The following is a 72,089-nucleotide window of genomic DNA, read 5'->3' on the forward strand; positions in this document are numbered from 1 at the left end:
GATAAACCAGCTTCTTCACTGACATTTTTTTCATTTTAGTTGACTTATATGTAATAATAATAATATAGTAATCAACTTTATTTAACAAGGGCTACACAAAGCAGTAAATATACTGAAGAACCCCTGGCCCTATAAATAGTACAAATTAAAAAACTAATGACATTACATAAAAGCATTCAAGACTTACTGTGTAAGGAGTTATTAAAATACAATTATGATATAAAAGTTAAAATTTAAACTATCTGGTATATTAAAACAGGGCAAAGATAAGGTCAGTTAATAAAATGTAAAATTTAAAAATACATGACAAAAATTATTCAGTAAATGTTCTAACAGGATTTCTTGAAACCTATAAGATTCTGTTTCTTTCTCATCTAGCTGGGGATCTTATTCCAGAGTCGGATAGTTGATACTGTGGAGGACCCCCTCCACCCTCTCAGACTCCCATTTGAATTGGGGGCAGACAAGGTTTAATTGTCCATGTTTAATCGCTCATTAAGTAACATCTGCATTTCTTATTAACATCTGATTCATATCTGATTCATATGGATGGGCAATCGCCAGCAGTCTGTTAAATACCAAACTTGACTTATATATTCTTGCTTCATCATAAAAAGGGACTCAACCTAATTGTTTAAAAAGTTCAACACTCGTTGCTTTCGTATCAGCACCCAGCTGTGTGTTTCTGTAGCCTGAAAACTTTTAGAATATTTTCTGCAGAGTAGGATGTCCACACGGTTGAGGCATACAGCGTTTTCTACTTGACCTTTGCATTATAATAAAGTAGACACAAATATTGATCCATTGACTCTGTCCTTACCGACAGAAGAAGTCTTCAGGTAAACGGCCAAAATCGGCCAGTGGCAAATCTTCCAGTTGTCGATTTTCATTCTCAGCCGCGAGAAATGCCAACATTAAAGCCACTGAGTATGTAACTTTGGGTTTTTTTTTGTATATTGGTTTTTTTCTCCATCTAGGAAAGTTTAAACCTTACTGTCTGTCAGCAAAACGGATATTTTAGTGTTTTAGCCGCCACAATCCGAGAAAGTTCCGATAAAGTACCTTGTATTGAGAATCGTGCAGGCTTTGCTATTCATTCATCAACCTTACCGAGTGGCGCCAAAGGCGAGTGACATGTCAGCAGCTGATAGGCTATAACAACACACGTGAAAAAATACGACATTTTTTCACGTGTGTTGTTACGGCTTTTCTCAGGGCCGGAAATCCCTGTATAACACCGCAGTTTATGTGATGAAGATATTTACTGCCCGCGATACCAATACCCACCGACACTGAGGAGGAGGATGAAGATTAGGAGAAGTATAAGGAGGAAGAGGAGGATGAGCGTAGTATAAAAAGCCAACTACGTTGTCATTTTTTTGACAGTAGATATAATGAGAATGATGATGATGAGGAGGAAGAGGAGGATGAGCCTAGTATAAAAGCCAATTATGTTGTCATTTTTGACAGTAGATAAAATGAGAAAGATGATGACAAGGAGGATGAAGATGAGCTTAGTTTGAAAAGCTGAATTTGTTGGCATTTTTTAAAATGCCATTGAATATAAAATAAATGTCATACTTTTCGTCCGCTCTTGATCTTATATGCATATATAAGAGGGAAACCAAAACGAAAACATAAGCATCATTGGTGTACTTACAAGTGATATATCAAGGCAAACAAATCAGTGGATTGTCAACACTGATCGAAATGTAAAAGTAGCGATTTTAAATTCCGCCCTTAAAGATGAAATATGGGTGGAAACCATGCACAGAAAAGTGCTTAGAAAATAAAAAAATTTACTGCGTTCTAGGTTTTATAGAGAAAACTTACAGCTTGAGAGTGCTCTTTAATTGTGCAAATAATTCGACTGGGACGCCCATGAAAACTTAATAAAATGGCTGCACACCCAAAACCATAACGCGCGGTTTAAAGCAGCTACTGCTCTGGCTATGTCATACAAAAAAATTACGCTAGCTGTCGCAAAAAAGAAATGAAAATGACAGACCACGATGTGTATGTTACCGTTTTCTTGGTGTCTCCTCCGTCGGAGTGACCAGGTAATACCGAGGATTATTAAATTTGAACACTGCACTGTCAGAGATGAGATTAATATCACGAAGTCAAGTCCCTTGGCCGATGAATCTACGGTGCCTGGAAAAAAGCCGTTTTTTAAGACAGTTGGCTACTCAAGCGACGACGAGCTCTCTAAGGCTGCACGAAAATTTTGTAAATGAGGACAAATCTTTACTTAATGTAGAATCAGTTTAATTATTTATTTTTGCTTGTGTCGATAAAAAGCTCACTCAGTGACTTGCATACTAAAAGACTGATTGACTGACCAGCTGAAAGACTGACTGGTTGAATGACTGACTGACTGACTGATTAACCGACCGACTGACCGACCGACAGACAGACAGACTGGCCGACTGACCGACTGACTGACTGACTTACTGACTTACTGACTTACTGACTTACTGACTTACTGACTTACTGACTTACTGACTTACTGACTTACTGACTTACTGACTTACTGACTGACTGACTAACTGACTAATTAACTTACTGACAGATTGATAAGCTGACTGATTGAAAGATGTTAGATCCGTCGGATTAAATTGTTTATTTGATTTTTTTGCCCATTCTTTTCCAATAAAGCACTACATACGATTAAGTCTTAAATAAACTAGTTGCTTTTCTAGCTCCGCCAAAGTCAGGTCCATAATTTTTATGCCAACGTGGCTTTTGGTAAGGTTTGAAAAAAGTTGAATACTCACTTAGCGACCACAAAAGATTTAGTACGATCATTGTGAAAGTAAATATGTTCACCTTCATTTGTCTTCTTTTCACTAATGCTACTTGCGATGTAGTTCGAGGTAGTAACTGTGGGCAAAGGGTGGGAACTACTTGAAACACAAAAACTCTTTGAGTTGACTTAGGCATCACGTAACTGGACTAAATACATCTCTGGTAAGAACAGATTTGACATTAAAGATAGTCTACCAAAAGGAATCACAGAACATATGCAGCGCAGCATGCTCTGGGACTTAAAAGAAATCCTTTAGAATTGTGTTGTATGGAAACTGTATTTAATTTTTTTCTGACCAATACAATTAAAGTTAACAATATCTTCATTTCACATCTTAAATATTACATGTACAAATAAAGAACAAAAAGAAAAAAAACAATCGAATTTATCATGAGAATTTGTTAGGATTCACTTCTTGCTGCTTGTCATGTCATGCCCAATGGAAATGGAAAAACGTTTTTTTGCCACTGGTCACGACCAGACAGTGAAAGAAACAAAAAACCTATCAAAATAAAAGAGGCTCTCGTTTTAACATTCAGAGGTAACCTGGGGTTGTGTCATCCAACCACTGAACTTGCCTGAGTTGAAGGTAAAGTTCAACATCAAATACTTCCCGACATGGCCACACAGTTCAATTGTAACATTGCGGTTTATCGATGATGATGATGGGCTGGAAATTTCTTTCTGTTCGTAGTCTTGCATGGTATCAAATTCATCACCATTTTTACTAAAACTCACTTCCACTTTGGAAAACAATTCGATGCGAATTTGATCTTTCACGTTACAATGAAATGTCGTTGAATTAAAAATCCTTTCCCTTAAGAAGTGGAATTTTATTTAAGGTTTAGGGTTTTCCATGACATTCTAGCCAATCCAACCCAGTCCATTATTTACAGTAAGATCTTCATTGGCCAATAGTCCATCCATAAGCATTCCTAACCCAGAAGATAGAATGAAGCCTGTAGTCAAACTATCATAGCTTGAATCAGTGAAGTGTTGTATCTCCCGTCCAGTGAGTTACCGTGGAGCATATCATATGTGACAATTCCTACGGAACGAGTAGGAATGACATGCTAATCTGCTGCTTAACAGTGCATGTAGCTATTCATCAGAGGTGCTAAATTCATTTCATTCCAATTTTTCCGTTTTTGTACCGCCGCTTTCGGAGCCATGTAAACATCAAGGTAGCATACATATATATTTAGACGCTTAAAGTGTTCGTCAATGCCTTTTGATTAATACCAGTATGTGATACAGTTTACTTATCATTTGATCATAATCCAGGAGACTCAGGTGCAAATATGCTGGTAAAAGGAAAGTTGACTTGATGGGAATTCGGGTCGAACCGAAATCGTCCTTTATTTTCCTCTTCCCGACCATTTTCTCCAAGGTCTCTGAGGATGGTTACCTTGAGAAATGACTTGTTCAAAACATAGCAAAATGAAACTTCCAATGACGAGATGAATTTGAGACATCGTTAGGCTGATCATTCCTAGTCGCTCTGAAAAAACTCTAAACTAGGTGCTTAAGAATGCCTAAAAAAAAAAATTCAGCTTCCGCTCTGCCCAACCCCTCTACGCAATTAAGGATTTCCGGCCACAGTTTCTTGATTAAGTTCCATATGGATCATCCAGAGAATCAATATTTCCTTAGGAGATAATTTCCTGAATTCCCTCCGGATCCATCCCGCTGCTTAGTTCGTAGAATTTCTGCCAATTTTAATCCCATTTACTTTGCATTCTGCTATAATTATTTAATGTTCTATAAATTCACGTCATTGTTAATCCTTTCGCTGGCAAACATACGAATTCATCGTTCTGACCCCCTTAACACTACAAATCTTAAAGATCTCGAAGGACCCTTGCAACGTGCTGTTGGGATATCGTTAACATAGTTATGGGTTTTCAAGACACGTTTTATCGTTCAATGCCTGTTTTCCCGCATACTATCCGTAATTTAAACTTGTCTATAAACATTTTCCCAAATGGAAACATTCTTCATACTAACTGTTCATTTCGTCGAGGCCTCAGTGAAACCTCCGATAAAAGCAGAAGCAAAGAAATCAATTGTAGTCAAAGGAAAATATTTAATCGCGATTAAAATATATCAAGGGCCCTCAACAATACGTTTTTAGGTATAAAGTAAAGAAACTTTAGTGGAATGTACTCTAACTTGACTAAATTAAGACATTTGTTGTTGAGAGTGAGGTGCAAGTCTGTTGGCGACGTCATCGAGGCACGGCCAATGTCACGGGGTTCAGAACAAAAACCCGAACCGCTTTCTAAGATCCTACAGTACTAAGATAAAACCACTAATTAGAAAACCTTGTGATTTACCAAGCCTTCTCGTGTTCTCCTAAAAACATCCTGATGATTATTAACTTTAAATTTTGCCTTTTCTTGATTGTCCAGCATTGGAGGATTGCGGTATTTCGTCAGCTTATGATAAGTTGCATTGTTTGGGAGTGAAGTGAGGCAAGCCTTTGACTTTAAAAGCTAAATTAACTGCATTGCTAAAGAGTTCGACAACTTCTTTATCCATTATTAGGAAATTTAGAAGGATGCCTGTATAACGTTATTTATCACATAAACTGCGGGGATTTCAGGGATTTCTGGCCCATAGAAAAGCCGTAACAACACGCGTGAAAAAACATCGTATTTTTTCACGTGTGTTGATATAGCCAATCAGCTGCTGACACTTCACTCACCTTTGCGCCACTCGGTCAGGTTGATGAATGAATGGCAAAGCGTTAACGATTCTCAATACAAGTTGTTTGTCGGAGCTTTCTCGAATTACGGCAGACTAAAAAATCCGTTTCGCCGGCAGACAGTGAGGTTCAAACTTTCCTAGAAGGGAAAGAAAATCAATATACTAAAAGAAAAACCGAAAGTTACGTATGTCATACTTTGGTGTTACCATTTCTCTCGGCTAAGAATGAAAATCGACAACTGGAAGATTTGCCCCAAGCCGATTTTGGCCGTTTACCTGAAAGACTTCTTCTGTCGGTAAGGACAAAGGCAGTAAATGAGAATTTTGTAAATTGAAAATTACGACCATTGTTGTTTTTGTAATTATGATTCAACACATTTCAATATCAATTTGTTACATTCTTGTGAAAGTGTTTGGGATATTGTTTTGACAATAAGTTTTAATCTTTTAAAGTCAGTTGGCCAGAATGTTCTGTCATGCCTAGCGTTAATAAATATAGAAGCATGTGCTATGGAGGTCGTAGTCAATCGATCAGATTTAATTAGAGTCTACCAGAGTTACAAGGGGCAAGTACGAACCGATCAGTAATCTCAGCCATGCATAGTGGCTAAGAGAAGAGAAGAGAAGTAATTTTTTGTGAGTAGAATGGTAGCAGAGAACAGAGAAAAGGACACGTCGAGAGTCCTTGGTGCCAACATAAGCAGAAACTCATAAACCCTTCCGGTTTGTGGTCTATAAGCTTTACTCGATCGATATCCGCGCGGCCTTGTTGATAAGGGGGAGAGATGTGGGAAAGACACTGAAAGGTGATGAGTCATAACCCGGTTTCCAAGCGACTTGGCACAAGGAAGCAAGGTCTCCAGCAGTGTGCTAGCTTAAAAGCGAGCGGCAACTTAAGAAATTCTGCGTCACTGAAACCGAGGACTGTGAACCTCTCCTACTGGTCGTCAGTCAGCGTTCTTCGTAGTCGTTCTTTGAGATGTCACGCAAAGTACGCAGAGTACGGTTCTCGGTTCTCTGGACTTGTTCGATATTTTCTTGTAGTGCAGGTCCCAAGAGGTGCAAGGTTATTTTAATTTGGATCATACAATGGCCAACAAATTTTCTTTTCGGGTAATTTAGAATACTCTACATGACCAAGCCCAGATTTTATTACCAGATCTTGAAATTGATGCTATGTGCTCGGAACATTTTAACTCAATCTTTACTGCGACATCTAAATACGGGGTCAGGACTTTAACCGAGCAGTTATGAAACCAGGTTTTTACTGTTAATACTCCATAGTTACCTTATGAAATTGCAGAGAAGCACCTTCAAACTGGTTCAAAATGATCATTTATTTATTATACATTGTAAATGGTTTGCATCTACCCCTAGACCTCACGCAACACTGCCTTGCTGAAGCTCAGCACATTGTCGGTGACTACAAAGAGGCGCTAGACTCATTACTAACGTAGGCTCTAACGTTTAGATGTGAAATTTTTGGTGATCATCTTCAGACAGTACACTGGAGTTCCATGCCTAGGGAGCAGAAGACTTGGAACATCAGGCATCATTTAATCACTCCGAATTCCCTTGAAAGTGGTGCTTAAGTCGCCATAAATCTGAAATATAAGCGAGAAGTCGCTAATTTCTGTGCAATGTGTCATACTTTTTTGTTCCTTGAATATTAAACAGAGGGCCAGGCATTTCAATTCGGGGATGTATTCTGATTAGTAAAAAATTATTCACTGTTTGCTACAATGTTAGCTACTTCAAAAAGAAAATCATTTTTGTGATTCGTTTCGATTTCCAAACAAAGCAAATAAACTTAAATTTCACACAATAATGCTTCTCAATCAACCGTGAAGAAAGAGTTATTGTTACAACCCATGAAAATGATTAATTTTCCGAAAAACTTGAAATTAACAAATTTGTTACTCTTCTGTCTTCAAAAGGCGCATAAAGACTGACTAAAAAGCAACAGTGACAGTAAATCTTAGACGTCTCCCGGCTAAAATCACTGGGTGTGCACTGAGTGTTCAAGGTCTCACATGCTTTATCCTCGTCACCAGTTACCCGTTCTTTTACGCTCGTTTCTCAGGGAAGCCGCAAAAAGGCTGAGGAAAAACTGGGTGGAACACTAGATTACCCCCACAGAATCTGCTAATTAGCTCGCGAATAATGTTCCACCGAGGGTGCAATCTGTGATGTCGATAGGTTTTTCGAAAGGCAATAAGTACTATTTATGGAATTCTCTACAAATCGTACGGTACCACCCTAAGCAAAAGAAAATCACAGAAAGAAAAAAAATAAACCATCAGAGAGGCTGTAAAACGAAAAGAGTCACACCAATGCTGATTAAATTTCATCATTTCTCGGGAAACCCGGCCTCAAAGCCTGCATTTGATTAACGTATTTACTGCCATCGTCATCTTTTTCAGACTTCAAAAGCGATGCATAGCGCGCGAATTGTCAGCTGACATGTTAGTATTGCGGGCATCGGGGAAAGGCATGTATATATTTGTATATTCCGACCGAAAAAAATTTAGCAAAATAAAGCCGTTCTTTACTGACTCTCAGTCTGGGTGTATTCTTAGTATGTTCTTGAAATTTTGGTCAATCTCAGCCTGAACTTCCTGATGAAAAAGGTTCTTATAAAAACAGAGAAAAGTGTATTCACCGGCGCCCTAAAGGTTGTTCTCTTCCTCTTTAGACAGCAAAAGCGATGCATATGCACGAGAATCTTCTGTTGACATCTTAAGATTAGTGAGAGGCATATACGTATTTTCGTAGTCCGCAGTCTTTATCTGATTGACGTACTCGTGTTCTTTCCCATTATTTGTCTTTATTGGCGTGTACGGGTGTGTGTAGCTGTAGGAACAAGCGCTTGACACTTGGGCATATACAGGAGTCTGGGCACGGTCGCTAGGCACCTACGGGAAGCACAAAAACAAAACGTGTATAATTAATACAAGATTTATTAACCGATTTGTGAACGAGGGCAATGACAAAAAATATAACCTTATCATTTCTCTTAAAAGAGGTGAAAGACCCTTTGGGGTACTAATCAAAGTTTCATACGGCGATGATAAGCCCTGGGTCCAGATTCCAAGCCTTAACTCTTTCATGAAAATGCTGAGGAGTTCAACAAATACTGCAATATCTACCTGGTTAAAAGGATGTGTGAAAGATAGGTGATAATGGCTAACAAGGTATGAACGCTCCACCGACACCGACCTCCACTGACCTCACCAGTTCCATCGACACGTTATCAACAATACACTAACGTAGATCTTTAAGTATAATTATGTATTAAAACAAGAGATTATCATCTCTTGTATCCAGTGATTATACACCTCAGTGTCAGTGAAAGTTCTGGATCTTTACCTCCACCTCGGTGATGAATAACTGTTAATTATTCGAAATCAGTGAAATCGTCCCTTATTGAATGAAAACATAAACATACCATCATCGCAGGTGGAGACAGCTCAATTTCTTCATAATCATTTCGGGCAGGTTCTTCCGTATCTTGATTGCGTAATCAGACAATGTAATCGGACAGTTAAAGGGGCAGTTAACACATCATGCTGTTGCCTCGCATTTCGCCAAGTTAACTGCCGTTTTTTAAGTCTAGTTTCTTTTTTCAAATTTTTCATAGTTTTGATTAATCAGTCACAGGACTTCGTATCATCCAATTCTGTCTGCAATCATAGTCGTGAGTAGCGATTTTGTTAATCACTCGTATGATTACAGACCGAATTGGACTCCACTTGGTCCTATTACCGTCATTAATGAGGGAGATAATGTGGTCGTGTGGATTCAATAGCATAGTTTTATTTTAGACGAGCGCAGTTCATCGGAGAGTCTTGAAAACAAAGCTAAAGCAATCACAATGGCTCACCAGAAGAAAGGGAAATCGGTAAACTGTCCAAATTGATTGGATTGATTTGTACAGGGCCCATTTTGTGTTTGAATAATGAAGATAGCGAAGGGAAACAAAACGACGCAATCCTGGATTAGTTTAGACACTTGATTGAAAGTACCCTTGCAAGTTAGAGATCATTTTATATCTTCAAAGTAATTTTGAACACAAAATTGTATTCTGAAATAGATTGAACATCCGAATTGAACGAAATTCTTCTCTTGCCATCCATTTATTTTGAAAAGGAATTGACAGATTATGATGCATGTATTACCTTTTTTCTGGCGTCTCTTCCGTCGGAATGACCAAGCAATACCGAGGATTACTACAATGACGAAGAGCACTGTCAGAGATGAGATTAATATCACCCAGTCAGGTCCCTTGGCCGATAGAGCGACGGTGGCTAAAAAGAAAAAAGACTCATTATTATAATAAAGTTCGGATATAACGCACGCTGTCATTGGTTGAAAGAGCGTGCTCTATGAGAGTATATAGCATAGAGCTGAGCTAAAGCTGTCACGCCATCTGCCAAATTGTACTTTATAACATAGCGTGCGTGCTTGCCCTGTATAAGTCCTATTCAGCTGCTATGAAAAAAATTTTTATTTACGCACGCCCGTGCGTAAATAAGATGACGTGAGTATTTTATTTACCTGGCTTCAGAGTTTCCGTCCTGTGAAGCTGCAGTGCAGTTTTCCTTCTCTTTGAAATATGGAAGAAACCCGCGAAGAACTGCCCAATTTTTTCTATCGACATTGACCTTTTAGTTCCTTATCCAACAAACAACAAAAATAAAGCCGGCATCATCCACTCAACGCATTGGAAAGAATATCAGAGCAAGCTCTTGTTTTTTTCACTCGAAGGGCGGCCGACGTAGTTTCTGAGGCTTGCTTTAATGAGCGAGCCGCGATGGACTTCAGCATGATCATATTCGCTCAGACACCGTCATGATTAGTATGAATTTTAGCAGATATGCCCGTTTGGTTATATTTTTCATCATTTCTGTTTTGTTCTGTTTTGTTTTTGAACACTGAACTTTATATACTATACGAGTGTGGGCTGTGTTTGATTTTTATTACCATACGTAAGCTTGCAATCTAACTGAGCGTGAAAATCTTTAAAACTTGGAATGTCTATTTTGTTTTTCCTTTGAGGATTTTCGTTTCTGCTCACGTTTTCATAACGTAAATTACGGCACCTGGTGTGTTTACAAACCTTTGTTTGGTTCTTCTGTTGATACTTGCCGGCTCGCTTGTTCCGAAATTTCACTTTCAACTATCGGAAAAAAGCTAAAAAGAAGTCCCGGAAAAGGTCGAACATCGTACAACTTGACAGATGGCGTGACAGCTTTAGCTCATCTCTATGATCAATACTCTCATAGAGCACGCTCTTTCAACCAATGACAGCACGCGTTATATCCGAACTTTATTATAAACTCTCATAGAGCACGCTCTTTCAACCAATGACAACGCGCGTTATATCCGAACTTTATTATAAACTCTCATAGAGCACGCTCTTTCAACCAATGACAACGCGCGTTATATCCGAACTTTATTACAGAACAGAGCACAGGCAAGGCTTCTCTATTTGTTAAATAGAGCTCGCTACACAAACGATGGCTTGCTCTATATGGCTGCACCAAAATTTTACAACGGAATGAAAACAGATCGTTACTTTTTGTATGATCTGTTCAATTACTTAAAATCTTTTCATCATCCAACTGAAAAAAATTTCATTTGACCTGAGGATGAAAATCAAATAAAACAATGTCCCTCGCAGATGAGCTGCAATTTTACCAAGTACAGAAAATAATTTTCAGGCTTCTTTTCTGTAATAACAGTAGTCGCTCCATAGAAGATGATAGCAGCTTAGTTGGTTGTAGCACACGTCGACTGACTATTTAACTAGATAACGGACTAGTTATTTGTTAACACGCTGGATGAACTGACCGATTGGTTGATTTAGTGTTTGATTCTTTTATGATAAAGCACTACGTGCCATACGGTTTCAGATGAGCTGGTTGTTTTTCTATCTCTGGAAAAGTCAGGTAGATATGAGTATTTTTTTTATAATTTGTATGCCGTATATAGCTTTTGGAAAGGTTTTTAGGCAGTTGAAACACCGACACTGGGGATACAACAGAATTAGCACGAGAATTATGAAGGTAAACAATAAAATCATTTTCGTATGTCTCACTTCCAGTTGATGTGGTGCTACTAATAGCACTTGCGCTGTATTCCGAGGTGCTACTTGTGTATCGAGGGTGTGTAGTACTTGGAACACAATAAACTGCTGGAGGAGACCTTCCTCCCAGTGGCTCTGTAACAATAAAAGATAGGCATGACTTTATTTGACTAAATACATCTCAATGAAATAAAGATTGACCAACTCTGCAAGTCTAATAATTATCGAACCAATCACATAATCACACGCAGTATAGTATGACAGGACTGCTAAACGCAGTTCACCGCCATGTTACCTTTATTAGACACCCCTTAAAGAATCATTTTAACCATAATGAGGTAATAATTTAGCCAAAGTATACGAATTGAAAACTGAATTTAATTTTTTTTTCAACCAATGCAATGGAAATTGACTATTAACTAATTTCACATACTATTTATTGCATTTCCACATCAAAAAATTAATAATTAAATAAACGAAAAACAAAAAAAAAATCATTAACATAAATCATGAAATGTTGATTTACTTTTGCTGCTTGTGGTGTCAAACCACATTACCGAAGAAACCGTTTTTCTGAAAGCGGTCTCGACCAGACGGTGAAAAGAACAGATAACAAAGCTGCAAAGGCTTCCCTCGAAAATTTAGGGGAAAAAACCTGTAAGGGTTGGCGAAATGCCATAGAACCAGGAATGATAATTTTCTTTTAGAGATCTGTTAACTTACCTGAGTTGAAGATAACTTCGCTGATTAATATCCATTGTCCTCTGTAGGTAAAGTTGAACCTTACAGACTTCCCGACACGGCGGCACAGGTCAACTGTAACATTGCGGTTTATCGATGGTGATGATGATGGAATGGAAATTTCCTTGAGTTCTTGCATGAGATCAGGTGGAGAACCATTCCACATTGTCTTATCAAACCTCATTTCAACTCTGGAAAACAACTCGATGTGTGTCTGGTCTTTGACGTTACAATGGAAAGTAGCTGAAGTGAAGATTCTTTTGTTCAAAAAATCAAATTTTATGTAAGGTTTAGGGGTCTCTTTCATATTCCAGCCAATCCAACCCAATCCATTATTTACTGTAAGATTTTCACTGGCCAATTGTCCATCAGTAAGTATTCCCAATCCAGAGGATAGAAAGCGGCCTTCAGTCAAACCATCATAGCTTGAATCAGTGAAGTTGTATCTCCCGTCCAGAGAGTTACCTTGGAGCATCTCGTACGTGGCAATCGCTAATTAAGTAATAAGTGGAAATGTCATGTTAGGCTTTCATTTAACAATGACAGTAACTATTCAGGAAATGAGATTTCTCGTGATAATTTGTTCCTAGTGAATAACATATGTGGACATATTAAAGTTCACATGCCAACCAGGTGGACAATCAGACATGGTTTGATCCTAGTCTGGTTTAAAGATTTAATGGATGTAACCGAGAAGTTACAATTTATGGACCAAACGTTTCGACACTCCTGTCTAATGCCTTCATCAGAGGTGATGAAGGCACTAGAAAGGAGTATCGAAACGTGAGTCTATGAATTGGAACTTCTCAGTTACATTCATTTAATCTTTAAACCGGAGTAGCACCAAACCATTTCTGATATATGGACATGAATAAATACAGTACGATTGCCCACCATACCCCTAAAGCAGGTACAGTGACCTGTTCTTTTTTGGTTGTAGTTTTCCAAACCGACATTGGTGAGGAACTTTCAAGGAGAGTTTTTAAAAAATCGTTTCATAACATTTTTTGTCTGATGAATCACTTCAATGGAAAAAAATTTCTATTGAATATCAGATGGCTTGCCTCGAGCAATTGATTTTTTTTTCTTCTATAGAAGTTATGATATCATGTAACTTATAAATCTTATCAGCACTGTTGGATATTCTGTAGAAACAACACTTATAAATCATTTATATTATTATTTTTATTAAGTGGAAGTTAAAAGCTTACCGCTTTCAATTTGACAGCCAAGAAGCTCAAACCTGAGGCACACCTGTCTGCGAGGACATATTTCAGGTTTAATTCTTATTCCGTCAGCTACAAGTGGAGGTTTCAACTCCGAGAGGCTATTTCCTTCAAAGACCTGAGACATATTGAAGAAATGTAAAATGGTTTCCGTGTTTACATAGCCTGATGTAAACACGCGGGAGGTTGGGAGAACACGAGATAAGCGTAGGAAACCACGACACGAAGCGTAGTTGTTTTCCAGCTTATCGAGTGTTCTCCCAACCTCCCAAGTGTTTACGTCAGGCTATGTAAACACGGAAACCATTTTACATTTCTTTTATAAACTAACTAATGAAAGAGGAACGAAAACCGTGTTTATATACGCTCATGTAAAATGGTTTTATGGCCAACAGAGCGCGCGTACTATTTGAATTATTTTATAAACAACAACGGTGCATGATGCCCAACTATAAGCCATGAATAAGCCATAAAACATTTTCGCTTGCTCACCATTCAATTTTTCTAAATACATCTCGAGACCCACGAGGTCTCAGTTACACCGGGAAATATCCGGTGATATTCCTCAAGCGATATTTACTATTTCTGAAACCTTACACGCGATTCGATTAAAGCCTTGTTTCATAATTTTCACGGTAGGTAGTAAAGTGTTCTGTTGTTGTTCTGAAAGGATTCGCTCTAACGAAGGGCCAACGCTCGAAACGTCAGCTTTAAAATTTCGTTACGGACGCCAATTCATATTATAAACTCATTTTATTACATAGAGAATAATGCATCGGCGCGCGTAGATATGGACTTTTCCCTCAAGTGTTCAACCAAATATCGCACGGGTGAACTAGCCATACTCGTGAGATATTGAGTTGAATACGAGAAAAGAAATTTCATCAGTATACTTTAAAAGCAACCCATTACTATTTTGCTTATTATATAAACACCTTAAGCATTTACTGACTTGACAATTTCGACAAACGAGCTCGATTGAGAATGGTGAATGATTTGCCAATCATTATTCAACCTGACGGGGTGGCGTGAGAGGCGAGTGACGTGTCAGAAGCTAATTGGCAATATCGGACATAGGTAAATTGATGTAACGTAATTTACGCTGTTACGGCTTTCCTCAGGGCCAAAAATTCTTTGTTAAAAACGAAGTTTACATAATGAGACCAAAGATGTGGCAATGCCCCCACCGCACCACGGTTTCCTTAAACGTACCCCTGAAATCGAAATTTGTTTGCTCACAAGTTTGAACAAGTCGAAATGTCGACGTCTCACTAAACTAACCCCCTCAACCTCTTACACGTAACAGAACTATTTCCAGAATACATGACAAGCTTTGCTCAAGGAAAAATTCTCACCAGGGAAGCGTAAAATGATTCATTGGCTTGTCAATATTAAGCGAAAGGACTCATTTAGCAAGTGAAAGTGAGGTGTTTGGCTTCAATCGTGAGAAGAGGTGTGTAAACAATAATTATCCACATTATGGACTCTGGGGATTCCAGCAACGACACTCGATGTATTTCTATGCCTTTTACGCCTGAAAAAGGCTTACACAACACCCGCGGCGCGTGAAAAAAATACCTACAAAACGGGCTCTAAGGTCATCTCAGGTAAGTAACCTAGAATATTCAGGATATTTGCTTTTTTCCATCCCCGGAAGATAAATATTATTGTTTTGATCGATCGTGAAGTTCAGGTCTAAAAAGTGGCTCTGCTTTCCTCCAACAGACGGCAGCTAAAAATCTACAAGGAACTCGAGTGGTTGACATACAAACATTTGCACAAGGCCTCAAGGAATGTTAATTTTTGTAAGCGAGGTAAATATGAACAATTTTTATTTTTTACAACAATAATAACCGAGTGACACGTACTATGAGAATTATATTTGCCATAATGCTGCATTTGGATGAGGCTTTCAAGGATTCCTCGAAATGAATGGCTTAAAGATATGTACCTCATTATCTTGCACGGAGCAACTATAGAATACAGGGCCACTGATGTCCAGTAGTGTCCAAGAATTTCCCAAGTCCGAAATAAACATGCCAATCGAATACTCGTGGTCCGCAATTCGAAATTCTACGCATGCTCAAATACCGATCTTAGCGAATTTCTATTCCATTACGTAATGTTTTGCGACATAGAAAATAGGGATCTTTCGAGTAAAATTTATTGCGTTTCCTTCACTGGAATATCCTAAGATTTGCTGAACTGTTAAACATATTTGTGACCTTTCTTGTGCCTGTTAATTAAAAAAATTCATTGAACCAAATTGAGATAGACGAAGAAAACACAAAATTGCGAACAGCGAGAAAACTCACTTTGTATCTTCTATTTCTTGCGGCTTTTAAATGATCGGCAGGGCAATTTTCACAACATGTGAAAATTATGAGATATTTCACCGGAGATAATTGAAGAAAATCAAAGGTAAAGCCAAATTATCACTGGCGAGCGCCTCCCTTCGTGGAGCCTTAGCTTAATAGCGAAAATAATTTTCTTAACATTTACTACGGCCAACGATTGATAGTCCGAACCTTGCTCATCGCCTTTTGATAGCTTTTAATAACATAGAAAAGCGCAAACGTGAAAAATTGTCTAGAAAAACAATACGCTGGCGCGCGCACTAACGTTCACCGAAAATCCTATGAAGCCACCGTAAATATCAACAGGCGCATGTATCCGTGCGCCTTGCTCGTTAGGAGTGCTACGTAAATTTAGGACTCCTTCGCATAATTTTCTCTTTGGAAATAATTACGTTATCATAGCATGAATGGTAATTTCCACAATTGAAGAATGATTCAGTGACAAGAACGGCTTAGCTAAGCCTTAACGTGTTGTGACATTTGAGGATAGCCTGTTTAGACCGCGTGATATGACTATCAAGCAAAAGTTGTTGTATCTACAGATTTATTGGTTTGTGACACAAAAAGCGATTGTCTGTTCTGCCACGACAATACCAAAGTTAAATTGTTTCAGCTTACCAATATTCCACTCTGATAACACCTTTGACTCTGAGTCAGCATGAGGCCGGTGGGCCGCGAGGCGAGGACCTTGTTTTCGAGAGAGATTTTGACTGCACTATGTTCTGGAGATACAGGAGTATCATTTAACGCTTGAAACGATTAGGTTGATATTTTGATACCACATTTCTTGCGTCTATACTAAGGAGCTCTTTAAGTATGAAATTTCAAATCAGTTACGTCCCAGACATCAGGTAAGCGCTGGAACTTAATCCCGCCAAATTTCCGTGCGCAGGTATGAGTGTATTCTGAGTTATCGGCAAAAAGGGGTTATCGTTCTTTCTTGAATGTAAGGTCTTAATTGTGTATTACTTCGCGAGAAAGAAATTCTATTCGCCGGCCTGACCAATTTGGCGTTAAGGTATGGTTGTGTGCCTGATGATTTCTGTCTGGAGCCATAAGATGACGCGCGATAAATCTCGCTGCTTGGAATGCCGCATTTCGCTACCCGTAAACAACCAAGATGCTTGGGTGCTTAGAATACCCGTATTTCGGTGTGAATCCGTTTCACCTGGTGTTCACAAGGGTACTCTGAAAATAAGTTTTTTAGTTGAACGCGAGTTTTGAAATGCCAAAGGTTTATTACCTGAAACAATCGAGATGTTTGGGTGCTTAGAATACCCGTATTTCATTGTGAATCCATTTCACCTGGTGCTTACACGAGGGTACTCGGAAAAGAAGTTTTTAGGTTGAACGCGAGTTTTGAAATGCCAAAGGTTCAAACAATGGAGATGCTTGGGTGCTTAGAATACCCGTATTTCGGTGTGAATCCATTTCAACTAGTGTTTACAAGGGTACTCTGAAAAGAAGTTTTTAAGTTGAACGTGAGTTTTGAAATGCCAAAGGTTAAGATTGACGCCTCCGGCAAAAGACGCATCCGTTCGACTAATTCACACCTCTTTGGTTGATCAGTCGGAAGCCACCTATGTGAAGTATCTGGTTACTATGCAAATAGTTTGTGCATAGTCGCGTCGATGGGTTCTTCGAAGTTACAATTCCTGTCTATTTCCTGGTGAAGTTCGAAAACCACCTGCGGATGACTAGGGAAACGTGCGAGTTGTTATTGTTCCCATGTATCCACGTGAATTCAGGTTCGGCAGAAAGACTACACCCAACATCTGTCGCGGATGGAACACACACTTTGGTTTCGATAATTCCGGAAATTCCATCCAAGAGGGCACACTCAAAACGTTTTCCTAACTTTTCGAAAACTTATCCCGGAGCTTTTCCCGTTCCATTCGATTTCAGACCGGAAATCTCGAAAATTTTGGTCGAATGGAAAGCGCCCCTGGTCGCTCTCACGCTAAAATTTCGAACACAAGGAGAGATCACCGACTCCGATCCTGAATGAGAAAACAGTTTGATATCCGTGGCAATAGCATAACTTGGGATATCCACTCCAACTAAAGACTGAAGGAACTCCATCAATCTTAGAGGTTAATTTCCGTGCAATCTCTGCAATTTGACCGTTGCGAAATAGTATCGTTCTTTAAGAGCGTCGATGAATAGAAGAATCGTTATTGATTAGCGAGCTAAGGCTGCTCGTAAAAAAACATCCTTATGAAGGTCCTTGAAATGACTTACCCTAGGCTTGTATGATCTTCCATCATACAACCAAACAAGCAACCAAGCTTCATTGTTTTCTTGATCTTGTCTGTACGAAACCAAGAACTTCCGAATCCCTTCCACACCTCGAGCGCGGGGCTGTGTTATTATGCCTTTAATTCGAAAGGGCCTGGGAAATTCGACTTGAATAAACTCCTTATGGATAGGACATGTATCATTATAATACAGCTGCTGATCAGGGCACCACCCCCCATAGCCTCCTGTATGATTCAGTCTACCATGAATAGCACTAGCACTTGCATTCAAAGAAGACGTAGCACGAATATCTATATCCCTGATACCTCCATCTTCCATTCCCAAAGGTGAAAAACAATCTTTAAAAAGAAAGTAAAATGAAAGACAGAAGAGTTACCAAAATATAATGGAGCCGGAGAAGTCTGATAAATAAAGAGAGTACCTTTTATATATACTTTTCTTTTTAAACGTTTTGTTGTTTGGATTAATGATATTATCATATGATTTGCCTAATATGAATGGCTTAATGGATTGCAAAAGGGTACCAGGAGTTCTGTTTTTGTGGGAAAAGGCTGAATGGTATAATTCGGCGCTAGTTTGATTTTTTTCTTTTGGATATTTTGCAGTTAAATCTATAATAACTGAGCGGGGAATGTTGCATGCAAGAAGTTGGATAGGCCGGTACGATTTTGCTTTGCCAGTGTATAGGGTCATTAGCTTGGTCAGTAAAGAGCAAGTTTGTTTCATTCTTCAATAATTTGAATTAAAAGCAATATAGTGGCTTTGTCGAATTATTCCCTGTCGCCTGCTTGGGTTTTGGGTTTCTTTCGCGTCAAGATAAGATAATTTTAAGATAAGAATAAAATTAACATAATTATATCTATATATGTATGCAATGTGTTCTGCAACTCTATTCGAAAACTAACCAAGGGTAGCATTCGTGTGGTCGCTAATCAGAAAAGAAAGGAAAATACGGAGCGTTTGACTGATTGCCCTCTTTTTTTTCATTATTCCGGTTGTTCTTTTGTTTCTGAAACCACGTTAGTGAAAGACAAAATTCTTATTAACCCCACGAGCAGCCTTAAAATTAAGCATCTCTCTTTGTCTATTTCTACGTAGGGCCTTTGATCGTGTGCCCATTTACGGAAACATGCACGCGTTTGGTTGGTCTGCAGATTCTTGGCTGTTGTTTCCCACAAGCAAACTGACAAATTATTGAAGCACGCCGCGTGATATGTTAACATAAACCCTTAGGCCATTTTTAATAATGGTAAAGAGGAAGTGAAGCACCCGGAAAGTGTTTAAAAACAGTTTGTGCAGTGGTGGCTAATTTATGGTTGTTTTACAAACAGTGCAGTGGGTACCAATGGAGTGATGGCTTTTACAGCCAACGGTTAAAATTTTGGCCAATTCTTCTGAAAGGTTAACATTTTATTCCGAAACACATTTACAACCGGTCGTTTGCTTCAGTCAATTTTGGGATAAAAACAAAATACGTGAACAACGCCTGTAATTACGGCGCTATAAGAATTGAAATGAACAAATGTAACACGCTACTTCAATAACAATATTACTATTTGTATAAACGTATAATATATATGAAACAGTACTGCGGTAAACAAAACTCAGCAAAATGAAAGCTAATGAAACTTCTAACGACGAAATAAATTCGCCGATATCCTAAAATTGGTAATTCCAAAAAGCTCTATAACAAATCTGATCAAAGTGATCTAAGGCAATGATTGAAAGATACAATTTCCAGCGTGCAATCAGGGATTTTCGGCGACAATTTCATTTTCAGCTTAATATGTCGGGGAAAACCCCTGACGATCAGCGATTTCCTGTTTCCTGACCCTACCGGGTTTGATATATTTATTAGAGACGCCATTTTATCAGTGACTCACTCCCTGACACTGGAAGAGGCGAAAAAAACGATAACATTAAAAAGGAAATTTTGAATCACAAATAAATGTTTTAAGGACCCTCGCCACTTCCTTTTTTGGCCACAGGTATGGACATTTTAGGTGGCTGTAATTTGACCTTGTTCGGCTTCTATTTCACTAAATTTGGAATTTTGTTGATGAAAGTGGGTGCAAGCCCGTTTTTGAAGTTTTGGATACCCTGGCCAGTTATCGTTAGGTCGGCAAGCGTTTCTCTGTGATTAGTTATAAGAGTCGGTGGTTCTAACAAGCAAAATTGAACAAAGTCAAAGTTTACAGTCCGATTTTCTCCGAATTGTGTGTTCGCCATCTAGCGCGATTGGAGGCCTAAGGCTATTACACGAAATCGCACCATCGCGTAATATGTTTTAAAAGTCTAGTTCATTATATCGTTTGGAAGAAAAACAAAAAAAAGAAAAAAATAGGTAAAAAGGAATTTTCGAAGAAAAAAACAAGGTATCTTACCAAGCAATCGAACCAGCAATCCTCGCCTTCCGAACCAACTTTACAGTTTCCGGCACGGTTCGTGAGTGCACTTTGAAGTAGTGTTTCTTTCTTACCCACTTATACACCCGTTGGCATAGAGCTTTACTCGCTATGTTAGTGAAACTGTACTTCTTTAAGCCTACGGTTCTAAGACATATCAAAGCAACTTGGAGAAGCGCGTGATTTAAAAGTTTTTCCCTCCGTTGCTTAGGGAAACATTGTAGTCTTAGTGGTCCTTTAATCACTGTAGTAACTATTTGCAAATCTCCAATACTTTGAGAGAAAACGAACCGAACATAGGTCGATACATTTTGATCAGAACTAGTATGTAATATGGTTCGGATGTCGTTTGATCATGATCCAGGAGACTCAGGAGCAAATAATCAGGCGAAAGGAAAGAAATTGGCGGTTTCGGTTCGACGCGAAAGTTGACATGACCTGCACCACCTAGGATAGTTACCTTGAGGAATGTCTTGTCCAGAACACAGCACATTAAAACACCCAATGACGAGATGAATGCGAAACATTCTTGAACTGATCATTCTAAAGCGCTCTGAAACAAATATAAACCAAGTGATTAACAACGCAGGAAATGTTTAGCTTCCACTTTGCCCAACCCCTCTTTCCGGTGACAATTTGATATCTTTCATTCCGCCTCTAGGAATTAATGCCACATAAATCTAGTCAGTTAGATTCGCAGTGGTTATAGAGAACACGCTATTATTTATAGTCGGCCACGATGTCTCTTGCTCTGTAACGTCATTTGGTTCAAGTTTTTCTATCTATTATTTTATCTAGAGCCACAGAATTTATGGAATCGTGTCTCAACAACTGTGATCAGTAGTTCAAAGGGCGGCGGATGACGCAGAGGGTTCCAACATAGATTTAGCGGTATGCGGGATGAGGCTTAAAATCGAGGCAAGATGTGCGATATGAGAAATTTCAAACGTAAGATGCAGGATGAAAATAAGAAGGCGAGACCGAGATATGCTCCGTTTCGAAGGCGGAATAGGGAATAGGATGGGTATGGGCGGGATCATAATTTAGCTCAAGGTACGAGTCACACGACCTCAGAGACATCAAAAAAATATTTATTTGTTTTATAAACGGCTTAATTCATGCTCCTGTGTAAATTGGGGTTGACTGTCCTCAATGACTCCGTAATACGTGCAGTTGCCAAGTGTTGATAGACACACACGGTTTTATTGTATGTTATCATTAGGGTGGAGTGGGGAGGGGGAAGGGCATACAATGTTTATGCCCACAGCTTGTGGCATATTTGTGAAACTTTTTGAAATAGGCAAGACTGCTGATCAAACACGCTCGCATTTCAGTTTCACTACATAACTCGCTCGCATTTGATTTTAAGTCATATCTTCGCTATTTCCAAATTGACATGCGTACCCATGGTAATTTTGATTTAACTTTATTTCATGCACGAGGATCTACCCTTCAGGTACAATAGCTTTATATTATTTGTATTTTTCTTCCCGGTTTCTGATTTCTAATTGTAGATTTCTGTCTTACTTTAGTTTCTGTTTCATTTCGTAACTTTCATATTGTAACACCACGCCTCAAGTATGATCGGAATGTCGTCGCGAATCATATAAAATTGTAGTTATCTTTGTGTTTCAGAATTATTAAATATTACAGGAGTCCTCTTGTTGAATCGTGTGTTTGTCTGTACCATTCAAGAATTTAGTTGTATCTTTTAGATATGACTTCTAATGAAGTGCGATCGGCTGAAGAATTTGCTAGCTTTTCTATCATTACCCCCTTAGTTGGAATACTTTTGTCTCGCTTATAAAGGCTATCAACAAACCGAAGAACAACTGATTTTTTTTAGCCGACTCAATATGCCATTAGCAAGTGTTTGCCTTTCTCCATAATCATACAGGAGAGTACATTATCGATATTGTGAAGGGTTATGATTTGTCCATTAGTTTAAATAAGGCAGTGAACAAGACCGGGAGCAGTTGTAGCACTCTTTTATATTACCAAGCCAGGAGGAAAAGGTTTTGTTGAGTTATTTCGTGGCGATTTATAGCTAATATTTCTAAATTTCGAGACCATTACGCGATGTCAATTTCACAATAAAACTTGGGCATGGAGAAAAGTTAATCGGTAAATTTTACTTATCATATTTCATGGTTGTTGAAACAAAAACTTACGCTTTCCTTGTATCAACATCACCCAAATCCATTACTGACAAAAAGCAATAATCTCTCTCCAAAATTGTTTTTTTGGACGTCAAAACAACCTTTCACAGACATCTTTCCAGCGAGTTGCAACGTTTGCCTTGTGACGATCCCAGAAATCTTTGCGCAAACACAAGGATCCGATTGAAGGCAACTCTTCACTCTCTTTTACGGGGGTGTAACTTAGGGGGTGAGGGGTGAGAATAGGTGATAGTGGGTAGGTGGGGAAGGAGTACAATGTGCGATCCACGTGAAGCAAACTCATATTGCTCGATACAGTGAGAACTTCAACTTTATTGACTGGTTAAAAGTAAAATAGTCTAAGTTTGTATTGCTTTTTTGTGTTGAGACGTGTCAAGATCTTTGAAAGCGAGAATTTGCTTGGGTCAGGTTCACTACAGCTCCAACCAAACGATTTAATATTGTCACATATGCGTAAAAGTGTAAGACTGAAACAAAAAAAACTCATCCAACATAACTTGGACGCACAACATTGTAACTTTGTGGACTAACCAGGGTTATTAATTTCGAAACACCAGGGCTTTGGATAGTTTGTTAATGATACTAGGAGGTTAATGTCGCTATTTTCTAGACAAACGTTGTTCTCTTTAAGATATGAATCGCCAAATTATAACAAACTATAAGCAAAATTCTGGATAAACTTCAAGAGTAATTAACGAATTTACCATACTGGTTTTTGAAAAACCGTGCCCTAGGCTTCTTTGCAGCAAATACAGGACGCGACATCGTAACTTTAGACAGCGAGCCGAAGATTCCAAGTGTCTAGCATCATGACACCCTCCCCCCCGGAATAGATATGCCGGTAACTCATTCATCATGTGACCATATGCTAGCGCGGTATGAAATGGGTAAACAAGAATTCAAAAATAGATGGATGCCCAGGGATGTTTCCTCGAGCTGGAAAAACAAACTGGTTATGGGCGCATGATCTTTAAAGATTGCAAAAAAAAAAAACCAAACAAACAAACAAACAAACGCATAAAACGAACACAAAAGGGAAGTGAATGTATTTAAAAGAGAGAGTTTGGCACTTTCTTGATTATAGGTTAGATTGAAGCTATATTTTGCACATTTCACTTTTTCAATTACAACAAAGATGTCATTCCCCTTTTCTTTCGTCAAACCTAAGAAAATTCAAAGTTAAATGCAAAATTATAAAAAATTAGCAGAAAAATCAAATAGTTTCAAAACGAATAAGAGCGTAACAAACATAACTATGTGTCAAATCGTATATTAATTGCAAACGATTGAAATCTTTGGGCCGGTTATTTGAACAAAGTTTGGCCATTGTTTGACAAAACTGCAATCTAACCTATCTTGAATTTGGCTGACTCTTTTAGGCGAGGGTCGAAAGCTAAATTATTATTCAACATTATTTAATAAAAACAACTCTCTTCTAGAGAATATTTAAGGCCCACTTGTCACGTAAAACCGCCGTTTGGCTTAGAACTAGTGTCATTCAGTAACCGGCTCTTAAAGTTTAAAGAATAGTCTAAAATGATAACTTCGCACGGATTGAGTTACATTGTTTGTTTAGCAGTAGTTTCAGTTCTTTGGTAAAAAGCATATCAAAAATAAGACACTCAAGTTTGTTTTGGCAATTTCCTAGGATGTTCAAACTCCGTGAGATGTCAGTCGTCCGGTTCCATGTCATTCTCCTTTATGAGATGGTCTCCGATCGCCGATCCCGTTTGTGATCCTCAATGTGTTGATTTAAGTACTGTCATGTGTATCCGAAAATAAAGTGCATCATACAGATCACGCATGAAAAAAGAAAAATAAACAACAGATTGCTGACACACAAAGAGCGGTTCCTCTTCCTTCAATCTGATCTCGTTCTTTATCTCAGTTTCGACTTGTCTTAACCGGGCTGATTTCTGTGTTCATCTTGCAATTGAGATCTACAAGTCGTCTTCTTTCCGAGTTTGCCGACTTCTCAACGTTCCTTGTAGGGAAAACACGATTCTGGGAACTTCTTACTTCTCAGTCGCTTGAGCACGAGATGCATCTGATATCATTATATCAATAAAATGATGAATGGTAGATTGCACAAGTTTTTCCGGGTAGCGCAACTGAGAAAAGGTCTGGAAATATTCAGAAACAGTTGCCGACGGGCACCGTACCGTTATTAGCTTATCGTAAATATTTTTAACGGGCGCTGTTGAAAACAATGCCCAACCGTGCATTCAAAGTTTCACTCATTTGCGTACTTTTCCATTTTGGGGAAAATTTTCCGCTGCCACCCCTTGTGAGTCAGCAACAGGTTGATGTGACCTGTGTGATGCATATGAAGCTGGCTTTGTCAAATACTCATGCCAAATTATTCAGGAACACAAAGGGTCGGTGATTGGAGACCAGCTCAGAGAACGACATGGCATGGAGCCGGGGAACATCAAGCGAGGTTTGAACATTTTAAGAAAGTGCGAGAACAACCTTGTCTGTCTTATTTTTGAAATGCTTTTGGAGTAACTGCAGAATACCCTGCCACTTTGGTCCACCTCATTTACATGTGTCGCGAGGCTTCAAGAACGAGGCATAACACAATGGATGCTATTCTTATTCAATGACATGTAAATGAGTGGCAGGGTATTCAGCAGTTTAGCCATGCTTTTTAACCACCGCTAAACAAACAGTGTAGCTCAAGCACCGCAAAATTATATTTCACTATTCTTGTACCTTTTAAATATTTTGATTAGTTGTAATTATACAATTTTAACAAACCGTAATGCCTGTTGCATTCTCATCTGTTTTTAATAGCATTATATTTACACGACAATTGTTCGTAAACATAACTTGTCATATTTTAATAGACCCTAATAAAGGAAATCGGAGAGGTCGAAACGTCTTTCCTTTTCATCGCTAGTTTTTATTATGTTTAAGAATATGTCTTTTTCAACTAAAGAACTCGCTATACCCGAATATTTGCATCGGAAACAGTGAAGGAAGCTGGTGGTTACAACTCTTCGGGCCGGTTATTCAGTTTCAACAAAGTTTAACCGAGGTTTAACAAAACCGCGTTCTAAACTATCTTGAATTAAGTTGAATCTTTTATCTGAACATTTGGTTTGTGAACAGTGTCAAGAGGGCCGAGAGCTAGCAATGAAGGGCATTTATTTAATAAAAACAGCCCTACCACAGAGATTACGAAAGGCCCTCTGATTGCGTAAAACAGCGGTTTGGGTCAGACCTCGTGTAAATAACCGGCCCCTTGTGTTTCTCTTTATTTCTAAAGCAGATTAAAACTAATACTACCATGTAAGCAACAACTGTTGTCAAAGCACAACTGAATCAAGTTAAGTCAACAAGAATGGCCTAATGTCACAATCTCTTTGTTTTCTGTAAGAACCCTCTGTCACACTTTAAGTTAAGGAACAGAAGAGGCGATGAAAATTCAATTTAGGCCTTTTTCATATGGCCACCCTTGTGTAGCGTATGTGCAGCTGTTGAAATAATCCGTTGAGGGACAAATCAAAGATGGTCATTGAAAAATAAGCGAAACTGTGGAGATAATAATTCTGACTTGTTACTTAATTCAGGTTTGAGTTAATCTAATCCCTGATATGATTGCTTCAATTAAAATAAACTGTCAGTGTCGTTGCTATTGTACTTCAACCATAATCTATTTTCTCTTTATCCGTTTGGTAAGTTTTGCATTTTTTACGCTATAATTCATAATAACCAAAGTCCCTACAACTACTTTTGTAATTAGATGATATAGCTTGACAAACCAACTCCATTGTCTCCGATGGAGATTTTAATTCGCCGATCAGGACTGTCGGCGAAATCGTAGGGACAGACAACGGCTGAGATAGCAGTCTTTGCCGATTGCCCCATCTGGTGTATGAAAACACCGATTACAGGTAGATAATGATAATGATCTGATATGACATGTATAGCGTGCTTGTTTTTACTTTTCCTTAAGCATTAGCACAGGAAAAGTGGGTGAGAACCGAAAGGAAGTAAATGCAAGCACGAGAAAGAGAAATAGACCAAATAGAGCTGGCCCCGGTTGTTCGAAATTCGGATAACGCTATCCGCAGGATAAATCTCGATCCGGTGGATGAAACCATACGTTTTGCTTTCACTTATCTGCTGGATAGCGATTTATCCGTCGGATAGCTTTATCCGCCCTTTATACAGCTGAGCCCAGTAAGTCTCTCTGCCCAGCTGACGCTTAATCTTAATCTTACTTTAGAGCTTCAACTTATCTGGCGAGCGCAAAACACGATTAAAATCGTCAAACGAACGTCACTAATTTTCATGGGTAACGGATTCTTCAGCTGGTGTACTTTGTTGCCATGGATACGACTGTCATGGAGGTGGAAACTGTGGAATCTGTTCCTTACCAGGGTAGGGTGGTGGCGATTCTAATGGGTATGGGTAATCTGGGGGTGGTATATCTGCGTTTGTTGAAACTGGAGCGCGACTTACTTGAGGGATTGTGGTGTCAACAGGTTCAGACAGAGTACGGCGTGATACTATAGCCATTGGAAACCTCTCCGCTGCCTCTCTGTTTCTCCTTTTAATTCGTTTAGCCAAGCAAACGGAAAGGAATATCAGTGCAACAAACACTATGACAGTTACAATAATGGCTGTCATCCAAGCAGGAGACTCTAAAGAGAAAAAGAGAAACAAAAGTCAAACAAGCAGAGTTATCTGAAGCTAGGGATCGTTTCCACGTGGCGTTGAAAAGATAGTCGTGTTGACGGTGCATGAGACGTGCTACAACAAATTCAATCTATAATTTTTAAAACAATGGTAGACAACCTGAACTTGATACGGCCTTGAAGGTGGCTTTGAATCCTCTGTGTGGTTTTCTACCCGCATAATCCGTGGCAGAGTAGAACTGAACCCACATGTAACGATTACGGTGACTTGAACGAACGTTTTCGGGAATTGTAGTTCCACAGTATTTTCCCAAAGATGTACCAGACAATGACATTCCATCTCCAACTTCCACATAATCTCTGCAACCAGGATCCAACTGAAATCTCTCGAAGATGAGTTCAACGCTTTGTCCCTCGGGTACAGTGATGAGCCATTCACAAAGTAAACCCGGTGGGTAGTAGGTCAACGGACTCTCTAGAATCCCTTCTGATCCGGTCAACCTCAAATCAAAGTTGTGGACGTTATCCGGGTAACATAGCTCGCTGGAATTTACAGCTTTAGTTTTCGCTACGGAGTTAGAAAACAATTTTAAGTAAATTCCTTGAAGTGATCCCACGGGGGAAGGGGAAGGGAAATTGGCTTCGGAGAGATTCAGGTGGGGCCGTTCCACCGAGCCTATCAAAATCTGACGTGAAAAAGGTAACTGTTTATGGCAAGATGGCGGCTAAAAGACATCGGAAAGCCATGCTTGGCATAATGAGATACCATTTTTAGAACATACTTTAACAAGTTGTGAATGCCTTACGTGTGGATCATCACAAGTTCAAAACCAGTTGAAATTGTGTCAGTTATCGACCACTCTACCTGATTCTTGCGTCATCATTCAGAAATTACATAGCATAAAAGAATCACAACCAAATTCAAAATACTTTATTTTGATGGGGTAGTACATAACAGTTTCGTTTTATTTACTCTGTTTCACTCGTGCTGATAACCTCTGAGGTACTGTCAAACAACACCCTGTCAAATCAGTCGTGATGAAGAGCGCTTTGCACCCTTGCCTTGAACTTGCCTTTTCTACCACCTAATCTTAAAATATTTTGAAATAAAATTTCTTTGGCTGATTGGAAATGAGGGATGTTACGAATGAGCGGCAAGGTGTTTAAGGGGAGACACCGATTTCCCCGAAAACGAAGAAACAGGAATGCTTTCACTTACTTGTTGGTTCATGAAGCGCTGTAAATGTTGCTTTGAATCCCCTCAAAGATGATCTAATTGGACCAGACCTGAAAAGAACCATCATGTAACGACCGGTAGAGGAGATGTTATCGGGGGTACGGGAACCGCACATTTTTCCTTCGCTATCACCACCGATGTACTTCCCATCGACAACTTCTACATAATCTGCATCGCATCCTCCTGAGATGCCCTCCATTTGAAAGGTGTCAAAGCTGAGTTTCACAAAGTACCCTTCTGGTACAGCTATGAGCCAATTACAGCTGGAGTGAGAGAGATACCCTTCTCCTCCCTCTGGGCTTTGAAGAGTTCCATTGTAACCAGAAAATTTCAGGTTGTTGTTGTAAATGTTGCCCGGAAAACATCTCTGCTCGGAACTTCCGGCTGGGAAGAAAGATGCATCACACAAATTAACCTACCATTTTTCAGGGAGGTGTTTGGCAGGCTCTCTACAGAGTTTAAACCCTTTTGAGCTTTAAAATACTTATATGAATACTAGGGCCCGACTGGCGACACCAAAGGTGATAACGAAGTATCATTTTTTAATGAAGTGGTACAGCGTCGTCAGTGATTCAAGTTATTCACCACATATTTGATAAATTCAAATTGAAAAGAGGAATACAGAGATACTCTAGAAACAGTCTTGGTCCAGGGCCATGGACTAAATTCAGTTACACAGGAAAACTTCGAGACAACCAAGCTTAAATGTTTTTTTTTCCTACGGTATAATTTAACCGAAAGAAAGATTCTATACTCCTACAAACTCAGCTACTTTATTAAACAACGTGTAATGGATCTTACTAAGTAGGGACACCTGTGGGTATTACAATAGTTATCTTCTAAAAAACTTACTCCCATTATGGACTATATCTAAGTTTACCACTGACACACACTCACTGCTGCCTCCAAATCTTCTTTAAATGAACAATCTTCCACAGTATCTCTCTCTCCCTCTATCTCTTTCGGTATAGCATTCCAGACAGTCGGGCACTCCCAACAAGAACAACTACTAATATTAAACGACTGAGTCCGTAGATACATTTACAAAGTATTCTAGGACATTTCCTAAGCTTACAAAACAACTGTTTTAGAAGTCTAACATCATAACTTCATAACCTAATATATTGTTCTCGAAAGTTCCATAGCCTGACAGTAGAAAGTTCGTGTATGCATGTCAGCGTGACTAGGCATTCTAGAAATTTCTAGAAACTTATTTTTTTTAGTCACTATCCATAACACCTTACCGTCCTAATTTGCAATTTGAGCAAAAGTGTCTTTAGGAACAAAAAGGCTTGGAGATGTCATAATCGGTGGTACTTCAAGCCTTTTCCCCTTTCATTTTCCAATAATAACTAGCTCTGAAATTACCTATTTAACCCCACAGTTGATGTGGAAGGCGCATCTAAGCACCAGGCAAGCGAGGATCAGCGATAAATCCCAATTTGCTCCTACGTTTTCACGACAAATTAAAAACATTGAAAAAGCTAACGAAAAAGCTTTACGCCTTCAAAATCATTGGTCTGTTGATAAATAAAATCATAATATACTTACGCGGTTCCACAGCCTCAAAATGTGCTTTAAATCCAGTATGATACCAAGAGTCCAGAGTGGATTGAAACTTTATCCACATGTACCCCCCAGTCGAGTACACCGCTGACTCACTACTAAATAAGTTGTATCCGTGGTAAACAGCTACCTCTTGACTAGACGACTCTCGTCCATCAAGTATTCGCACGTTGTCCTCCCCGGGATCAAGATCAAATTTATCAAATGTTAGCTTCACTCTTTTGTTAGCAGGAACGGAAATCACCCAAATACAAATGACATTTTTCGGATAAGGAGTAGGATAGAATGGGGAGAAGAGGGTACCAGAGGAACCAGTGAGGCTTCTACGCTCGGCATTCCCTTCTAACGATTGGCATGCTCCAAAGGCTTCCTCTGCAATTGAATGCATCAATAAGAACGTTGCAGCTCGATCTCAGACATTCATTCGCAATCCTTGTCGATATTTACCAACCTCACACATCCTTATTCCGGTATAATTAATTCTTAGGTCTTTGCTGCTCCCTCCCCCCCTCCCCCCACCCTGCCGGGAAAAAAATTGATAAAGAGCTGAGTGCTTCTATAATATGTTTCTCTTCTTCACCAAAATATGCGGAACATAAGAAAGTGACTCTTTTCACAGATCATGGTGTTGTGAATAATGCCATCAGACTTTCCCCTAAGCCTTACAGTACATTTTCAACACCTGTAAGGATTCAATAGTCAAACCACGGAAAGACAAACTCCGCAAACTTACGCAAGAAGAACTTAAACGATCCCATCTCCTCGCCCCTCCCCCCTTCCTAGGCCCCTTAGGCCAACTGAGTTTCAGAGTAAACCCAAGAATGCCCAAATAACGTTACCTCTGACCACGGCTGAAAAGTTTAAACTAAAACTGCCTCCTTCCAAATACCATTTTTCTTCCACAGAAAAATCAACAAACATGTGACGGCCTGTGGAATAAATCACATCAGGTTTGACCGTTCCGGAATATGATTTTCCAAGACGCGTTGATGCTGAATTGATACCATCATAAAAAGTGAGTCTATCAAAACCTTTTTGCAGATTGAAGTGATTAAAAGTAACTTTCAATACATATGCTCCACCAGTGGAAAGGTCATCCGGTACTTTGAGTATCCATCTGCACCTCCATGGCAACAAACTGGCAGGAGGCAAGAGAGGATAGCCTGGACTCGTCAGTGTCTTCTTATCTGATATAGAAGCAGCAAGTGCTTCACCGTAGTAAGGACAAACTAAAAAGGACAAATACAACGAATGGTTTGCACCCAGGAGTAACAATGTGAGAGAAGTCCTGAGAAGGACCATTTTCCATAATACTGATTAATGTTTCAGAGTGCAAAGCTGTAACCCCGGCTATTAATGAAAGTCTCTGGAAAGCATCACAAATAAAATCAATAGAACGACCAAATATTACCGACAGCACAAGCTGACCAATCACATCAACCCCATTTGAGTCCTACAACCAATAAGATCACGGCAAAATTGACCAATCAGTTCACAAGAACCAGACTCATGAAACTCAACAGACAACGATACTTCACCTGGCTCTGATGATGACTTCTGCTTAGGTGATAAAATCTCTCTAGAGAGAGGAGAAAACCACCCTACCATCAACATGAAAATAGGGCAAATACAAGGAATTTTCCCTCAAGAAATATACCTCGTTTATAAAAAAAATAAGGTGCTTTGAAGAAAAATTCTTGACTCAAGAGAGGAGATATCTTATGTTGACTAAACAAAAACAAAAAAACTGGCCTCCTTCATCCACAATGGCTTAATTTCCATAGTTGCACACTTACTGACTTACTTAGTTTATTCTCTGCTGTGAAATCAGCCTTAAATCCTTTGTGATATCGATACCGGGAGTGGGAAGAATCTGATCTGAATCGCACCAGCATGTACCGACTTCTCGAGCGGATTATCCCTGGATTTGACTCACCACACAACTTTCCTTTGGCCTTACTGTCACTTCTGTTCCCTTCAAGTACCTCTACATAATCACCATAGCAATGCCATAAAGGAAAACCTGCACCCACAGACTCCATATCGAATAGCTCGAAGCTGAGTTTTACAATGTTCCCTTCTGGTACTGTAATGAGCCAGTCACAGCTCATTCCCGGATAATATTGGGAGTGATAAGGATCTCTTGGACTCTCAAACGTTCCATTAAGGCCACTTAGGTTGAGGTTGTTGTTGTTAGTGTTCCCTGGCAAACATCTGTTGTTAGGACTTGCAGCTGTGAAGAGACCATACAAATTTCCTGTAATCAACTTAATCTTTATAATATGTTTTGTCCTTTTAAATTAGATCCACTTGAGATTTTAGGTATTCATTGGGTCTTTTCAACTCAGGCATACGGGGCCCATACAATACCTTTGCATAGCAACAAGAGTCTATATCTTCCCTTGAGGAAAAAATTAGCAATATCAGTTTCTTCCTCTCCCCTTCAAACATACATGTCCAATACTTTTGAAATTCAATGCAATTCATGCAATCCATACCACAAAATGACTATAAGAAGCTTGGGGCAAAAACTGAAAAACTAAAAAACCCAACAGGACAGTACAAAAACTTTATCATAATAATTTGTTATTTAACAGACACAACAGTAAAAATGACCATACTGTCACGGTGGAAATTAAAGTACAGGCAACCCATGACAAATAAACACGAAAGACCTACTGCCTTCTGCACAACCAAAGAAGTAAAAAAATAGCAATAACAAACCTACACAAACTCAGGCCAAAGCAGACCAGATGCTGGTCATTGAAATAGGTCTAGAGCTTCTCACCTATGCTTTAGAAAGACTAGCAGATATCTGTTTTTATCTTATTCTTTCTACATCTAATAAGAGGTTAGAATGTAAAGAAGAGGGCACCTTTACAGAACCAGTGAGCTATAAACAAAACTTGAATTAAACTCTCTCTTATATTTAATTATATTCATTATTGTTCTTATCATTTATTCTCTGTTTTTAATATGAAGATACTCAGGCACTGACTGATATGTAGGGTAATAAGTATTATCAATGGGGTAGATAACATAAATTGGCCACCATAAAGAGTCACAAAACTGACGTTTTGAGCATAAGCCCTCCATCAGGGCATTAGCCCTTCCCTTTGAGGAATGGGTAACACTCAAAATGTCAGCTTTTAAACTCTTTACAGTTGCCAATTTATGTTATCAGCTCAGACGATACCATGTTATACTCTCCCACCGACCCAGCACCACAGTTTCTTTAGAGACTTACCCCCTTTAATCACTGACTGATATGTATCCTTTTGTGCTGAAACCAGAGTTCCACTTATTAATCACACCTTTATTATAAGATGCAACAATCAAATGAATTTAATTAATGCCACTTACTAGTATTTTGTGCAAATGTAGTCTCAATTGCTTCCCACGATAACAAAAACAGACCTGAATAGGTATGAAATAGAAATGAATTTTTAATCAGCAGCAACAAGAGAACAACTCTGCAATTAGATTGACTACCAGACGATAGAACAAACACTGTATGAACATATTAAATGCAATCAACTTTTTGTTTCATTTGTACCCATTTACCAGACTGAGTGTTTTTTTTAAAATCTATTTTAAAGAAGACTCATTTGATTACAGAGTTGGACTGAGAAGCATGGACACAAGGGCATAGCTAACACTCTTAACTCTCAATACTTAAAAAAAAAAACCAACAAACATCAGAACTCTGATCATACAGCCCTTGTTGCTGGGAAATTCTATCTTGTTCCCAACAAAGTCGAGTCATGATAATGGGATGGTCAATAAAATTTATTTGCAAAATAAGGAAATAACTTGATTATTTTGTTTATGCACAAAAGTAAGGTTTAAAATGGAGTTGGTCATATACTGGGGTTATCAACTAGACAGGTTATCAACTAGATAGTGGTATACATGTAAATACTACACATACAGTCAAACTGGAATAAAGCAGCACTGTATTAAGCAGTCACCCTGTATTAAGTGGTTAATAGTTTAAGTCCCAAAATTTTTTCTCCTCAAAGACCTTAATTTTTACCTCTAAAACCCTTTACCTCCCATGAGTGACTAAGAGAATTTCTCCTTACAATATCTATACAACATCAAGCATAGAAGTGATGAGAATGAAGTAAAATATGAATTAGGGCATTAGTAGTTGATCCAATATCAGATTTTTCCGAATTGACATCATAAGAATTGTATGGCAGACAATAAGGAGAATTACTAATGATATCTTTGGAGTTGAAGGGTTAAACATTACCTCTATTAAGCAGTCATATAATCACCCTTAACTCTAAAACCAGAACCACTCAAATAAAACTAAAAACAAGTTTTCAAGTATATTTTGTCCATGTTTATCCCCAGAAATCAACACCAGTAGTATTTGTGGGTGAATTTCGTGCATCAAATGTTCACGTGTGGCATAAAATGGCATTTTTTTACAATACCCTTATTCTGTAGAACCTGTATTAAATGGTCAACCTGCATGAAGTGATCACCAAGCCATACCCTGGGGTTAACTGCTAATACAGGTTTGACTTTAGTAGGAAATCACATAGTTATAGTAATTCATGGTAGAGCTGTCAAGAATCAAATTTGGGAACAGTCTCAAGCGACATGGGTAAATGATTTCCAAAACGCTGTGCTAAGAAAGATTGATATGTAACGTATTACAACAGGTGCCATTGAGGAGTCGGCTGTCTTAGGATAAAAAAAACACTGACATTCTGCAAATTAATAAATAGCAACTTAGGAATAATTAATCAATCAGGTGAAAGTAGTATAGGAAAATGAACTGAAAAAGTACTACCAAAATACAATCCGCCCGAAGTCGATCCGCCCGAGAATGGACTTCGATCTGCCCGACGAACAAACAGTGCATCAAATTTCAAAGATTAAGCTGTTATTCCATTTTTAAATTTCTTTTAGTAAATGTCTGTAGATATTTGTTGACCGTGTTACCAAAACAACTGCTCATTCAACCGCTGAAATATTTAACTTCTTCGGAACGTCAGCGATCAAAAGCGAAATCATTGTTACGTAATAGACACATCGAGGCCAAATTTTTGAGGAAAAAAGTCAGTTGTGATGTCAGTTGAATAATAATTGTTACGTGTAGACACATCGTGGCCAAAATTTTGAGGAAAAAAGTCAGTTGTGGTGTCAGTTGAATAAAATGTCTGGTTTTGTAAGATATTTCACTGAAAATGCTCATACCATGGAAACGAAATGATTCCACGGGCTTGAAAATGGGATATCAAATTTGTTTATGTAATGCTTTTTATGGCGGTCATGCAAACAGTGAACGGAACGTAGCCGAGACGAATTTTACCGCCGAGTCAGTATACAACTCAGAAAAAAATATTAAACCATTCATGTTGTATTTCGTTACAAAAACTCATAACACACTAGTTTTATTTAAGATACCATTTTGAAGAACTCTACACAACTCATAGATAAGACGACATATACATCAGGCGCAATGACTTCGAAGTTCGGGTGGAAAGGTCTCGGGTGGTTTGACTCTCGGGCGGAACGACCGGATACCGCCTAATCTGTGTACTAAAATGGTGCTGTTCTGTTTTCTCATGTTACATGCGGATGAACGATGGCTTCGATATCAAAATTCAAATTTTCTAGCCTTTCTAATGAAGATCTAAAAATGCAGCTTACGTAAAATAATGAGATAAAGTTTCCGCACAGCCCCATCCTACATTATGCATTCAGTTCTTGGATAGAGAAAACAATTACAAAAACAATACATTGCCATCGGGAAAACAGATTTGTTTTACAATAGTATGGGGCTGTGCGGAAATTTTACCCAGCTGTGAAAAAATAAGTTGTAATCGTGCGAAAAGTCAAATTCTAACACCTCAGTCACGAAATAGTTCTAGCTAAAAATTACCACAATGCATGATGGAATAACAATAAGTCTTAGCAGGGAACAAATTAAAGAAAAATTTACCTAACATTTCCACGAGGTACATGATCTTGTCGTGGAAAACAAGTTCTTTGGGGTTTGAACGAGGTTCCGAGCGAACCGAACAGATTCTTAGTCACGAATCCTTACAGGTCTCAATCCAGCCCGTGGGGGGATAAGCGAGGTGAGCGAAGATATCCTTCCCCCCACCACAAAAAAAATAGCCGCTGACGTATGCGTTCAACAGAGTGGTGTATCTAGTTCAAGGTTCATTTAGTTCAAAATAATTTAAGAATTCTTTAAATTTTCGGCGAGTTAAAAGGCCTAATCGTGAAATGGAACATAACCCATGCGTCGGCTTGTTTTTCCGTGATGCGGAAATGAACAACCTCAAGAAACCTCACCCCAGCACCCCAGGGTCGTAAGATTGTATGTAAACGCGTTTTGTTTTTCGACCACGGCTAGGCGGGTTACCTCACCTACCTGGGGTCCCCCACTTCCATGTAAACAGGCCCTTAGTCCTTGACCTCAAGCTTCGAGTTAGGGTCGTATCTGTTCGTCCTTTACTTCAAGCGTGGAGCGTCGGTATTGTTCGTCCTTGACCTGACAAGCGCATAGTCTGAGACTGTTGTCTTTGATCCCGTAGAGGCGTGGAGCGACAGCGGTGTTCGTCCTTCAGTCTTACATACAGTAACATTTTAAACTATGCACATCAACAAGCGCCTTATTTTTTGGATTTTATTGTTATTCATTCAAATAACATCTCTAAGTTTTGCATGTTAAGATATTAAATAAATAATTGTTGCGTTACATCAATCATTTTGACTGGATCAATACGCATATTTTATAACCTACAGTGATTTTCTCCACACCGTGAAACAACGATTACAGCATATTACTAAAACTAAACAAAACAATGGGACTAGTATCTCATGGAATGATCTTGTGTTGGTAACTGTTTCACAGGTTTAGTAAAATCACTCTATTGTTAATATTGATCAAAACAGAGGGAAAAGCGAGTGGAGCATGGGGGGGTGGCCTCATGGACTAAAATTTCAACCCCTCAAAACAAATATTTTCTCCCTGACGGTGGGCCCCCAAATCTTTCATTAACCAAATAGTCAAAAATACATCGTCCTCGCCCGCATTTCCTAACCTTTGGTAATTACTAGTTTACCGTCAAATGTTTTAAAAACCGCTTCTTTTTCGTTTAAATTTTGTTAAACAAATTACGTCCTCAAAGGAGACAAGTCGTTTTCAGCGGAAATGGAAATTGTTTTTACCCAGCCGTTGCCCGTCGGTGGAATGAAACAAGTCATGAGAAACACGAAGAGATGAGTAGGTCCAGTTCCATAAAAAAATCAGTGATTTCTTCGGGTGATCTAACTGACTAATCATGGTAGTTACTGAAACTGCACAATTCCTTCTAATACTACGTTCAGTAGCCAACGCATCCCACGGAATCGCCTCCAGGCGTCTTGTTTGTTGTGGCTGCTGCTGGAGACGAAGCCACGTATGTCGTCGTCAAGAGTTAGTGAGTGGGTGCGTGAGTGAGTGAGTGAGTGAGTGAGTGATTTTGCCAATGGATCTTGATTTTGTGCTACTTTTTGTTTGTTTCGTAGTATCTTAGTAAGTTCGACATTTGCACTAGATACTCGTTTGTGCTCTCTTCTTTTGTGAATTTAGGCTTATAACCACTAACGCATAATGTTTCTAGTTCTTGCCGTGACACTTCAAAGGACAGCGGACTGAATAGACATCTCACAATCATTTCAGATTTGCGCGTGATTAAAAACAACACTTTTCCATGTGGTCCGGCGCATTATGAAATTTAGAGGAATTTTTCTTTGAAGAGAGAGCATTTTACCGTTTGAATCAGCAAATTATGCCCAGTAGATGGGAAGACATGATTCTCGCAGTTCTTGCCGTGACACTGCAAAAGACATTGTAGTTATTCCAAAATGTTTACCGACGCGGTCACCGGCACGTAGTTTAAATCAAACTTTTCCTCGCAGAAATATCTCAATGGGTGTGATCTGCATATCATGGAGGCTTTGAGGAAAATATTTTTTCTTTGAAACGAGAGCATTTTACTGTTTGAATCAGCGACTTATGTCCAAAAGAGCCGCTAAAACTGCGAAGCGAGCAAGCTGCGAAATTTAGGGCCTGTTTACATAGAGCCGGGGGACCCCAGTTAGGTGAGGTAACCCGCCTAGACGTGGTCGAAAAATAAAACGCGTTTACATGCACTCTTACAACCTCGGGGTGCTGGGGTGAGGTTTCTTGAGGTTGTTGTTGCGCTTGCAATTAAGGAGTTTGAGTAGAGGCGTCCCAAGCTCAATCGTCGAAAAGGACGAAATATTAATTCTCGGACACGTGTATCAATTCATGAAAGCGTCACGCGTTGTGTTACGCGGTGTTTGGTTTCGCGAGGAACCGTTGACTTTCTAAGTTATGCGGAATAGTTTGGGAAACCAATAAAATAAACCAATAAAAATGACAGGGTTACCCTACCTGGCAGACCGGGCAACCCGCATAGGCGGGTCACCTCACCTATCATGTAAACGTGATCAAAATAAAATAAATTATATGGACAGGCGGGTTACTCCACCTGGGCGGGTTACCTCACCTACCTGGGGTCCCCTACCTCCATGTAAACAGGCCCTTAGGGCCTGTTTAGGGCCTGTTTACATGGAGGTGGGGGACCCCAGGTTGGTGAGGTAACCCGTCTGTCCATATAATTTATTTTATTTTGGTTTCTTTCATTTTTATTGGTTTATTTTATTGGTTTCCCAAACTATTCCGTATAACTTATTAAGTCAACGGTTCTTCGCGAAACCAAACATGGTTCCTCGCGAAACCAAACACTGCGTAACACAACGCGTAACGCTTTCATGAATAAATACATGCGTGCTTTTTAATGTTCTTTACGCCACCGTCGCACCAAAAGGAAGAGACCGTAAATTTTTACGAACTCACGTTTGCACGAAATATTCCCTTAACAGCAGTTAAACTTCAAGGTCGGCCGAGAAGAGTACACACACAAAAAAGTATTACTCACCAGTTTGCTTTCTAAATGGCGCATTCCATTTGAAACATCTGAAGCAATTTTTAACAGTTCCCACACCTGCCCTGTAGCTTATGAACCACACCTGCCTCGTGGTCTGTGGACCACAACTGGTCTGTGGACCACAACTGGTCTGTGGACCACAACTGCCCTGTGGCCTATGAACCACACCTTCCCTGTGGCACACGAACCAGAGCTTGTCACGGTTTCTTGTTCACAAAGCTACCAAGACTAACACTAGGACTCAGGTCCTGGATGTAGTACTCGCCCATTTCAGGTAACCCACAGCATGCAATTTATCAGGTTCCCATTGGCACTGAGAGAGTCAAGTGTCGTGCTGGTATAACTCAGCACAAATACACACAACTAGAGTTCATAAACTAGTTATAAACACTTTATTATCTCTTGAACCAGTCAGGTCCAATCTCCATTCCACTCTGATCACTTCCACTCTCTCTTTCCTCTACTACTCACCATGGTGGTAAGAATCATTAAAAAGAAAGGAATTTGAGCAGATACATTAAACCAAACTCGTAGAACAAAAAATTAAATTCAAATAGAAGCCCCTTAAAATTTAGCCGCAGAATCAACAGTGGTACAGTTCATCTTCACAGAGCCTTTCACAAGAAAAGTGAGTGCATACCTGTGGTCATTCTCCCAGCTTGTGTTGGGAAAGACATAGTATGTGAAACTTGATTGTCCACACTCCTATGCGACGTTACTGGCTCTGTTGTTAAATCTAAAATGAAAGAGGGAATACGTACAAAGTCAAGGTTTTTTTTAGTGTGACTCTTTCTTACTCTTACCACGTTTTGACGTCATCTGTGATGTATTTCTGAACGGACGCGCGGCACCATGGAATCTCATGAATTGTTAATTACACCCTCTGATATTTGGCTTTAAGAAGCGTTATCAGAGCGATTGACGAAGGGCTAACTCTCGAAACGTCGGTCTTTAAACTCTTTACGGTGGCCAATTTACGTTTTCAACTCGGTTGGTAACACTAAATCACCCTGTTAATGGCTTATTACATGCGCTTGAAGAGACTAAACCAGTAAAGTTATTTTAGCTCCGTAATAACGGAACGGACTTAAATTTGAGCGCGGCAGCTGTCGAAAACGCACCAACAAACATTTCCTTTTAAATCAACTTTTTTTATTCTTGAAAACCCAAATCTCCGCAATTACATCTGCAGGTCAACCAAAGAGCTGAACATATAAGGCGACCTTTTTCCCTAACAAAACAAAGATCAAAATCACGAGTTCACGTGTTTCCGGTCTCTTAGTGAAACGCATCAAACGAAATGACTGTCTACAGTTTCCGAGAGTAGGCTCAAAGGTTTACATATCATGAAACGCGTTAAAAACGGCATAGGGTAAAATATGGACTGGACCATTTTTTGGACCATTTTTTGGACCACTTTTTGGACCATTTTTTGGACCATTTTTTGGACCATTTTTTGGACCATTTTTTGGACTATTTTTTGGACTATTTTTTGGACCATTTTTTTGGACCATTTTATAGGGGGGAAGCACACCATTAGTACTCAGGGAGGGGTGGGATACAGTCTACTAGTACTGAGGGAGGGGTGGAAGGCAGAATGTTATTACTCAGGGAGGGGTGAGAGAAGGACTATTGCAAGGCAGGGAGAGGTGGGAGGTGGATGTAATAGTAAACACTACTTGTTAATGCGGCTTTTACTCGATCGTACAAATTATCTTCGGTTTTTCGACTGACTTTTTGAATGTTCTTCATTTTTGTCGTCATACGAAAGCGAAACTGCCACGTAAACACTGGACTTCGATTTCTATTGAAAATATCGCGTTTAAGATCCTCTACTGTTGAGTTATGCCTGTGCCTTTTGAGTCGACTTGTGTACCATCAGTTGCTTCACGTTTCCCTTTGTGTATACAGTGTGTAATTACTAAATTTAGCTATCTTCCTTTTGTCATTCATCTTATCAGACGAGATCACGAAATTTCCGGTCCTTAGCCCTTAACTTAGCAGCATATAGAATTCACGAGCGCTCTTGCAATTTTAACGTCCATACCTTTACTATATAAAATAATCAGCAAACGATTTCGAAGAGGAATCGATATTCTCGTATCGAGCAAAAGCACTGCTTTACATGTAATATGGGAAAGATGGGAAAGCGCAAATATCGATTTTATCTGTTTCGCAAACAAAGGAGTTAATTTCCCACACCGGAAATAGCGACCATGCATTCCTCACGACTCCCGTACGTTTGTTTTCCAATTTGCCCGGGCCACTGCCAATCACTTCTTGTGTAAAAACCTACGTAACCTGCTAAGTGGAAGTACAATGGCTACTGTTGCTTACCGATATTTTCCGTCAACAAAACGTAGAAGTCAGTAAATGTGACCGATTCTGCCCGGAAAATTTTATTATCTGGAGCTTGGATATGTCAGGAGAGTTTCATTGACAGCTGGATTAACTGCACCCCGTCTTGTGAAACCATTATAAAGACATCGCGCTTTCCTCCGCTTTTTTTGTCACATACTAAAGGGAAACGTGAGGCAACTGAAAGATGATTCATGCTAAACCGTCGGTATCACTTTGCACTGGTACAAGTCGACCTAACAGGCACAACGCATATCTTAATAGTGGAGGATAGAAAACAGGAATGGAATTGGTGATATTTTCAATGACAATTATAGTCTAGTGCTTAAGTGCCAGTTTAGCATTCGCATTACAAAAGATTAAAGAAACGTTACGGCCCAGCGCAAAATTTTGACATACAAATAATCAGTCGAAAAGCCGCTCAAAATAATTTGTATGATTCAATGAACACTCTATAAATCATAAATGAATAAAGGGGTAAGTTTCTAAAGAAACTGTGGTGCTGCGTCGGTGGGAGAGTATAGCAGGTAATTTAGTGTTAACAACTGGGTTGAAAACGTAAATTAGCCACCGTAAAGGGTAAAAAAGCTGACGTTTCGAGCGTTAGCCCTTCCTCCATAAATCAGTCGCAGTTACCAGTATATCAACTTCCCACCCCTCCCTGCGTACTAGTACTTATTTCTCCACTAGTAGCAACAGTCTGCCTACCATCCCTCCCTGAGAACTGAGAGACTGCATCCCATCCATCCCTAAGAAGTAATGTTCTGCCTCCCCCCCCTATAGAAAAAATAGTCCATATTTTACCCTACGCCCCTAGGCAGAGGGTAAAATATGGACTGGACCATTTTTTGGACCATTTTTTTTGGGGGGGGAAGGCTAACCATTAGCAGGGGTTGGTGGGATGCAGTCTATCAGCATTCAGGAAGGGATGGTGGAGGACGAACTATCAGTACGCAGGGAGGGGTGGGAGGTTTATGTTTGAGTAACTACTACTAATTATCGAGTGTTCATTGAATCATACAAATTGTTTTGAGCGGTTTTTCGACCGACTATTAGTATGTCAAAATTTTTGTGCTGGGTCGTAGTGTTTATTCCATTCTTGTCATGCGAATGTGAAACTGGCACTTAAACACTGGACTATAATTGTTATTGAAAATATCGCCATCTTCCACTGTTAAGTCATGCGTGTGCCTGTTTGGTCGACTTATGCCAGTGCTAAGTGATACTCGTGAATCATCTTTCAGTTACCTCACGTTTCCCTTTTTGTATGTGATTATGGACCTATCCGCACTAGCGACAAAATTGTTAACATAGACAAATTTTTTGTCATTACCAACACTTTACAGGTGCGAATGGTTTGTCCTGACTCGACAATTTTTTGAGGCGGACAAATTTTCAAACGCACCGCCGACAAAATTCGTCCCTGTCAGGTCGACATGTGCCAGTGCTAAGTGATACCGACGGGTTAGCATGAATCATCTTTCAGTTGCCTCACGTTTCCCTTTTTGTATGTGACAAAAAAAGCGAAGTAAAGTGCGATGTAATGGTTTCACAACATGGGGTGTAATTAATCCAGCTGTCAATGAAACTCTCTTGACATATCCAAGCTCCAGACAATAAAATTTTCCGGGCAGAATCGGTCACATTTACTGACTTCTACGTTTTGCTGACGGAAAATATCGGCAAGCAACAGTAGCCACCGTACTTCCACTAGGCAGGTTACGTAGATTTTTACACAAGAAGTGATTGGCAGCGGCCCGAGCAAATTGGAAAACAAACGTAAGGGAGTCGCGAGGAATGCATGGTCGCTATTTCCGGTGTTGATGATTATCTCCTTTGTTTGCGAAACAGATGAAATCGACATTTGCGCTTTCCCATACTACAAGTACAGCAGTGCTTTTGCTCGATTCGAGAATATGGATTCCTCTTCGAAATCGTTTGCTGATTATTTTATATAGTAAACGTATAAACGTTGAAATTGCAAAAGCGCTCGTGAATTCTATATGCTGCTAAGTTAAGGGCTAAGGACCGGAAATTTCGTGATCTCGTCTGATAAGATGAATGACAAAAGGAATATAGATAAATTTAGTAATTACACACTGTATACACAAAGGGAAACGTGAAGCAACTGATGGTACACAAGTCGACTCAAAAGGCACAGGCATAACTCAACAGTAGAGGATCTTAAACGCGATATTTTCAATAGAAATCAAAGTCCAGTGTTCACGTGGCAGCTTCGCTTTCGCAGGACGACAAAAATGAAGAACATTCAAAAAGTCAGTCGAAAAACCGATGAAGATAATTTGTACGATCGAGTAAAAGCCGCATTAACAAGTAGTGTTTACTATTACATCCACCTCCCACCTCTCCCTGCCTAGCAATAGTCCTTCTCTCACCCCTCCTTGAGTAATAACACTCTGCCTTCCACCCCTCCCTCAGTACTAGTAGACTGTATCCCACCCCTCCCTGAGTACTAATGGTGTGCTTCCCCCCTATAAAATGGTCCAAAAAATGGTCCAGTCCATATTTTACCCTATGCCGTTAAAAACTCGTCTGACTATCCCAGAGATTGTGAAAACTGATAAAAATCATTTGGAGAGACCCTTAGACAGTATTGCAACACTAATTAACTCTCGCCGCTCCTGTCATCCAACATACGTGCTTTACTCCCATACCGGAAAGCCGAATCCATATGAAAGCAGCAAATAGTATAACATTAATTCAGTCGAAACTCAGATTATTTATCTTACCATCGTTCCCGTGTACTTGTGCGCCAAAACAGAGAAAAAGACCACCAATGATCAAGGTTTATAAATCTATTGCCATCTTGCAAAGTTAAGTAAGCTCAGTCGAGCATCTACATGATTCGCGAAATCGAAAGCAAAATTTAATATTTGACTGTCCAAATCACGTCTAAATAGGGCTTTGACAGTTCCTTTTGTCATCGGTTGCTTATTTAAATACCTCAAACTCATTTAGATATGTCAGAGCCCTTGAGTAAAGGCTTTTGGTTCCCTTCGACAACAATTTCACTCCGGAACTGACGTACGCAGCTGTTGGCTATTTTTGATTGATAGCAACAAACAGTACAGATTAACAACGGCAATGTAATCGGTTTTAAATTAGTACCTGAACCAAATAAGTCTCAGAAGTAACCGGAGTCGCTTGAACTTAAAACTAACTTAAAAGTTCGACTTTGTCACATTTGGTTAACTAATTATTGATCGTTTGGCGCGTGAGGACACATGCAACCTGTTATTTTCCATATGCACATTTCGGAGGTCGTTGACCTCAATCCAGTCGTATATTTGAGCGCGAGCTGAAAACAATAGTAAAATAGAGGCTGATGAGGGTGTGGACAACAAATCGGGAGTGGAAAGGTCAGAAAATGATGTGTGCTACCTCCGTGGGCAATGTACACTCTTCCTCTCTTTTTTTTTTCTAAAGAACCTTTTTTATGAGAACGTTCAGGCTGAAATGACATCAAACAGCAAACAAATTGGAAGATACTGTCATTACATCTCTTGAATTCCTTAACATAAAAATGTCTTGTCAAGTACCTGTGTTAGATCTTCTCGCTTTTTCATCATTTTTAATAGTCTGCTGTACCACAGGGTAGAGAAAATTTGTTACTGTTTAAGGCTTTAAAATTCCCTCAAAAGAACGCCTGCTCGTCCATGTAAAATCGGCAAGACTGATAAATATTAACCGACATACAGAATTCGTTCTGATGTGAGCTATTTAAAGGAAGGAATAGCTATGACTTAAATCATAGATAAGAATTACCAGAAAAAAATAATCGCGTTAGCCCCGCTCCATACATTTTAATTAAAGGCAAACCGATCTCATCTCCTCACCGCCTTCTTGCATCAGTTGACTCAATTGACTCAAAAATTTTGATGCACGTGCCACACGTGTTTGACGTCATAAAGGCTATTAACGCATTATTTTGACGAATTTTGTTTAAAGCATTGAACCACTTGGAGTATACTTACCCTTGTCTATTTCTGGATGCTCAAAGTACATCTTATTCTTACTCAATTTCAAATTTCACGGAAAGTTTTCGCAAACTTTCGCGGGCAACAGCAACTGCGAAATGACGCATCCACCTTTCGCGCGCCGGTTTCATAAACTGAGGACACTGTGACGTTAAGCGCGCAGAACAACCCCCTGACAACGGGATCAGGTCGCGTACTGACCACGTGTAAGTTTAATGATAGTCTGCGCGATGCTTACTCTTGTTTTGTGCGCTGCGAAATGTTTTTTTTAACTGACCTGTTAGAATACGAACATGGAAGAGTGCTTTAATTTGCTTTCATTCGATTGTCTATAGTGCCAGATTTAGCCATATATGCCGACACAGTCCGCGTGTTCCTTATCCCCAAATTACAAAAAAAATTATATGAAGGTGAATTGGCGTAACAAAAGCATCAGTTTCTAGTATTTTACCTACCACCCACACAAATCCGGCTGTGTGCACTGGAAACAGAGCTTTTCAAAAGTGCTGCCCGATTTGAAAACGCCACCCTGGTGTTTTAGATTGAAAGGCCAAAAGAAAAATGAAAACAGATCTTTGCGTAAAACTAAACGTCAAAGCTTCTTGAATTCCATGACGAACTAATTGGGTCTGCTCTTCGATCGGAGGAAGGTGAGCATGCTTGCCAGCCCGCCGTTGATTATCAAGCCTGACTGCAAGCATGCTCAAGGGCACATTCAAACGTTTCTGTAACTAGTGATTGTAGTGTGGACGGAAAATAATTTGTTCGTTTTCCAGAGTGGACAAGTTAAGTTGCATTTCAAATTCATTTGACTCTCAAAAATATCCTGATGATTATTGACCTTAAATTTTGCCTTCTCTTGATAGTCCATATTTGATTGATTGCAGTATTTCGTCAGTTCATGATGAGTTGCGTTGTTTGGGAGTGGAGTGAGGCAGGCCTTTGACTTTAAAAGCTGAACTGACTGCATTGCTAAAAAGCTCGACAACGTTTTATCCAATATTAGGAAATTTAAAAGGATGCTTGTATAGTTTTATTTATGCCCTTTTGCAGAAAGATTGTTAAGCGGCACTGAATGTTTTGTTAAAGGCATCGATTGAGCAACAAAACAACGACATACGCGTTTTTCTAAAAAATATGAGTGTAGCAGATTATTCAGTAAGTGGATTATGATTTCAGTCATTTGACTATCGTAGGCAATTATTTAAGATTTGAATTCAAAGTTCAAAGTTGTTTAGAGCTAAGCTATTGCGATGGGTTTCCAAATTGTGACTGTCTCGATTAACTTCCTTCAGTGGACGTGCATGGTTTGTCCACGGGCCTTGCCCTGGACCCACATGAAAGTTATTTTTTTGGCAAATGAAGGTCAAAAAGTGATTGTTTGATCGGAAGGATTAGGTGACTGTTAATATCAGTTTTTTACATTCTTGTGAAAGTATTTGGGATATTGTTTTGACAACAAGTTTTAATCTTTTAAGGTCAGTTGGCCAGCATGTTCTGTTATGCCTAACGTTAATAAATATAAAAGCGTGTGCTATGGAGCTCGTAGTCAACCGATCAGATTTAATTGGAGTCTTCTAGAGTTACAAGGGGCAAGTAAGAACCGATAAGTAGTCCTAGCCATGCACAGTGGTTAAGAGAGGAGAATAGAAGTAATTTTTCTGTAAGTAGAATGGTAGCAGAGAATAGACAAAAGGTCGAGAGTCCTTGGTGCCGACATAAGCAGAAATTCATAAAACCTTCCGGATTGTGGTCTATAAGCTTTACTCGATCGATATCCGCGCGGCCTTGTTGATAAGGAGGAGAGATGTGGGAAAGACACTGAAGGGTTATGAGTCATAACTCGGTTTCCAAGCGACTTGGCACAAGAAAGCAAGGTCTCCAGCAGTGTGCTAGCAAAACAGCGGGCGGAAACTTAAGAAATTCTGCGTCACTGAAACTGAGGACTGTGAACCTCTCCTACTGGTCGTCAGTCAGCGTTCTTCGCAGTCGTTCTTTTAGATTTCACGCAACTTTCTCAAAGAGTACGGTTCTCGGTTCTCTGGACTTGTTCGATGTTTTCTTCTAGTGCAGGTCCCAAGAGGTGCAAGGTTATTTTAATTTGGATCATACAATGGCCAACATATTTTCTTTTCGGGTAATTTAGAATACTCTACATGACCCAGCCCAAATTTTATTATCAGATTTTGAAATTGATGCTATGTGCTTGGAACATTTTAACTCGGTCTTTACCGCGACATCTAAATACGGGGCGTGATTAACTTTTGGCGTCTTTAGATTCAACTCAGGAGTTTAACCGCGCAGTTATGAAACCAGGTTTTTACTGTTAATACTTCATAGTTACCTTATGAATCGAAATTGCATAGAAGCACCTTCAAACTAATTCAAAACGATCTTTTATTTATTATACATTTTAAGTGGTTTGCATCTAGCCCTAGACCTCACGCAACACTGCCTTGCTGAACCTCAGCACTGACATTATCGGTGACTACAGTGAGACACTAGAATCATTAATAATGTAGGCTCTAAAGTTTAGATGGTGAAGCATCTTCAGACGGTGACTACGCTGGGGTTCCATGCCAAGGAAGCAGAAGACTTGGAACATCAGGCATCATTTAATCGCTCCGAATTCCCTTGAAAGTGGTGCTAAAGCAGCCATAAATCTGAAATACAAGTGAGAAGTCATTAATTTCTGTGCAATGTGTCATACTTTTTTGTTCCTTGAATATTAAGCAGAGGGCCAGGCATTTCAATTCGGGGATGTATTCTGAGGGGTAAAAAATCATTCACTGTTTGCGACAATGTTAGCTACTTCAGAAAGAAAATCATTTTTGTGATTCGTTTCGATTTCCAAACAAAGGAAATAAACTCAAATTTCACACTATAATTCTTCTCAATCAACCGTAAAGGAAACGTTATTGTTAAGCTACAACCCATAAAAATGATTCATGTCCTATGTCTTATGTCTTATGTCTTCAAAAGGCGCATAAAGACTGAGTAAAAGCAACAGTGACAGTAAATCTTAAACCTCTTTTGGCTGAAATCACTGGTTGTGTACTGAGTATTCAAGGTCCCTCATGCTTTATCCTCGTCAGCAGTTTCCCATTCTTTTACGCTCGTTTCTCAGAGAAGCCGCAAAAAGGCTGAAGAAAAACTGGGTGGAACACTAGATTACCCCCACAGAAACTGCTAATTTTAAAGCTCGCGAATAATGTTCCACTGAGAGTGCAATCTATGATGTCGACAGGTTTCGAAAGGCAATATTTGCTCTTTATGGATTTCTCTACAAATCGTACGGTACCACCCTAATCAAAAGAAAATCATAGAAAAATAAAAATCTACACCAATAGAGAGACTGTAAAACGAAAAGAGTCACACCAATGCTGATTAAATTTCATCGTGTCTCGGGAAACTTGGCCTCAAAGCTTGTATTTGATTAACGTATTTACTGCCATTGTCATCTTTTTCAGACTTCAAAAGCGACGCATAGCGCGCGAATTGTCAGCTGACAAGTTAGTATTGCGGGCATCAGTGAGGCGCGTGTATATATTTACATATTCCGACCGAAAAAAAAATTTGAGCAAAATAACGACGTTCTTCACTGACTCTCAGCCTGGGTGTGTTCTTAGTATGTTCTTGAAATTTTGGTCAATCATTCTGAACTTCCTGATGAAAAAGGTTCTTATAAAAACAGAGAAAAGTGTATTCACCAACACCCTAAACGTTGTTGTTCTCTTCCTCTTTAAACGGCAAAAGCGATGCATATGCACGAGAATCTTCGGCTGACATATTAAGATTGGTGAGAGGCATATACGTATTTTCGTAGTCCCCAGTCTTTATTTGATTGACGTACTCGTGTTCTTTCCCATTATTTTTCTCTACTGGCGTGTACGGGTGTGTGTAGCTGTAGGAACAAGCGCTTGACACTTGGGCATATATAGGAGTCTGGGCACTGTCGCAAGGCACCTACGGGAAACACAAAAACAAAACGTGTATAATAAATACAAGATTTGTTAACCGATTTGTGAACGAGGGCAATAACAAAAAATATAACCTTATCATTTCTCTTAAAAGGGGTGAAAGACCCCTGGGGTACTAATCAAAGTTTCATACGGCGATGATAAGCCCTGGGTCCAGATTAGGCTTGAGTCGATTGTGCCAGCATAATTTTTAGCATAATTTTTAACTTTTTTCAAAGAAAGCACTGCCGGCATAATCTGCATTTTTACTTAATTTTAAGTCTGCATCCTTACTTTGACTTAAGAAGCTCCATTGATTGAAAAATGATGAGCAGCATGTTTATCGATTCTGAGGAACAAACGCAGGGGAAACGTGCAACGATACAATGTTTGATAATTGGTTTATTACAATAATGGGCTGCAGTTACCAGATAAGTAATCAGTTGCTGTTTGTTTTGTGTTTACCCAGGTGCTCTGCCTTTATTTTGCTTAAAAATCAAGTAGCATAATTTTGATGCCAGGAGCATAATTTCGTAAATTTTGAGCAGTGCTAGGAGCATAATATGCCAGTTTTACGAGCACAATCGACTCAAGCCAAGTCCAGATTCTAAGTCTTAAGTCTTTCATGAAAATGCTGAGGAGTTCAACAACTACTGCAATATCTACCTGGTTAAAAGGATGTGTGAAAGATGATAATAGCTAACAAACTATGAACGCTCCACCGACACCTCGCCAAGGTTCCATCGACACGTTATCAACAATACACTAACGTAGATCTTTAAGCATAATTATGTATTAAAACAAGAGATTATCATCTCTTGTATTCAGTGATTATACACCTCAGTCAGGTCAGTGAAAGTTTTGGATCTTTACCTCCCCCTCGGTGATGAATAACTGTTAATTTTTCGAAATCAGTGAAATCTTCCCTTATAATGAAAACATAAACATACCATTATCGTGGGTAGAGACAGCTCAATTTCTTCATATTCATCTCGGACAGATTCTTCTGTATCTTGATTGCGTAATCAGACAGTGTAGTTAGACAGTTAAAGGGGCAGTTAACACATCATGCCTATGTTAATGGACAGAACGCTTCATGTGCGTGCGCTGTTGCCTCGCATTTCGCCGAGTTAACTGCCTTTTTATGAAAACGAATATTTTATGTCTAGTTTCTTGTATAAAATTTTGTCATAGTTTTGATTAATCGGTCACAGGACTTCGTGTCGCCCAATTCTGTCTGCAATCATAGTCATGATTAACAAATCGGACTCCCCTTCGTGGTCGTTCGATTTTGTTAATCACTCGTATGATTACAGACCGAATTGGACTCCACTCGGTCCTATTACCATTATTAATGAGGGAGATAATGTGGTCGTGTGGATTCAATAGCATGGTTTTATTTTAGACAAGCGCAGTTCATCGGAGTCTCGAAAGCAAAGCTAAAGCAATCACAATGGCTCACCAGAAGAAAGTAAGATCGGTAAACTGTCCAAATTGATTGGATTGATTTGTGCAGGGCTCATTTTGTGTTTGAATAATGAAGATAGTGAAGGGAAACAAAACGACGTAATCCTGGATTAGTTTAGACACTTGATTGAAAGTACCCTTGCAAGTTAGAGATCATTTTATATCTTCAAGGTAATTTTGTCTACAAAATTGTATTCTGAAATAGATTGAACATCCGAATTGAACGAAATTTTTCTCTTGCCATCCATTTATTTTGAAAAGGAATTGACAGGTTGTGATACATGTATTACCTTTTTTCTGGCGTCTTTTCCGTCGGAATGACCAAGCAATACCGAGGATTACTACAATGACGAAGAGCACTGTCAGAGATGAGATCAACATCACCCAATCAGGTCCCTCGGCCGATGGAGCAACGGTGGCTAAAAAAAGAAAGAATGACTCATTAATAGAGCTCGCTACACAAACGATGACTTGCTCTATGTGGCTGCACCAGCATTTTACAACTGAATGAAAACAGATCGTTACTTTTTATTAAATCTGTTCAATTACTTAAAATCCTTGCATCATGTAATTAACTGAACTAAATTTCATTTGATCAGCGGATGAAAATCAAATAAAACAACGTTCCTCGCAGATGAGCTGCAATTTTACCAAGTACAGAAAATAATTTTTCAGGCTTCTTTTCTGTAATAGCAATAGTCGCTCTGTAGAAGATGATAGCAGCTTAGTTGGCTGTAGCACACGCCGACTGACTATTTGACCGACCGACAGACAGACAGACTAACTGACTAACGGAAAGACCGTGTAACTAGATAACAGACTGGTTATTTGTTAATACGCCGGATGAACTGACCGATTGGTTGATTCAGTGTTTGATTCTTTTCTGATAAGGCACTACGTGCCATACAGTTGCAAATAAGCTGGTTGTTTTTCTATCTCTGACAAAGTCGGGTAGGTATGAGTATTTATTAATTTGTATGTTGTAAATAGCTTTTGGAAAGGTTTTTCGGCAGTTGGAACACCGACACTGGGAATACAACAGAATTAGCACGATAATTATGAAGGTAAACAATAAAATCATTTTGGTATGTCTCACTTTCAGTTGATGTGGTGCTACTAAGACTACTTTTGCTGTATTCCGAGGTACTACTTGTGTATCGAGAGTGTGTTGTACTTGAAACACAATAAACTGCTGGAGGTGACCTTCCTCTCAGTGGCTCTGTAATAATAAAAGATAGGCATTTCTTTATTTGACTAAATACATCTCAATGAAATAAAGATTGACCAACTCTGCAAGTCTAATAATTATCGAACCAATCACATAATCACACGCAGTATAGTATGATAGGACTGCTAAACGCGGTTCACTGCCATGTTACCTTTATTAGACACCCCTTAAAGAATCATTTGAACTATAATTAAAGGATTATTTAGCCAAAGTATACGAATTGAAAACTGAATTAAATTTTTTCCAACCAATACAATGGAAATTGATCATTAACTTATTTCACATACTGTATATTGCATTTCCACATCAAAAAATTAATAATTAAATTAATGAAAAAGAAAAAGTCATTAACATAAATTATTAAATATTGATCTACTTTTTCTGCTTGTGGCGTCAAACCACATTACCGAAGAAACCGTTTTTCTGAAAGCGGTCTCGACCAGACGGTGAGAGGAACAGATAACAAAGCTGCAAAGGCTCTCTCGGAAATTTAGAGGAAAAAAACCCGTAAGGGTTGGCGAAATGCCATAGAACCAGGAATGATAATTTTCTTTTAGAGGTCTTTTAACTTACCTGAGTTGAAGATAACTTCGCTGATTAATATCCATTGTCCTCTGTAGGTAAAGCTGAACCTTACAGACTTCCCTACACGGCGACACAGGTCGATTGTAACATTGCGGTTTATCGATGATGATGATGGAATGGAAATTTCCCTGGGTTCTTGCATGAGATCAGCTGGAGAACCATTCCACATTGTTTTATCAAACCTTATTTCAACTCTGGAAAACAACTCGATGTGTGTCTGGTCTTTGACGTTACAATGGAAAGTAGCTGAAATGAAGATTCTTTTGTTCAAAAAATCAAATATTATGTAAGGTTTGGGGGTCTCTATCATGTTCCAGCCAATCCAACCCAATCCGTTATTTACTGTAAGATCTTCATTGGCCAATCTTCCATCAGTAAGCATTCCCAATCCAAAGGATAGAAAGCGGCCTTCAGTCAAACCATCATAGCTTGAATCAGTGAAGTTGTATCTCCCGTCCAGAGAGTTACCTTGGAGCATCTTGTACGTGACAATCGCTAATTAAGTAATAAATAGAAATGTCATGTTAGGCTCTCATTTAACAATGACAGTAACTATTCGAGAATGATATTTCGTAATAAATTCGTGATAATTTGTTCCTAGTGAATAACATATATGGACATATTAAGGTTCACATGGAAACCAGGTGGACAATCAGACAAGGTTTGATGCTAGTCTGGTTTAAAGATTTAATGGATGTAACTGAGAAGTTACAATTCATAGACCCAACGTTTCGACACTCCTGTCCGGTGCCCTCATCACCCCTGATGAAGGCACCAGACAGGAGTGTCGAAATGTGTAGTCTATGAATTGTAACTTCTCAGTTAGATTCATTAAATCTTTAAACCAGAGTAGCACCAAACCATGAATAAATACAGTAAGACTGTCCACCATACCACTAAAGCAGGTACAGTGACCTGTTCTTTTTTGTTGTAGTTTTCCAAACCGACATTGGTGAGGAACATTCAAGGAGAGTTTTTAAAAAATTGTTTCATAACATTTTTTGTCTGATGAATCACGTTAATGCAAGAAAATTTCTATTGAATATCAGATGGCTTGCCTCAAGCAATTGATACTTGGTAGATACCTTTCCTCTATAGAAGTTATGATATCATGTAACATATATCTCATTATTCAATTTCAAGTCTTGTAAAGCGCTGTTGGATATTCTGTAGAAACAACATTGTATAAATCATTTATATCATTTTTATTTAATGGAAGTAAAAAGCTTACCGCCTTCAATTTGACAGCCAAGAAGCTCAAACCTGAGGCACACCTGTCTGCGAGGACATATTTCAGGTACAATTCTTATTCCGTCTGCTACAAGTGGAGGTTTCAACTCCGACAGGCTATTTCCTTGAAAGGACTGGGACGTATACAACAACAGTGCATGATGTTAGCAAATCCCCAACTCTAAGCCATGAAACATTTTCGCTTGCTCACAAATAAATTTTTCTAAATACATCTCGAGACCTACGAGGTCTCAGTTACACCAGGAAATATCCGGTGATATTACTCAAGTGACATTTACTATTTCTGAAACCTTACACCCGATTCGATAACAGTCGTTGTTTCATGATTTTCACGGTAGGTAGTAAAGTTGTTATGAAAGGATTCGCTCTAACGAAGGGCCAACGCTCGAAACGTCAGCCTTAAAATCTCGTTACGGACGCCAATTCACATTATCAACTCATTTGATTAAATAATAGAGAATAATACATTATATTAAAGTTCACGCGGCAACCAGGTGGACAATCAGACATGGTTTGATGCTACTCTGGTTTACAGATTTAAGGAATGTAACCGAAGAAGTTACAATTCATAGACCCAACGTTTCGACACTCCTGTCTTGTGCATTCATCAGGGGTGATCTAAACGTTGCAACAAGAGGTTCTTTTATATGATCACTAATTAGCTGCCTTTTTTTCTGACGAGGTGTAAATGTATTCGTCCGATGTATTCGTGTTGTCACAGTCATCGCAAGGAATAGAATAAATGGCGTCGATTCGACAGGATCCTTAAGTTTGGCAAAAATATGCCCCAAAGTGTCGAAAGGTTGAGTCTCTGAATTGTAATTTCTTCGGTAACCGTGACATTCATTAAATCTGTAAACTAGAGTAGCATCAAACCATGTCAGAGAATAATACATCGGCACGCGTAGATATGGTCTTTTCCCTCAAGTGTGCTGCTCGGGAAGGGCCTTGTTTTCGAGAGAGATTTCGACTGCATTATGTTCTGGAGATACAGGAGTATCATTTAACACTTGAAACGATTGGGTTGATATTTTGATAATACATTTCTGGCGTCTATGCTAAAGAGCTCTTTAAGTATGAAATAATATTTCAGTTAATAAGTCCCAAACGTCAGGTAAGCGCAGGAACTTAATCCCACCAAATTTCTATACGAAGGTACGGCGGTATCGGCAAAAAAAGTGTTATCGTTCTTTCCTTAAGGTAAGGTCTTAACTCTGTGTTACTTCGCGAGAAAGAAATTCTACTCGCTGGCCTGACCAATTTGGCGTTAAGGTAAGGTTGTGTGCCTGATGATTTCTGTCTAGAGCCATACGATGATGCACGATAAATCTCGCTGCTTGAAATGCCGCAGTGCGGCGTTTCACTGGGACAAAGTAGCAACGACACTGTGTGCCTTTAAACTGCAAAAATCAAATAAGCAACAAACAGGATAAAAGAACAAACGAAAAAACATTAAAAAAAGCCAAAAAACGCTAGTCAAGACCTTAATATTACCACGGTACTCGCAAATAACAGGGGAGGCAAGAGATTGATTGTCTCATGTGACCAACTACTCATTCGAGTCAGCTGTTAGGAAAGGGCGCTTTCCATTCAACGAAAATCACCAGTTCAAAATTTTCGGAATTTTCGTTTTCTACGTACGTACCAAGAAAACCTCGAAATGGAGAACTCGCTAAAATGGGTTCTTTTTATCAACGTAAGCGGTCAGATAACAAGTGATATGCTGTGGAAGTAAGGTGAGGTATTTTTATTGAGAATTTGACGGATTTTTTTATTCCTTAGAGCGGTCATAAATATTCCCATACAAACTCTTATAATTCCGCCGTGACTGATATTGCGCAAGATGATTATCTCACAGCTGAAGCTTGGGCTGCCTGTGGTCGAATGGAACGCATCCCATATTTTGAGGTCACAGGGAATGTTGGGTGGACTTTGTTGTGTTTCAAAATGGCGGGCTTTTCAAATATTTACTCTGGGATGATGAGCTGTACCATTCTCGACAGCAACGACAATGTAATACTTGTGGCTGCAGTTGCCTGCTTTATTCAGAGAACATTCAATCACGTTGATGGGTTCTTCGAAGTTACAATTCCTGTCTATTTGTCGGGGAAGTATGAGAACCACTTCTGGATGACTAGGGAAACGTGCGAGTTTTTGTTGTTCCCATTCATCCACTTGAACTCAGGTTCGACAGGAAGACTAAAACCGACATCTGTCGCGAATGGAATACACACGTTCCGATAATTCCGGAAATTCCATCCAAGAGGGCACACTCAAAACGTATTCCTAAATTTTCGAAAACTTAAACCGGAACTTTTCCCGTTCCATTCGATTTCAGACCGGAAATCTCGAAAATTTTGGTCGAATGGAAAGCGTCCCTGGTCGTTGTCACGCTAAAATGTCGAACACATGGAAAGATCACCGACTCCGGTCCTGAAAATTAGTCGCAAAATCACCGATGAGAAAACGGTTTGATATCCGTGGCAATAGCATTACTTCAGAAATCCACTCCAACTAAAGACTGAAGGAGCTCCATCGATCTTAGAGGTTAATTTCCGTGCAATCTCTGCAATTTGACCGTTGCGAAAGTATCGTTCTTTAAGAGCGTCGATGAATAGAAGTATCGTTATTGATTAGCGAGCCAAGGCTGCTCGTGAAAAACATCCTTATGAAGGTCCTTGAAATGACTTACCCTAGGCTTTTGTCTTCCATCATACAAGCGAGCAAACGTTTCATTGTTTTCTTGATCTTGTCTGTACGAAACCCAGAAGCTCCGAATCCCTTCCACACCTCGAGCGCGGGGCTGTGTTATTATGCCTTTAATTCGAAAGGGCCTGGGAAATTCGACTTGAATAAACTCCTTATCGATAGGACCTGTACCATTATAATACGGCTGCTGATCAGGGCACCACCCCCCATAGCCTCCTGTATGATTCAGTCTACCATGAATAGCACTAGCACTTGCATTCAAAGAAGACGTAGCACGAATATCTATATCCCTGATACCTCCATCTTCCATTCCCAAAGGAGAAAAACAATCTTTAAAAAAAAGTAAAATGAAAGACAAAAGATTTACCAAAATACAATAGAGGAGGAGTCTGTACAAGGAGAGAATACCTTATATATATACTTTCTTTTTAAACGTTTTTGTTGTTTTGGATTAATGATATTATCATGTGATTTGCCTAATATGAATGGCTTAATGGATTGCAAGAGGGCACCGGGAGTGTTGTTTTTGTGGGAAAAGGCTGAATGGTATATTTCGGCGCTAGTTTGATTTTTTCTTTTAGATATTTTGCAGTTAAATCTATAATACCTGAGTGGGGAATGTTGCATGCAAAAATTTGGATAGGCCGGCACGATTTTGCTTTGCTAGTGTATAGGGTCATTAGTTTGGTCAATAAAAAGCAAGTTTTTTTCATTCCTCAAGAATTTTAATTAAAAGCAATAAAGTGGCTTTGTCTGATTATTTCCTGTCGCCTGCTTGGGTTTTGGGTTTCTTTCGCGTCCAGATAAGACAATGTTAAGATAAGAATAAAATTAAGATAATTATATCTATAAATGTATGCAATGTGTTCTGCAACTCTATTCGAAAACTAACCAAGGGTAGCATTCGTGCGGTCGCTTATCAGAAAAGAAAGGAAAATACGGAGTGTTTGGCTACCTGCCTTTTTTTTTTCATTATTCCGGTTGTTCTTTTTTTTCTGAAACCACGTCAATGAAAGATAAAATTCTTATTTACCCCACGGACAGCCTTAAAATTAAGCTTCTCTCTTTGTCGATATCTGTGTATGGCCTTTGATCGTGTGCCATTTACGGAAACATGAACGCCTCTGGGCTGTTCTTTCCCACGAGCAAACTGACAAATTGTTGAAGCACGCCGCGTGATATGTTTACATAAACTCCTTAGCCATTTTTAAGAATGGTAAGGAATAAGTGAAGCAACCGGAAAGTGTATACAAAAAGTTTGTGTTGTGATTTGAAACAATGATTGAAAGTTGCAATTTCCGCCGCTCCATTGGGGATTTTCATTTTCAGCTTTACATGTCGAAGAAAATCCCAGGCGATCGGTGATTTCCTGTTTCCTGACCCTCGCAGATTTGATATATTCATTTGAGACACCATTTTATCAGTGACTCACTCTCTGACACTGGAAGAGGCGAAGAAAACGATCATATTAAAATGAAAATTTTGAATCACAAAAAAATGTCTTAAAGACCCTCACCACTTCCTTTTTAGGCCTCAGGTATGGAAATTTTAGGGTGGCTGTAATTTGACCTTGTCCGGCTCCTATTTGACTAAATTTGGATGTTTGTTGATGAAAGTGAGTGCAAGCCCGTTTTTGAAGTTTTGGATACCCTGGCCAGTTATCGTTACGTCGGAAATTGTTTCTCCGTGATTAGTTATAAGAGTCGGTAAGTGCCAACAAGTAAAATTGAACAAAGTCAACGTTTACAGATTGATTTTATCCGAATTGTGTGTTCGCCATCTTACGCGGTTGGAGGCCTAAGGCTATTACACGAAATCGCACCATCGCGTAATATGTTTTAAAAGTCTAGTTCATTATATCGTTTGGCAGAAAAACAAAAAAAAAAAAGAAAAAAGCAAAAAGGAATTTTTGAAGAAAAAGTAACAAAGTATGTTACCAATGAAGCCATTGAATCGGCAACCCTCACCTTCCGAACAAACTTTACAGTTTCCGGCACGGTACACTTTGAAGTATTGCTTCTTTCTTACCCACTTATACACCCGTTGGCATAGAGCTCTACTCGCTATGTTAGTGAAACTGTACTTCTTTAAGCCTACGGTTCTAAGACATATCAAAGCAACTTGGAGAAGCCCGTGATTTGAAAGTTTTTCCCTCCGTTGCTTAAAGAAAGGTTGTAGTCTTTGTGGTCCTTTAATCAGTGTAGTAACTATTTGCAAATCTCCAATACTATGAGAGAAAACGAACCGAACAGAGGTCGATACATTTTGATCAGATCTAGTATTTAATACGGTTCGGATATCGTTTGATCATGATCCAGGAGACTCAGAAGCAAATAATCAAGCGAAAGGAAAGAAATTGGCGGTTTCGGTTCAACGCGAAAGTTGACATGACCTGGACCACCGAGGATAGTTACCTTGAGGAATGTCTTGTCCGAAACACAGCACATTAAAACATCCAATGACGAGATGAATGCGAACCATTCTTGAACTGATCATTCTAAAGCGCTCTGAAACAACTATAAAACAAGTGATCAACAAAGCGGGAAATATGCAGCTTCCACTTAGCCCAACCCCTCTTTCCGGTGACAGTTTGATATCTTTCATTCCGCCTCTAGAATTTAATGCCACATAAATTTAAAGTCAGTCAGATTCGCAGCGGTTCTAGAAAATCACGCTGTTACTTATAGCCGGCCACGATGTTTCTTGCTCTGTAACTTCATTTAGTTCAAGTTTTTCTATCTATCATCTTATCTAAAGCCACAAAGTTTATGGAATCAACGCTTTCCAAACTATTTTGTGTTTTCCAAAATAGCGTTTTCCGCCAAAAATGGCTTATTTAGGAGTAAAATTAGTGTCAATTCCGCAAAAATACGTCGAAAAACACCTTTTTTTTAAAGACCTAGAGGGAGGGTGACCTCAAAGTGGCACTATCTAGGCAGAAAGCACGGAAATGTCTCATAAATGATAGCACCAGAAAGACTTCGATTTTCACGGAGGAAGGAAAAGAGTCGTTTCAAAGGGGCAAAACTTTGTTTAATTCCACGGACAGTTAAATGTCAAGGCATTTTACCCATACAAATATTCCATTTTCCACTGCATGGTCTGTTAAACATGGTGAAAGTGCCCAAAATTCTCTGAACGTTTAATATATGAACAATAAAGTCTATGATTTTAACATAATATTTAAAAAATCTGATAACCTGGTTTATTTAAAATTCTGCATTGGATAACGTCGAATGCAGCAGAAATTCTGCGCGATGTAACGTCAAACGCTGCAGAAATTCTGCTCGATGAAACGTCAAGTGCTGCAGAAATTCTGCACGATGTAACGTCAAGTGCTGCAGAAATTCTGCACGGTGTACCGTCAAGTGCTGCAGAAATTCTGCACGATGGATGTTTATTTAGCAATTGATTTCAACCCGAGTCTCTCATCTCGAGGCCGTAGGTAGGACATATATATAGATATATAAGAAACCAAAATTTTTTTCCCTCGATGTCGAATTTTCTAAGCCACCGTGTATTGAAACTACTGAAATGTAGCATGGATTTATTGTAACTTAACTCTCCATCCATAAGGCCTCAAGGGCTTTCATTACAGGGTAGGGTAAATGCAAGATAAAAATAAGACATTTTTTATTAGTTGTAATTTTTACATATGTTTTTGAGATAGTTCAAAGGAATGGCAGTATAACAGTTTATATTTTCCTCTTTTAAAGTGGAATCAAATTGTTTGTGTGATAGATCTCAAAATTTTATGTCATTGGATTTATTATATTTTTTCATTTCATTTATCTGATCGTGCAATAAAGGGACGTGACTTGAACTGTTTATTGTATTTCTTACTTCCTTAACAGATGAGTATAACTACCACATTTATGAAGATGTGCCATTTGATAGTTTAATAATTGTAAATCATAGAGTGATTGAGGATCACTGACCAAATGTTGTGGAATTTTTTATTGACTGGTTTTAGTAAGATTGCTAAATGGCTGTATTCATCACTTGATGAGTGTTTCCAGTATTTCTGTGACATCCAGTGGCTGAGTGATTACAGAATTTCTGTAACAACTTTTGACTGAATGATCGCAGAATTTCTGCAACATCCAGTGTTTCAGTGGTCACAGAATTTCTGGGACACCTTGTGACTGAGTGAGTGCAGAATTTCTGTGACATCCAGTGGTTGAGTGGTTGCAGAATTTCTGCGACAGCTTGTGACTGAGTCATCGCAGAATTTCTACGACACCCAGTGGTTAAGTGGTTGCATAATTTCTGCAACAAGTTTTGAGTGAGGGGTCGCAGAATTTCTGCGACAACTTGAGACTGAGTGATCGCAGAATTTCTGCGACATCCAGTGCTTGAGTGGTCGCAGAATTTCTGCGACAGCTTGTGACTAGGTGATCGCAGAATTTCTGCGACATCCAGTGCTTGAGTGGTTGCAGAATTTCTGCGACAGCTTGTGACTAGGTGATCGCAGAATTTCTGCGACATCCAGTGCTTGAGTGGTTGCAGAATTTCTGCGACAGCTTGTGACTGGGTGATCGCAGAATTTCTGCGACAACATGGTACTGAGTGAATGCAGAATTTCTGTGACATCTAGTGACTGAGTGGTTGCAGAATTTCTGCGACATCTAGTGGCTGAGTGGTCGCAGAATTTCTGTGACATCTAGTGACTGAGTGATTGCAGAATTCCTATAATATCCATTTCCTGAGTGGTTGCAGATTACCTCTGCATCTTTCCATGGTTGACTCTTAACACATTGTTTTTTACAGACATGCTCAATCTTGCAGGAGAAAATAAGATTTTTTAATCTTTCTAAGATTTTATCCGCGAAATTTGATTAATTTTGCTAGTTTTCCTAAACGTGCAGAGGAAAACTATTGATTTATCAAAAAATAGGCTATTTTGGAAAACACAAAATAGTTTGGAAAGCGTTAAAAACAACTGTGAACAGTGGTTCAAAGAGCAGCGGAGGGTGACACGTTGTGTAGAACATGTACTGGAATGTCTCTTTTGGTTTGAAGAGGGTTCTTTTATCGAGAACTGACTCCCCGTTGAATCTTTCATTCTTATAGGCAGTTGAGTCTAAGAAAGTGGCTCCTCAAACAGAATAATATTTAAGCTGTAAATTTGATTGTTGGGTGGTGTTTAATTGGTTAAGTTTGTTCAGTGAACTGGTTGACGACATCTCTGTAGGTGTGCAAGGGAGAGTCTAGCCACGTAGATGTTTGTAAAAGCTACAAACAAACCGAAGAACAACAGATATTTTTTAAGCCGACTAAATATGCCTCTAGCAAGTCTTTGCCTATCTCCATAATCATACAGGAGAGCACATCATCGATATTGTAAAGGCTTTAATTTGCTAATATTCCTAAATTTCGAGATCATTACGCGATGTCAATTTCGCAATAAACCTTGCGCATGGAAAAAAGTTAATCGCTAGATTTTACTAAATATTTCTTGGTTGTTGAAACAAAAACTTACGCTTCCCTTGTATCAACATCACCTAAATCCATTGCTGATAAATAGAAAATGATACATGGGCGCGCGTAGATATCGAATTTCACTTCGAGTGTTTAACTCGATAGCGCACGAGTGAGCGCAGCGAACGAGAGAGATGTCGCTATTGCCTTGATACAATTACTAATGTTGCTATTTTCTAGACAAACTTTGTACTCTTAAAGATATAAATTGCCAAATTGTAACAAAACTGTAGACAAAATTCTGGATAAACCTCAAAAGTAATTAATGAATTTACCATACTGGTTTTTGAAAAACCGGACCCTAGGCTTCTTTACAGCAAATACAGGAGGCGACATCGTAACTTTAGACAGCGAGCCAAAGTTTCAAAGTGTCCAGCATCGTGCCACCCTCACCCCCGGAATAGACATGCCGGTAACTCATTCATCATTTAGCCATGTGCTGTATGAAACGGGTAAACAAGAATTTAAAAATAGATGAATGCCCAGGGATGTTTCCTCGAGCTGGAAAAACAAACTGGGTATGGGCGCATGATCTTTAAATATTGCAAAAAACAAAAAACAAAAAAAACCAAACAAACAAACAAACGCATAAAACGAACACAAAAGGGAAGTGGATGTATTTCAAAGAGAGAGTTTTGGCACTTTCTTGATTATAGGTTAGATTGAAGCTGTATTTTGCGCATTTCACTTTTTCAATTACAACAACATGTCTTCCCCTTTCTTTCGTCAAACTTAAGAAAATTCAAAGTTAAATGCAAAAATTATAAAAAATTAGCAGAAAAATCAAATAGTTTCAAAACGATTAAGAGCGTAACAAGCTTAACTATATGTTAAATCGTATATTGATTGCAAAAGATTGAAATCTTTGGGCCCGTTATTTAAACAAAGTTCAGCCGTTGGTTGACAAAACCGTAATCTAAACTACCTTGAATTTAGCTGATTCTTTTAGGTGAACATGTCTCTTCATAGGTAGTGTCAAGAGGGCCAAAAGCTAGCAGAAGAAATGCATTTATTTAATGAAAACAACCCTCTTCTAGAGAATATTTAAGGCCCACTGATTACGAAAAAACGTGACCGCCGTTTGGCTTAGACCTCGTGTCATTCAATAACCGGCTCTTTAAGTTTAAAGAATAGTCTAAAATGATAACTTCGCACGGATTAAGTCACATTGTTTAGCAGTGGTTTCAGTTCTTTGACAAAAAGCATTTCAAAAATAAGACACTGAAGCTTGTTTTGGAAATTTCTTAGAATGTTCAAACTCCACGCGATGTCAGTTTTCCGGTTCCATGTCATGCTCCTTTATGAGATGGTCTGCGATCGCCGATTCCGTTTGTGATCTTCAATGCGTTGATTAAAGTGCTGTCATGTGTATCCGAAAATAAAGTGCATCATACAGATCACGCATGAAAAAAAAAGATCGGTTTCTCTTCCTTCAATCTGATCGCGTTCTTTATCTCAGTTTCGACTTGTCTTAACCGGGCTGATTTCTGTGTTCATCTTGCAATTGAGATCTACAGGTCGTCTTCTTTCCGAGTTTGGCAACTTCTCAGTGTTCCTTGTAGGGAAAACACGATTCTGGGAACTTCTTACTTCTCAGTCGCTTGAGCACGACATGCATCTGATATCTTTACATCAATAAAATGATGGATGGTAGGTTGCACAAGTTTTTCCGTGTAGCGCAACCGAGAAAAGGTCTGGAAATATTCAGAAATAATTGCTGACGGGCACCGTACTGCCATAAGCCTATCTTAAATATATTTTTTTTGAGCACGAGATGCATCTGATATCTTTACATCAATAAAATGATGGATGGTAGATTGAACAAGTTTTTCCGTGTAGCGCAACCGAGAAAAGGTATGGAAATATTCGGAAATAATTGCTGACGGGCACCGTACCGCTATAAGCTTATCTTAAATATTTTTTACGGGCGCTGTTGAAAACAATGCCCAACTTTGCATTCAAAGTTTCACCCAGTTGCGTACTTTCCCATTTTAAGGAAAACTTTTCCGCTGCTACCCCTTGTGGGTCAGCAATAGGTTGGTGTGACCTGTGTGATGCACATGATGCTGGCTCTGTCGAATACTCATGCCAAATTATTCAGGAACACAAAGGGTCGGTGATTGGAGACCAGCTCAGACAACGACATGGCATGGAGCCGGGGAACATCAAGCGAAGTTTGAACATTTTAAGAAAGTGCGAGAACAACCTTGTCTGTCTTATTTTTGAAATGCTTTTGGAGTAACTGCAGAATACCCTGCCACTTTGGTCCACCTCCTTTACATGTGTCGCGAGGCTCCAAGAACGAGGCATAACACAATGGGTGCTATTCTTATTCAATGACATGTAAATGAGTGGCAGGGTATTCAGCAGTGTGATGCACATGATGCTGGCTCTGTCGAATACTCATGCCAAATTATTCAGGAACACAAAGGGTCGGTGATTGGAGACCAGCTCAGACAACGACATGGCATGGAGCCGGGGAACATCAAGCGAAGTTTGAACATTTTAAGAAAGTGCGAGAACAACTTTGTCTGTCTTATTTTTGAAATGCTTTTGGAGTAACTGCAGAATACCCTGCCACTTTGGTCCACCTCCTTTACATGTGTCGCGAGGCTCCAAGAACGAGGCATAACACAATGGGTGCTATTCTTATTCAATGACATGTAAATGAGTGGCAGGGTATTCAGCAGTTTAGCCATGCTTTTTAACCACTGCTAAACAAACAGTGTAGCACCGCAAAATTATATTATACTATTTATATATACTATTCTCGTACCTTATAAATATTTTGATTAGTTGTAATTATACAATTTTAACAAAACGTAATGCCTGTTGCATTCTCATCTGTTTTTAATAGCATTATATTTACACGACAATTGTTCGTAAACATAACTTGTCATATTCTAATAGACCCTGATAAAGGAAATCGGAGAGGTCGAAACGTCATCCCTTTTCATCGCTAGTTTTTATTATGTTTAAGAATATGTCTTTTTCAACTAAGGAACTCGCTATACCCGAATATTTGTATCGAAACAGTGAAGGAAGCTGGTGGTTACAACTCTTCGGGCCGGTTATTCAGTTTCAATAAAGTTTAGCCGAGGTTTAACAAAACCGCGTTCTAAACTATCTTGAATTATGCTGAATCTTTTATCTGAACATTCAGTTTGTGAACAGTGTCAAGAGGGCCGAAAGCTAGCAATGAAGGGCATTTATTTAATAAAAAACAACCCTCCCACAAAGATTACGAAAGGCCCTCTGATTGCGTAAAACAGCGGTTTGGGTCAGACCTCGTGTAAATAACCGGCCCCTTGTGTTTCTCTTTACTTCTATAGCAGATTGAAACTAATACTACTATGTAAGCAACAACTGTTGTCAAAGCACAACTGAATCAAGTTAAGTCAACAAGAATGGCCTAATGTCACCATCTCTTTGTTTACCGTAAGAACCCTCTGTCACACTTTAAGTTAAGGAACAGAGGAGGAGAAGAAAATTTAATTTAGCCATACGTTTTGCTATCACTTATCTGCTGGATGGCGATTTATCCGTCAGATAGCTTTATCCGCCCTTTATACAGCTGAGCCCAGTAAGTCTCTCTGCCCAGCTGACGCTTAATCTTAATCTTACTTTAGAGCTTCAACTTATCTGATAAGCGCAAAACAGGATTAAAATCGTCATAGGAACGTCACAAATTCTCATGGGTAACGGATTCTTCAGCCGGTGTACTTTGTTGCCATGGATACGACTGTCCTGGAGGTGGAAACTGTGGAATCTGTTCCTTACCAGGGTAGGGTGGTGGCGATTCTAACGGGTATGGGTAATCTGGGGGTGGTATATCTGCGTTTGTTGAAACTAGAGCGTGATTTACTTGAGGGGTTGTGGTGTCAACAGGTTCAGACGGAGTACGGCGTGATACTATAGCCATTGGAAACCTCTCCGCTGCCTCTCTGTTTCGCCTTTTAATTAGTTTAGCCAAGCAAACGTAAAGGAATATCAGTGCAAAAAAAACTGCGACAGTTACAATAATGGCTGTCATCCAAGCAGGAGACTCTAAAGAGAAAAAGAGAAACAAAAGTCAAACAAGCAGAGTTATCTGAAGCTAGGATCGTTTCCACGTGGCGTTGAAAAATACTCGAGTTGACGGTGCATGAGACGTGCTACAACAGATTCAACCTCTAATTTTTAAAACAAAGGTAGACAACCTGAACTTGATACGGCCTTGAAGGTGGCTTTGAATCCTCTGTGTGGTTTTCTACCCGCATAATCTGTGGCAGAGTAGAACTCAACCCACATATAACGATTACGGTGACTTGAACGAACGTTTTCGGGAATTGTAGTTCCACAGTATTTTCCCAAAGATGTGCCAGACAATGGCATTCCATCTCCAACTTCCACATAATCTCTGCAACCAGGATCCAACTGAAATCTCTCGAAGATGAGTTCAACGCTTTGTCCCTCGGGTACAGTGATGAGCCATTCACAAAGTAAACCCGGTGGGTAGTAGGTCAACGGACTCTCTAGAATCCCTTCTGATCCGGTCAACCTCAAATCAAAGTTGTGGACGTTATCCGGGTAACATAACTCGCTGGAATTTACAGCTTTAGTTTTCGCTACGGAGTTAGAAAACAATCTCAAGTAAATTCCTTGAAGTGATCCCACGGGGGAAGGGGAAGGGGAATTGGCTTCGGAGAGATTCAGGTGGGGCTGTTCCACCGAGCCTATCAAAATCTGACGTGCCATGCTTGGCATAATGAGATACCATTTTAGAACATACTTTAACAAGTTGTGAATGTCTTACGTGTGGATCATCACAAGTTCAAAACCAGTTGAAATTGTGTCAGTTATCGACCACTCTACTTGATTCTTGCGTCATCATTCAGAAATTACATAGCATAAAAAATCACGACCAAATTCAAAATATTTTATTTTGATGGGGTAGTACATAACAGTTTCGTTTTATTTACTCTGTTTCACTCGTGCTGATAACCTCTGAGGTATTGTCAAACAACACCCTGTCAAATCAGTCGTGATGAAGAGCGCTTTTCACGCTTGCCTTGAACTTGCCTTTTCTACCACCTAATTTCAAAATGTTTTGAGATAAAATTTCTTTGGCTGATTGGAAATGAGGGATGTTACGAATGAGCGGCAAGGTGTTTCAGCGGAGACACCGACTTCCCCGAAAACGAAGAAATAGGAATGCTTTCACTTACATGTTGGATCATGAAGCGCTGTAAATGTTGCTTTGAATCCCATGAAAGATGATCTGATTGGACCAGACCTGAAAAGAACCATCATGTTACGACCGGTAGAGGAGATGTCATCGGGGGTACCAAAACCGCACATTTTTCCTCCGCTCTCACCATCGATGTACTTCCCATCGACAACTTCTACATAATCTGCATCACATCCTCCCGAGATGCCATCTTGAACCATTTGAAAGGTGTCAAAGCTAAGTTTCACAAAGTACCCTTCTGGTACAGCTATGAGCCAATTACAGCTGGAGTGAGAGAGATACCCTTCTCCTCCCTCTGGGCTTTGAAGAGTTCCACTGTAACCAGATAATGTCAGGTTGTTGTTGTAAATGTTGCCCGGAAAACATCTCTGCTCGGAACTTCCGGCTGGGAAGAAAGATGCATCACCCAAATTAACCTACCATTTTTCAGGGAAGTCTTTGGTAGGCTCTCTACAGAATTTAAACCCTTTTGAGCTTTAAAATACTTATATGAATACTAGGGCCCGACTGGCAACACCGAAGGTGATAACGAAACATAATTTTTTGATGAAGTAGTAGAGCGTCCTCAGAGATTCAAGTTATTCACCACATATTTGATAAATTCAAAGTGAAAAGAGGAATACAAAGATACTCTGGAAACAGTCTTGGTCCAGGGCCATGGACTAAGTTCAGTTACACAGGAAAACTTCGAGACAACCAAGCTTATATGTTTTTTTTTCCTACGGTATAATTTAACCGAAAGAAGATTCTATACTCCTACAAACTCAGCTACTTTATTAAACAACGTGTAATGGATCTTACTATTGTAATACCATGTGGGTATTACAACAGTTATCTTCTAAAAAACTTACTTGAGCCCATTATGGACTATATCTTAGTTTACCACTGGCACACACTCACTGCTGCCTCCAAATCTTCTTGAAATGAACAATCTTCCACTGCATCTCTCTCTCCCTCTATCTCTCTCGGTATAACTTTCGAGTCCTTAGATACATTTACAAAGTATTCCAGGACATTTCCAAAGCTTACAAAACAACTGTTTTAGAAGTCTTCCACCATAACTTCATAATCTAATATATTTTTCTCGAAAGTTCCATGGTATGACAGTGGAAAGTTCGTGTATGCATGTCAGCGTGACTAGGCATTCTAGAAATTTCTAGAAACTTATTTTTTTAGTCACTATTCATAACACCTTACCGTCCCAATTTGCAATTCGAGCAAAAGTGTCTTTAGGAACAAAAACTCTTGGAGAAGTCATAATCAGTGGTACTTCAAGCCTTTTCCCCTTTAATTTTCCAATGATAACCATCTCTGAAATTACCTATTTAACCCCACAGTTGGTGTGGAAGGCGCACCTAAGCACCAAGAAAGCGAGGATCAGCGATAAATCCCAACTTGCTCCCGCTTTTTCACGACAAATCAAAAACATTGACCAAAGTAACGAACAAGCTTTACGCTTTAAAAATCATTGGTCTGTTGATAAATAAAATCATAATGTACTTACGCGGTTCCACAGCCTCAAAACGTGCTTTAAATCCAGTATGATTCCAAGAGTCCTGACTGGATTGAAACTTTATCCGCATGTACCCCCCAGTCGAGTACACCGCTGACTCCCTACTAAACAAGTTGTATCCGTAGTAAACAGCTACCTCTTCACTCCCCGACTTTTGCCCATCAAGTATTCGCACGTTGTCCTCCCGATCAAGATTAAATTTATCAAATGTTAGCTTCACTCTTTTGTTAGCAGGAACGGAAATCACCCAGATACAAGTGACTTTTCTCGGATAAGGAGTAGGATAGAATGGGGAGAAGAGGGTACCAGAGGAACCAGTGGGGCGAATATGTTCGGCATTCCCTTCTGACGATTGGCATGCTCCAAAGGCTTCCTCTGCAAATGAATGCATCAATAAGAACGTTGCAGCTCGATTTCAGACATTCATTTGCAATCCTTGTCAATATTTACCAACCTCACACATCGTTATTCCGGTATAATTTATTCGCCCCCCCCCCCACCCCGCCGGGAAACAATTGATAAAGAGCTGAGTGCTTCTATAGTACGTTTGTCTTCTTCACCAAAATATGCGAGACATAGGAAAGTGACTCTTTCCACTGACCATGGTGTTGTAAATAATGCCATCAGACTTTCCCCTACGCCTTGCAGTACATTTGCAACACCTGTAAGGCTTCAATAGTCAAACCACGGAAAGACAAACTCCGTAAACTTACGCAAGAAAAACTTAAACGATCCCATTTCCTCACCCTCCCCCCCTCCCTAAGCCCCTTAGGCCAACTGAGTTTCAGAGTAAACCCAAGAATGCCCAAATAACGTTACCTCTGACCACGGCTGAAAAGTTTAAACTAAAACTGCCTGCTTCCAATAAGTATTTCTCTTCCACAGAAAAATCAACAAACATGTGGCGTCCTGTGGAATAAATCACATCAGGATGGACCGTTCCGGTATATGATTTTCCAAGACGCTTGTATGATGAATCGATACCATCATAAAAAGTGAGTCTATCATAACTTTTTTGCAGATTGAAGTGATTAAATTTAACTTTCAATACATATGCTCCACCAGTGGAAAGGTCATCCGGTACTTTGAGTATCCATCTGCAACACCATGAAAACAAACTGGCAGGAGGTAAGAGAGGATAGCCTGGACTCGTCAGTGTCTTCTTATCTGATACAGAAGCAGCAAGTGCTTCACCGTAGCGAGGACAAACTAAAAAGTACAAATACAAGGAATGGTTTGCACCCAGGAGTAACAATGTGAGAGAAGTCCTGAGAAGGACCATTGTTCATAGTACTGACTAACGTTTCAGAGTGCAATGCTGTAACCCTATAGATGAAAGTTTCTGGAAAGCTGGTTCACTCCGTTGGAACAGAATCCCATGCCAAATTTCAACGACTACACCACAAATAAAATTAATAGAACGACCAAATATTACCAACAGAACAAACTGACCAATCACATCAACCTTACGTCATTTGAGTCTCACAGCCAATAAGATCACGGCAAAATTGACCAATCATAACACAAGAACCAGACTCATGAAATTCAACAGACAATAATTCTTTACTTGGCTTCTGCTGAGGTGGTGAAATCTCTTTAGAGAGAGGAGAAAACCACCCTACCATCAGCATGAAAATAGGGCAAATGCAAGGGACTTTCTCTCAAGAAATGGACCTCGTTTAAGAAAAAAATAAAGTGCTTTGAAGAAGAAAAGTTCTTGACTCAAGAGAGGAGATAACTTATGTTGACTAAACAAAAAAAAGGGCCTCCTTCATACACAATGGCTTAATTTCCATAGTGGTACACTAATTGACTTACTGAGTTTATTCTCTGCAGTGAATTTAGCCTTAAACCCTTTATGATATCGATGCGAGGAGGAGGAGGAATCTGATCTGAATCGCACCCACATGTACCGACTTCTCGAGCGGATTATCCCTGGATTTGACTCACCACAGAACTTTCTGTCACTTCCGTACACGTCTAGTACCTCTACATAATCACCATAGCAACGCCATAAAGGAAAACCTGCAGCCACAGACTCCATATCGAATAGCTCGAAGCTGAGTTTTACAATGTTCCCTTCTGGTACTGTAATGAACCAGTTACAGCTCATTCCTGGATAATATTGGGAGTAATTATAAGCATCTCTTGGACTCTCAAACGTTCCATTAAGGCCACTTAAGATGAGGTTGTCGTTGTCAATGTTTCCTGGCCAACATCTGTTGTTGGGACTTGCAGCTGTGAAGAGATCATACACATTTCCTGTAAACAACTTAATCTTTATAATATGTTTTGTCCTTTTAAATTAGATCGACTTGAGATTTTGGGTATTCATTAGGTCTATTCAACCCAGGCATATGGGACCTATACAGTATCTCTGTGTAACAACAAATGTCTGTATCATCCCTTGAGGAAAAAATTAGTAATATCAGTTTCTTCCTTCCCCCCTGTAAACATACATGTCCAATACATTTGAAATTCAATGCAATCCATGCAATCCATGCCATAAAATGACTATAAGAAGCTTGGGGGCAAAAACTGAAAAACTAAAAAACCCAACAGGACAGTACAAAAACATTATCATCATAATTTTTCATTTGACAGACACAACACTGAAGTAAATATGACCATACTGTCCTAGTGGAAATTAAAGTACAGGCAACCCATGACAAATAAACACAAAAATACCCACAGTCTTCTGCATAACCAAAGAGGTCGCAAAATAGCACTAACAAACCTACACAAACTCAGGCCTCAGCAGACCAGTTGCTGGTCTTTAAAACAGGTCTAGAGCTTCTCACCTTTGCTTCAAAAAGACTATCAGATATCTGTTTTTATCTAATTCTTCCTACATCTAACAAGAGGTTAATTATAATGTAACGAAGAGGGCACCCATACAGAATCAGTGAGCTATAAACAAAACTTGAATTAAACACTCTCTTATATTCAATTATATTCATTATTATTCTTATTTATTTGCTGTGTTTTTAATATAAAGATACTCAGGCACTGACTGATATGTAGGGTAATAAGTATAATCAAGGGGGTGGATAACATAAATCGGCCACCTTAAAGAGTTTCAGAACTGACGTTTTGAACA

At 39.3% G+C, this 72,089-nt stretch overlaps 4 protein-coding genes across 4 annotated transcripts; all 4 read right to left on the reverse strand.

Moving 5' to 3' along the window:
* Positions 1-8,187: 8,187 nt before the first annotated feature.
* LOC131799503 (epithelial discoidin domain-containing receptor 1) lies at positions 8,188-13,700 on the reverse strand. The gene is made up of 6 exons (XM_066161851.1): positions 13,559-13,700; positions 12,330-12,839; positions 11,619-11,741; positions 9,697-9,825; positions 8,967-9,028; positions 8,188-8,433 (listed from the first exon to the last, which is right to left on the reverse strand). Exons 1-6 carry the CDS (start codon positions 13,698-13,700, stop codon positions 8,188-8,190), a joined length of 1,212 nt encoding a protein of 403 aa, XP_066017948.1.
* Positions 13,701-26,679: 12,979 nt separating this feature from the next.
* LOC136278164 (bone morphogenetic protein 1-like) lies at positions 26,680-36,265 on the reverse strand. The gene is made up of 8 exons (XM_066161556.1): positions 36,186-36,265; positions 33,587-33,640; positions 32,028-32,456; positions 31,063-31,452; positions 30,209-30,595; positions 28,640-29,041; positions 27,581-27,988; positions 26,680-27,426 (listed from the first exon to the last, which is right to left on the reverse strand). Exons 1-8 carry the CDS (start codon positions 36,205-36,207, stop codon positions 27,125-27,127), a joined length of 2,394 nt encoding a protein of 797 aa, XP_066017653.1. The 5' UTR covers positions 36,208-36,265; the 3' UTR covers positions 26,680-27,124.
* An 11,852-nt stretch (positions 36,266-48,117) lies between these two features.
* On the reverse strand, positions 48,118-59,246 carry LOC131773524 (epithelial discoidin domain-containing receptor 1-like). Its single transcript, XM_066161852.1, has 9 exons — positions 59,180-59,246; positions 56,749-57,095; positions 54,037-54,169; positions 52,794-53,300; positions 52,089-52,211; positions 51,283-51,411; positions 50,476-50,537; positions 49,420-49,532; positions 48,118-48,229 (listed from the first exon to the last, which is right to left on the reverse strand). Exons 1-9 carry the CDS (start codon positions 59,244-59,246, stop codon positions 48,178-48,180), a joined length of 1,533 nt encoding a protein of 510 aa, XP_066017949.1. The 3' UTR covers positions 48,118-48,177.
* Positions 59,247-65,900: 6,654 nt separating this feature from the next.
* LOC131773525 (bone morphogenetic protein 1-like) lies at positions 65,901-71,117 on the reverse strand. Its single transcript, XM_059089481.2, has 6 exons — positions 70,808-71,117; positions 69,809-70,198; positions 68,981-69,364; positions 67,454-67,861; positions 66,446-66,853; positions 65,901-66,293 (listed from the first exon to the last, which is right to left on the reverse strand). The coding sequence occupies exons 1-6, from the start codon at positions 71,100-71,102 to the stop codon at positions 65,929-65,931; spliced, it is 2,250 nt and encodes a 749-aa protein (XP_058945464.2). The 5' UTR covers positions 71,103-71,117; the 3' UTR covers positions 65,901-65,928.
* Between the last annotated feature and the right edge of the window lie 972 nt (positions 71,118-72,089).

This window comes from Pocillopora verrucosa, chromosome 14 (assembly GCF_036669915.1).
Source record: "Pocillopora verrucosa isolate sample1 chromosome 14, ASM3666991v2, whole genome shotgun sequence".
Classification (NCBI taxonomy): Eukaryota; Metazoa; Cnidaria; class Anthozoa; order Scleractinia; family Pocilloporidae; genus Pocillopora; species Pocillopora verrucosa.

Bases quoted from the DNA above. Each gene is read 5' to 3' on its own strand.
- LOC131773524 (XM_066161852.1), bottom strand. From the start codon at position 59,246: ATGGTTCGCATTCATCTCGTCATTGGATGTTTTAATGTGCTGTGTTTC. The intron at 53,301-54,036 runs GTAAGCTTTTTA...TTACTTAATTAG, and splicing joins TGGCTGTCAAATTGAAGGCG to CGATTGTCACGTACAAGATG. The intron at 49,533-50,475 runs GTATGTTTATGT...TGTTTCCCGTAG, and splicing joins TGTCTCTACCCACGATAATG to GTGCCTTGCGACAGTGCCCA.
- LOC136278164 (XM_066161556.1), bottom strand. From the start codon at position 36,207: ATGTACCTCGTGGAAATGTTAG. The intron at 31,453-32,027 runs GTAAGTCAGTAA...TGTCCTTTTTAG, and splicing joins CACAGCAGAGAATAAACTAA to TTTGTCCTTACTACGGTGAA. The intron at 29,042-30,208 runs GTAAGTATATTA...CTTTCTTCCCAG, and splicing joins TTTTGAGGCTGTGGAACCGC to CCGGAAGTTCCGAGCAGAGA.
- LOC131799503 (XM_066161851.1), bottom strand. From the start codon at position 13,700: ATGTCTCAGGTCTTTGAAGGAAATAGCCTCTCGGAGTTGAAACCTCCA. The intron at 11,742-12,329 runs GTAAGTTAACAG...TTATTGTTACAG, and splicing joins CGAAGTTATCTTCAACTCAG to AGCCACTGGGAGGAAGGTCT. The intron at 9,826-11,618 runs GTGAGACATACG...TTTTCTTTTTAG, and splicing joins TAGCACCACATCAACTGGAA to CCACCGTCGCTCTATCGGCC.
- LOC131773525 (XM_059089481.2), bottom strand. From the start codon at position 71,102: ATGAGCTGTAACTGGTTCATTACAGTACCAGAAGGGAACATTGTAAAA. The intron at 70,199-70,807 runs GTAAGTCAATTA...TGTACTTTTTAG, and splicing joins CACTGCAGAGAATAAACTCA to TTTGTCCTCGCTACGGTGAA. The intron at 67,862-68,980 runs GTAAGTACATTA...CTTTCTTCCCAG, and splicing joins TTTTGAGGCTGTGGAACCGC to CCGGAAGTTCCGAGCAGAGA.